This window comes from Nomascus leucogenys, chromosome 11 (genome assembly GCF_006542625.1).
Source record: "Nomascus leucogenys isolate Asia chromosome 11, Asia_NLE_v1, whole genome shotgun sequence".
In the NCBI taxonomy this organism is placed as follows: Eukaryota; Metazoa; Chordata; class Mammalia; order Primates; family Hylobatidae; genus Nomascus; species Nomascus leucogenys.
The window spans coordinates 47,162,067-47,213,955 of NC_044391.1; the positions used below are offsets into that span (position 1 = coordinate 47,162,067).

Consider the following 51,889-nt stretch of genomic DNA (forward strand, 5'->3'; position numbering starts at 1 on the left):
CCAGGCTAGTCTTGAACTCCTAACCTCAAGTGATCCACCTGCCTTGGCCTCCCAAAGTGCTAGGATTACAGTCATGAGCCACCACGCCCGGCCTGGAATTTTAAATTCTATCAACAGATTCACATAGGCTTTTTCTAGTACATTAAAAAAAAGACTCATATAACAGAACTAAGTTGCATGTTACCTTTGAGGAGTCAGGTTAAATGAATTAAAGCATCCACACACTCATTTGTAAACCTTTAAATGGGAAATTAGGGAGAGATTAAGATGAGAAAATAAAACTATTTATAATAATTCCAGAAAAGACTTGGTAGATTTCACTACGTAAAATTTATTTTTATATATATATATAAAAAAAAGTATAACACTGGAGCCTAAAACCATTCTCTTTTGTAGAATACATATTGGCATTGAAACAGTTTAAAGAAATGAAATGGCTATCTACAAAAAGTTAGTTTTGATTGTTGTCTTCCCCCATACTTTATGTGTCTTCACACATAAAGAAAATTTTCAAACATTTTATATTCAGCAATTTTTTTAAAAAGTACACTGTTTTCCACTGCTATGGTCTTTATAAAGGACTTGACTTAAAATTTCAAATAAAAAAGAATTAAGGTTCTAGGATAACTCTTGTGTCTTTTAAGAGCATCTTTATACAGAACAATTTGGACTGGCATGCAGGCAACTTCTTTTGTTGTTACATACCTGTATTAGGAAAATTACACCCATTTTACAGAAAAATCCCAAAACATATACTGCAGTAAGCTCAAAACAATGTGAAAAAGACCATTGTGAATGGCACACAAAAATCGCCTCTTTATAAATTAACTGGAATTCCTGATCATGAAGTAGGCACAGGGAAATCCAGTCCTTAGGGCTTTGCTCTCTGGAAGAACACCTGTAAATAAAGTATTAATGCAATCAATACTAATGTCAGAAGATACCACTTTCACCTGAAGAATGGTTCCAAGTTTCTGAGTGCTAGCAATGTTCTTTTGTAACATTAGAACATTTCGCATGCCTTATATATCCATATGTAATCCAAGCTAAGAGCTTTCTGTTCTGGAGAATTAGGTAAGTGTAGATATAACTTATGCTGACATCACCCAACTGGGGAGGTAGTGAAAATATGGTGTTATCTCTATGCTATGGAAATCAAGTGGTCAGAAGAAAACAAGCTCTTCACACTTTTTTACTGATTGGTACTATTTCAAAATTAACACTGGTAAATTAAATATTGAGGCCGGGCACGGTGGCTCACGCCTGTAATCCCAGCACTTTGGGAGGCCGAGGCGGGCGGATCACCTGAGGTCGGGAGTTTGAGATCAGCCTGACCAACATGGAGAAACCCAGTCTCTACTCAAAATAGAAAAAATTAGCTGGGTGTGGTGGCACATGCCTGTAATCCCAGCTACTCGGGAGGCTGAGGCAGGAGAATCACTTGAACCTGTAAGGCGGAAGTTGTGGTGAGCCGAGATCGTGCCATTGCACTCCAGCCTGGGCAACAACAGCGCAACTCTGTCTCAAAAAAAAAAAAAAAAAATTAAATATTGAGGAGGAAACAAGTCAAAGCTGAACATGGCAGGTCTGACTCCGTAAGGAATTTACTATTTATTTGATGATTCAAAAGTACTTCCAAGTCAAAATGTGAGACTACAAAGGAGTTGGCTAGAGGCTGTGCTAGGCATGGCCTAGTACTACACACTGCCGTCCACAGCAGGTCAGGTGAGCACCAGACATAATTCCGTGTTCTTAGTAAGGACAATGATATGGTTTGACCTGGTGTCCCCACGCAGATCTCATCTTGTAGCTCCCATAATTCCCATGTGTTGTGGGAAGGACCGGGTGGGAGATGATTGAATCATGGGGGCAGGTCTTTCCCATGTTGTTTTCCTGATAGTAAATGGGTCTCACAAGATCTGATGGTTTTAAAAATGGGACTCTCCATGCACAAGCTCTCTCTTTGCCTGCTGCCATCCACGTAAGATGTGACCTGCTCCTCGTTGCCTTCCGACATGATTGTGAGACCTCCCCTGCCATGTGGAACTGTAAGTCCAATAAACCTATTTTGTAAATTGCCCAGTCTCGTGTATGTCTTTATCAGCAGCGTGAAAATGGACTAATACAGACAAGAACAGTATTGATAGTGCCCTAGTACCTAGGAGATTCATTTAATAGATAATCTACTGACTATGTGCAGGGAAAAGAATGATCACTGTATAGGCAAAAAACAACTTACAAGGAGGCTGTGCTTAAGGCAAACCTAGAAAAATGGGTACAGTTCATACAGAAGTTGGGCTGCTAGTAAGGCAGGATTTTTGAAGAACTACAAGAACAGTATAGACCATTTCTGCAAGAAAAAACAGAAAGGTAGTCTCAGATCAGAATATGAAAAAGAAATTAAGTGCCAAACTGAGAAACATGAATTTGTTCAGGAAGGTTATGAGGAAGGCGAATAAATATCAAAGGACTGTTTGAAGTTTTCAAACACATCAGCCTGGCTAGAACAAGAGAAGAGAGATCAGAGTAAGATAACATCAGCCTACACCAGAGCAGCAGAGACAGAAGAGAGAGAGGATGAGGAAACAGTCTGCAAGATCTGAGGGTCAATCAGATGTGAAGGGAGGAGTGAGCACAAAAGAATGAAATTCATTTTTTCCAACTAGAATAATAATGCTAACACTGAGATAATTATGATCACTAAGATAATGTCATCACTGAAGAGAAGTTGGGCCCAGAAGGAAGACTTTTTATAAATGCTATGCAGATGAATAATCACATCTGGAGAACAAGCCTTCTATAGGGTACCTAGATCTACTGTTACAGACACCTCTAACAGATAGTGAGGATTGAGTCCTTAAATTCAGTTTGACTGATGGGTATTTAACAGGGGTTACTCCTGTAGGCACTTTGCTTTTTTATGGGAGGATGGTGAAGGGGAGGGTTCCCAATGATAAACAAAAACAAGCCCTCAATATTCTTCCACACAAACTCTCTGAGATGTTTAAGCTGACAAACTACAACTAAGAAAAAACTGACAAGGGAAGATGTTAGAACCACAGTCAAAGGATGGCACACTTAAATTATTTACTGCGCAAAGCCCTTTGACTTACAAATTCTACTGAATGTCTTTGCCAAAAGAACCAGGTGATACACTAAGTTACCTGCTACTGAATTTAATATAGTGCTTTGTCTTCAAATTATTTGAGTGAAGATAATAAAAAATAATTCATCTTGTCACACTGTAACTTTATTTCTAGATCATGAGCTCCTTATGGGGAGGGAAAATTACTCATAGTTGTATTTGCAGCCATTACTGTAGTACTTGGTACATAAAAAGCAGTCATTATGTATGAAACGAATGACTACCTAGGTAAGACCAAGACAGTTTCATCTCATGAACTTAATTATAACTATGAATACCAAATAAACATGTGACACTTTTTGTTGATTTACAGAGTTAAAAAAAAAAAAATCAGTAATTTCGTAAATGTAAAAAGGAGGCTTGATGGCCCAAATCTGAGGATTCTCCTTTTTGTCTGTTTTACAGTTCAAATGTTTCAAAATAGGATATAAGCAAGTATCTCATCCTTCTGTTTTTATATTTTTAGCCCCTTCTTTTCAACTTAATTTGGGCAACTGTGCTTGAACATTTCTTATTCTCCTAATCCCTCTAGTTTCTATTTAATTACATCATGAAACTGTAAAAGAAAACTGGCATTTTCTCACCAATATACTCAAAGGTGTACACATTCAGTGTGCTTACCTAACTTACGCTCTTTTTCAAGAACTTAGTTAAAAGGGACTTCACATAAACATCTATAATTGCAGATATGTATTCTCTCTTGGCTCTCAAACATTACCTAATTGTATGAAGATATGTGAGTTTCACAAATACCTACCTTTAAGTAATTTTTAAAAACTTTAGCATCAGGCTGCTGAAGCGCTTGACAAAACTCCTGGGGGGTGGGGAAAAGAGGGAGAAAAAGAACAAATATATTTGTATTAAATCCATTGTAATTCGTATCCTTTTTTTTTTTTTAATTTTTTTTTTAAAGAGATGGTCTTGCTCTGTCATCTAGGCTGGAGTACAGTGGTGTGATCATAGCTCACTGTAGCCTCCAACTCCTAGGCTCAAGGGACACTCCCACCTCAGCCTCCCAAGAAGCTGGAATTACAGGCATAAGTCACTGTGCCCAGCTTTTTTTTTTTTTAAAAAAGCTGTAGTTAAAAACACTTAAAACTTACCACCTTAACCACTTTTACATGTACAGTAAAGCATTAACTACATGCACACTGTTGTACAACAGGTTTCTAGAACTTTTGCATCTTGCAAAACAAGCTTGTTTTCTGCCTCTTAACTGAAGAACTACCCATTTTCCCCTACTCCAGCCCCTGGCAACCACCACTTTCTGCTTTGGTGAGTCTACTTTAGATATCTCAAACAAATGGAATCACATAGCATTGTCTTTTAATAACTGCCTTATTTCATTTAGCATAATGTCCTCTAGGTTCATCCACATTACAGCATATGACAAGATTATTTTATAAATCAGGCTTAATATTTTCTATTGTATGTATATACCATATTTTGTTTATCCATTTATCTGTCAAAGGAATTTAAGGTTGCTTCAAATTCATAGTATTTAACTTATCAAGATCAATTCAAACAGTATCTCACCACAGGAGGTTTATAGCATTTTCAAATGTTAGTACTTGTCAAACAGGCTGCTTTCACTTTTGAGAACATAGCTCTCCTAGACAAGGTAGATTCATGCCTGAGAGGAGTGAGTGGGACAAAAACTACATTGCTACGGCTGCTCACATCTAGTAAGAGGGATAACCAAACAGAGCTAGACCAAAAGAAAAGAGAATTCTAATAGAGAATATTGTGCAAAATGTGTTGTCTGACATAAGGCATATGAAAAAAGGAAAACTGAGGTTCCTTATCTTTCATAATGAATTACTAAATAGAAAAATAATTTTGTTTCATTTAGCAATCTGGAAGGTTAGCTGTAAACTGAATGGTCTAAGTTCTACTTTTGATGAGCACTAAGATCACAAGAATAGTAATTTATTATTTTCATTAAAATATGAGTTTACTTATATATCAAATGATAACCAAGAAAGTCATTAATATCTCTAAAGTTAAAGGTGGTATACTGTGAAATAAGAGATCACAAATTCATTAAAAATGAGTTAAATTCATTTTTTAAACTCACGTGAGATCTACTTTATTTTTGAAAAAACAGCATTATAAAAACTTCAAAACACACCATTGAGGCTGGGCACAGTGGCTCATGCCTGTAATCCCAGCACTTTGGGAGGTCAAAGTGGCTGTATCACTTGAGGTCTGGAGTTCAAGACCAGCCTGGCCAACATGGTGGAACCCCATCTCTGCCAAAAATGCAAAAATTAGCCAGGTGTGGTGGCATGCGCCTGTAGTCCCAGCTACTTGGGAGGCTGAGGTGGAAGAACTGCTTGAACCCAGGAGGCAGAGGTTGAGGTGAGCTGAGATCGCACCACTGCACACTAGCCTGGGTGACAGAGTGAGGACCCTGTCTCAAAATAAAAACAAAAAACAAAAAAACACCATTGAAAGACAGCTGTGTTCATGGACTGAAGACTTAATATTATTAAAATGTCCTCGCTACCCAAAGCAATCTGCTGAGAAGTGGTGTCTGCTGTTCTCTTACCTCTCTTTGGTGTCTGACTGCCACCACCTGTGAAGGAGCCCTTACCGTTCTGCAGTACCCAGACCAGGGTGATGTAGTGTTCAGGGACTTGGTGAAGGTCATAACAGTGAATTTTAACACACATGGGGAGCTGGGTGACAGTGCCGGGAAATTTGTATTTTTCAACATACCTCAAATCCAAAAAAAAAAAAAAAAAACCCTTGGATGGGGCACGGTGGCTCACGCCTGTAATCCCAGCACTTTGGGAAGCCGAGGTAGGTGGATCACGAGGTCAGGAGTTCGAGACCAGCCTGGCCAAGATGGTGAAACCCCGTCTCTACTAAAAATACAAAAATTAGGTGGGTGCAGTGGCGGGTGCCTGTAATCCCAGCTACTCGGGAGGCTGAGGCAGGAGAATTGCTTGAACCCGGGAGGTGGAGGTTGCAATGAGCCAAGATCGTGCCACTGCACTCTAGCCTGGGCGACAGAGCAAGACGCCATCTCAAACAAAAAACCCTTGGATGCAGATCATGATGTTTAAGAACACAATACCATTACCCTTCCTACAATTCTATTTATATTATGAAGAGCAGGTCCTGGTGGATATAGAGATCAAGATGAATAAGGAGATCATGGAACACATCAAAAAAATTGTGGGGAAGAATGAGGACACAAGAAAGGAGAGCAGGAGAAAAAGCAGCTCTCTCACCCAGCTCATTTTGGCCTTCAAAGTAGTTCTGATGGGAATCTACCTGTGAAGTGAAAGGGCAGGTGCCCTATCCAGGCTAGTGGCATTACCCAAGGAGAAGACAGGGAAGTACAAAGCAACACTGAAAGCCAGTGCCTAGCAGTAAGGTCCAAGGCCACTACAGGCTAGGGTAATTGATAGGGGGTTACCTTGGTCACAGAAAAGCCCCTGGTTCTCGACAGGCGCGGTGGCTCACGCCTGTAATCCCAGCACTTTGGGAGGCCGAGGTCGGCGGATCACTTGAGGTCAGGAGTTCAAGACCAGCCTGGCCAACGTGGTGACCCCGTCTCTACTAAAAATACAAAAATAGGCACGGTGGTGGGCGCCTGTAATCCTAACTACTTGGGAGGCTGAGGCTGGAGAATTGCTTGAACCCAGGAGGCGGAGGTTATAGTGAGCAGAGATTGTGTCATTGCACTCCAGCCTGGGCGACAGAGCAAGACTGTCTCAAAACTCTGGAAATGTCTGCAATAACAGGGTCCCCCCCCCCCCGCCACTTTACACATTATGTAAAATGACACAGGGGAAAGAGTATATAAAACTGAGCTGCTAAATGAATATCCCTGTTCCATCAGGTCAACAAAATGCTTCTTAATGGCCAGGCAAAGTGGCTCATGCCTGTAATCCCGGGACTTTAGGATGCCAAGGTGGGAAGATCATTGAGGTTAGGAGTTTGAGACCAGCCTGGTCTCTACTAAAAAAAAAAGCAATAACAAAAATTAGCTAGGCATGGTGGTGCCTGCCTGTAATCCCAGCTACTCAGGAAGCTGAGCCACCAGAATCACTTGAAACTGGGAGGCGGAGGCTGCATGCAATGAGCCAAGATCGTGCCTCTGCACTCCAGCCTGGGCACTAAAGTGAGACTCCATCTCAAAAAAATAAAAATAAATTTAAAAAATTTTAAAAAGCTTCTTAATCATTCCAAAAACAAAAAACAAAGTGACGTACAGATTCAAGGCAATCCGTGTAAAGGTTCCAAGAGCATATTTTATAGAAACAGAAAAAATAAAACTAGAATTTACATGGAATCACAGAAGGCCCTGAATAGCCAAAACAATCCAGAGAAAGAGCAAAGCTGGATGTACCACACTTCCAGATTTCAAAATATATTTTAATATTACAGTATGAAAACAGTATGGTACTAGCAAAAGACAGACATATATCCTAGCTACTTGGGAGGCAGAGGCAGAAGGATTCTTTGAGTCCAGGAGTTTGTGGTTGCTGTGAGCTATGATAGTGCCACTGCACTTGAGTCTGGACAACAGAGTGAGACCCTCTCTCTTTTCAGATAGACACATAAACCAATGGAACAAAATAGAATTTGAAAATCCACTCCTGCATACAGTCAACTGATCTTCAACAAGGGTACTAAGAATACACAATGGGGAAACAATAATCTCTTCAACAATGGTGCTTGTAAAGCTAGATACCTATGTGCAAAAGAAAACGAGACCCTTATCTTACACCATACACAAAAATCAACTCAATGTATTAAAGACTTTATATGTAATTCTCCAAACTGCAAAACTAGGAGAAAACATAGGAGAAAAGCTTCAAGATGCTGGTCTTTGAAATGATTTCATTGATATCATGAAAAGCTACATTAGTGGGGCTACATTGAATTAAGAAGCTCCTGCACCATAAAGTAAGCAATCAACAGAGCAGAAAGGCAACCTCTGGAATAGCTAAAGAATGGGAGAAAATATTTGCAAACCATTTATCTGATAAGGGGTTAATTTCTAACATATAAAAAAAACTCCTTTAATTCAATAGCAAAAAACTTAATAACTTGATTAGAAAATGGGGTAAAGACTTGAATAGACTTCTCCAAATATAAATGGCTAACAGGTGTATGAAAAAATGCTCAAACATCACTAATCATAAGGGAAATGCAAGTCAAAACCACAATGACATATCACTTCACACCTGTCAGAATGGCTATTACAAAAAAACAAAAGACAGCAAGTGTTGGTGAGATTGTGGAAAAATTGGAACCCTGCTACACAACTGATGGAAATGCAAAATGGTGTATAGCCACTATAGAAAATAGTAAGATGTTTCTTCAAAAAATTAAAAATAGAACTACCATATAATCCAGCAATCCCACTTCTGGGTATTTATCTGAAAGAATTGGAATCAGCATCTCAAAGACATATTAGCACTCCCATGTTAACTGTAGCACTTACAAGAGCCAACATGTGAAAACAGCCCAAATGAATCTATCAGTGGATTAATGCATAAAGAAAATGTGATATATACATACAATGGCATGTTATTCAGCCTTAAAAAATTGGGAAATCCTGCCATATGTAACAACATGGATAAACCTAAAGGACATTGTGTGAAACAGCCAGTCACAAAAAGAGAGATAACTGTATGATTCCACTTATATTAGGTATCTAGTCAAATTCACAGAATCAGAGAGTAGAATGGTAGTTTCCAGGAGATGGGGGCTGTGGGAAATGGGAATTGCTAATCAATGGGTATAAAGTCTTAGTTATGCAAGATGAATATGTTCTAGAGATCCACCTATATTTTATAGGTACATTACTGTCCCTATAATTAATAATACTGTGTTGTGCACGTAAAAATTGTTAAGATGGTATATATCTCATATAAGTGTTCTTACAATAAAATAAAAACACTATTGATGAAGAAACAAATTTTGGAATCTACGTAAGAGATTGTAATTCTAGTTTTAATCAAAAGTTTGATACTTCATTAACTCCATGTACTACTGGACAAGAAATCTGGAAAATTATATGCCAAGAAACAATATTATACAAATGACTTCTTAAAAGTATAAGGTAACTTTCCAGACACTTTCCTTAAAAGACAGTTTCAGATTTACAGATTAAGCATTGATAAGCTTGGTATACACACAACGAACTACCTGGCACAAAGCTTCAGAACTCTTGCTGTGGAACTTCAGCAGTCTGGCAAAGCCTACTAGGCTCCTTTAGAATGTTTTTTTAAAAAAATGCATAAAACAAAATACATGGGATTACGATAGAAGCCAATTATACTGAATAATGGTTACCAAACTAAAGTATGGTAGAACAGTAAGGACTTATTAACTTGTTAGGTAACAAGGTGTAGTGATATTACTTAGTAGCTCATAATTTCAACATGGTGATAAGCATAAACAGTATTTTGAGATACCGGCAACAACTTATGTAATATGAAAATATTTTTTATTTCTGCTAGCGACAATGTTACAGGCAATGCTGCTACTATTGTGATCTCTCGCCTACACAATGGTAAGAAATAGCTCTTACCTGAATTATTTCTGGAGCTACTTGCAAGGAGGGCAGGTACTCTTGTTGAAGATACTGAACACATTCTGGGCCCTGAAGATTAAAAGATACTTACAATTATTTTCTTGCTTGACATTAATGAGCTTAAAAAGAATTGGAATAATACATGTACACTTTAAAGGCAATATAGTATTGTGCTTAAGAACACAGACTCGAGAGCCAGACTGCCTTGGTTTGAAGCCTGGCTCTGAAAACTTTTCCTTTTTTTTTTTTTTTATTATACTTTAAGTTCTGGGTTACATGTGCAGAACGTGCAGTTTTGTTACATAGGTATACATGTGCCCTGGTGGTTTGCTGCACTTGGGCAAGTTACTTAACCTCTCTGAGCCTCGGTTTCTCCATCTGAAAAATAAGGTTCTTGGCCGGGTGCAGTGGCTCACGCCTGTAATCCCAGCACTTTGGGAGGACGAGATGGGTGATTACTTGAGGTCAGGAGTTTGAGACCAGTGTGGCCAACATAGTGAAACCCTGTTTCTACCAAAAATACAAAAAAATTAGCTGGGCATCATGGCGCATGCCTGTAATCCCAGCTACTCGGGAGGCTGAGGCAGGAGAATCACTTGAACCTGGCAGGCACAGGCTGCAGTGAGCCGAGATTATGCCACTGCACTCCAGCCTGGGCGACAGAGCGAGACTCTGTCTCAAAAAAAAAAAAATCAATGTATCTCTCCTCGATGTACTCTTCCTTGCACTAACACCTGGAATTCTTGTTTAATATTAGTGCTCCTGAATCAAAGGATTTATGTTTCCTCCTTCACCTTGGATCTAGATCCCAGTTTAATAACCCATCAGAGGAAACCTGTCTGTAATTGAGAGGCAGTAACCCTGAACTGTTTCCCAGATCCCTCCTACTTTCCTTCTCATCTTTTTCTTATGTCTACCCTGTCTGTGCTTGCTTCCTATGCAATGTTCATCACTTTGTAACCTCACTGGTATCACTTTAAAAGAGTGTAGTTTTGTTTGTTTTGAATCAGGGAAAGTAAACTTACACCTCAAGTCAGTCACAAGAACGAGAAAAAAGAACAATGAAGCAAAACATTTTTTTCTTTTTGTTTTTTGAAGCAAAACACTTTAAAATATAATATTGTTTGACTCAATTCTGTATGTTTAAATTAAGACTTCTATGGATAAAACAAATACTTCTGAAGTAGAAATACCATCCTTACTGTTTCCTTTCATCCGTCATCCATATCCACCTTGACTGTTTAGCATCCAAACAACGCCATCCAATCTCCTCTCTTGAGACTGTCTTCCCTTATCTTTCATAATGCTCCTACCTCTGGTTCTGCTTTTTCATTTCATTTTGTTTTTGCTTTTTGAGACAGTCTCGCTCTGCCGCACAGGTTGGAGTGCAGTGCCACGATCTCAGCTCACTGCAACCTCACTTCCTGGGTTCAAGCAATTCTTGCGCCTCAGCCTGCCAAGTAGTTGGGATTACAGGCGTGCACCACCACACCTGGCTATCTGGTTCTACTTCTACCTTTCTGTTGACTCTTGCTTGAGCCAAAGTTCTTTCTGTTCTGGTCTTAGAAAGTCTCAGTCATTCCTATGGCTTTACTTTGACTGACTTACACTGAGGACTCCAAAATCAGTATTTAATCCTAATTGCTTCAGACCCATTGTTCCAAACACTTTCCCTCCTAAATTACAAACCCACTGCCTACTGATTTCCTGACTTTACACTTGTAATACAAGGCTTTTATCTATCTAGTCTCATCTTGTTTTTTAGCTATCACTTCTGCCTCTATACTTTAGCTAAACAGAATTAAGTCTATAACTTCCCACCAAATCCACCATGCGATATCTAATCTAATCTGTCTTTGTACACCTACTTTACTTTGCCCAGAATGCCAGCTCCCTATTAGTCCCATCAATCTACATTTAAGGGCCATCAAAAATATCACCTCTTTCCTATAGCTTGCTTAGATTGCCCCCTCAGGCAAAATTGCCCATTCAGCTTTAGTTCCACAATATTTTATATATCTCCACTAAAGTACTTAACCCACTGGAGTTTTTTATGTGTTGGTCTCCCTGGATTCTGAGCTCCTGAGTATTGGGGGGTGCTTTGTTTACCTTTATACAGTTCCCCTGCTGTCCCTAAACACACACCTACCCCACCCTAGCAGGTAGCAAGTATAGAAGAAATGCTGCTGAATTGAAAACACTTCAAGTCTCTATTAGAATCAAAAAATCAAGTTCAAATGAGTGCACAGCTGAATGGAGACCACTGAGCAAAAGCTCTGTTCTTTTTAGGGGGTGAGGGCAACTACTGCTCTTTAGCTGGCTGTAGCTATGTGGCAATAACAGTCCTGTGCTGGCATTCTATGGCTTTGAGAGAGGCTGGAGGGAAGAATTTTTGGTTAAAAAAAAGTATCTGAGATTTTTAAATGTTGGCAACCAATTCCAGTTATTTACAAATACCCAGAATCAGCTGGGCATGGTATAATACCAGCATTTTGGGAAGCCAAGGCAGGAGGAATGTTTAAGCCCAGGAGTTCAAGACCAGCCTAGGCACAATGGTGAGACCTGGTCTCTATAAAAATCACAAAAATTAGCCAGGTGTGGTGGCGTGCGCCTGTAGTCCCAGCTATTCAGGAGGCTGAAATGGGAAGAGTACTTGAGCCTCGGAGGTGGGGTCTGCAATGAGCTGAGATCATGCCACTGCACTCCAGCCTGGGTAACACAGGGAGAACCTACCACAAAAAATAAAGTAAAATATATATTAAAAAAATAACCAAGGCCAGGCACAGTGGCTCATGCCTATAATCTCAGCACTTTGGGATGCCATGGTGGGCAGATCAACTTGAGGTTAGGAGTTCAATACCAGCCTGGCCAACATGGTGAAACCCCATCTCTACAAAAAATATAAAAATTAGCCGGGTGTGGTAGCATGCACCTGTGTGGTCCCAGCTACCCTGAAGACTGAGATGGGAGGATCGGTTGAGCCTCCAGGAGGTGGAGGTTGCAGTGACCCCAGATTGCACCATTGCATTCCAACCTAAGTGACAGAGTGAGACCCTGTAAATAAATAAAAAATAGGCTGGGCGCAGTGGCTCACGCCTATAATCCCAGCACTTTGGGAGGCCAAGGCAGGCAGATCACTTGAGGTCAGGAGTTTGAGACCACCCTGGCCAACATGGTGAAACCCTGTTTCTACTAACAATATAAAAATTAGCCGGGCATGGTGGCGGGTGCCTGTAATCCCAGCTACTCAGGAGGCTGAGGCAGGAGAATTGCTTGAATCTGGGAGGCAGAGGTCGCAATGAGCCGAGATCATGCCACTGCACTCCAGCCTGGGCAACAAAAGTGAAACTCAGTCTCAAAAAAATAAATAAAAATAAAAATAAAATAAAAAATCTGGTAGTGAAGAAGCCTACAAGATCGTGAAAACTGAATCTTGAAATTCTCGGTAAGATATTTCACATCCTTAGTCAAACCAAAACATGTTACCCAAAACATGAAGGACAATAAATGGATACTGCTATTTTCATTCATCTCCTTTCCCCACATCCAAAAAGTCAAAACAAAAGTTAAATTTTACACAAGATACATCTTTCAAGAACAAGATAATACCACATGTGAGATGAAAATGAAGGGGCATGGACTAAAAGGCTTACCCGTTTGAGATGAATTGTTTTCAGTGTCACTGCACACTCAGATAAAGCCTGTGAAAAACAAGTTTAAGAATTTCTATATATTCAATTCTTGTTTAGTAATCCAGCTCTTCTCTTTACTACCCTGGCCACTGCCAGGGAAATTCAAATAAATATTTCCAGAGAAATATTTAACTCCAGAGAAGGGATAGAGGAAGGAAAGGTAACAGGCAGGTGGACTAAGTGGGTTGAAGTGAAAAAAGAAAAAAACAGAAAAATACAAACTGTTGTTTTAACGTAGTAAATTACAATTATGAAATCTAGCTTTTACCAGGTTGTGGGAAAGTGAGAAAGCGGAAATTGACATTAAGAGTTGTGAAAATTAGATTTGGGGAAACTATCATACGAGGAGGATCAAGTTGCCATTTCATGCTCTTAATGATTAGGGAAAACCACTAGGTACAAGTTTTAGAATTAAAGTAGTAGCAGGAAACTAATACTCAAGCTTGAAAGAATGTTTGTGTCATATGCCCTTTCATGGTCCTAGAAAAAGTCAGGTGTTAAAGTTGAAGGAGTAGAATTTGTAAAATTCAGCAGTAGCACTGGGATTCAATAAGAATTCATAAAAACTCCAGAAGGTATCATAAATCTTTAAAAGAACTCTGATCTGAAATCACTAAATTAAAAAAAAAAAATCAATGAAACATAATATAATCAACCTGGCATTAAAGAAGAAATTGGGAATATATGAGAGCCACACAAGGTAAACAAAGATTCCTAGGTGCTTACCAATACTGTTTGTGCATCTGCCAGGTCAAAGGTTTGTTTTAAAGGTGCTAGGAAACATGCGGGGACAATGTGCTTATAAACAAAATCAGCAAATCCCACTGGTCCATCTTTACCTCCTGTCAAGAGAATTCAAATTTTCATCTTATATATAAAAGTAAGTCAATTAATTCATCACCAGGGAAAACCAACTCCCAGTTTCTCTCTCTGTTAGGGCTACGTTCCATTTCATGTCTAAGAGTTTTATGAAAGAGTTTGGGAAATGAAGGTTAAGAAATAAAATTATCTTACCCCAGAGTTCTACCAACTTTGAGAGGATGATAAAACATGTTTTCTGTGCAATTGGATCTGGATATTCAACTGCTCCTTGGATAACAGTAACCAACACTCTTTCTACATTCTCTGCACCTGAGGAGAAAAACTTCAGTTTAAGCAATTTCCAAAATTAACTAGGAAAGCAACCTGAAGTTCTCTTTTCATATACATTAACAAGTCAAAAATCATTTACAGGTGGAATGGGAAAAATGAAGGGGGGAAAAAAGCATTTACAGAGTTGCCAAAATCCCTTGATTTTTATTAACTGGGCACCTAAAGTTTAAACATTAAACATTGAAAAATCAGCTGGGCATGGTGGCTCCTGTCTGTAATTCCAGCACTTTGCAAGGCCGAGGAAGACTGCTTGAGCCCAGGAGTTTGACCAGCCTGGGCAACATGGTGAGATCCCATCTCCACAAAAAATAAGCCCAGCATTGTGGCAACTGCCAATGGTCCTGGCTACTCAGGAGGTAGAGGTGGGAGGATAGCCCAGGAGGTGGAGGTTGCAATGGGTCGTGATGACACCACTGCACTCCAGCCTGGGCAACAGAGTGAGACCCTATCTCACAAATCAAATCAAATCAAATTAAAAAATAAAACAATGAAAAATCAGTTTGCCCCTGGTATCTTGTTCCCTAAATTTCCTATACAGAACTCTCTACACAAATCTATACAGCTCCATTTATTTTATATTTCAAAATGGCAAATTTGCCATAAAGACTCAATTGTCAGGTCAATTCTGGTAAGTAACCATGTTATTTATATTGCTAAAGAACCAAATTAAAAAAATATTGCAGAAAGAAAAAAGGAACAGAATACAAATTAATTTTAGGTGCTTTACATAAAAGTGATAGATTCCCACCCTGAAAACAATAAACTGTCTTCCCATGGGATAGCAAACTTCAAAATTTCTGTATTTACTTCAGTTTGCTCTGGGTCATATAGATGTACAACAGTGACACAGACTTAAGCAGACAAATTAGATACGGCATGCATCCCCACCTTGATTTGCTATAACTTCGCTCATCCCACTGCCTGTGACTGTTTGCAGGAAAGCAAAGTAACTCCTCCGCAACATCTGCTTCTCTAAAGCAGCAGACTGGTCATTTTCTTCTGCTGGCCGGAGCAGCACTTCAAAAATTGCATGAAGCAGGGGCATGAACATCTGTTGTAAAAACGGGGATACCTGTATCTGAAGATAAACAATCATTACTTCTGAAATTAGTAACAATATTAATATACAACTTAGAAAAAACTGTTTTACATAAAGCCTTCTTTTCTATTTAGGATGCATGCGTACATAATTCAGTTAGCAAATATCAATTTTAAGATAAAATCTATATAACATAAACATTACTAGGCCAGATGCAGTGGCTCACACGTGTAATCCCAGCACTTTGGGAGGCTAAGGCGGGTGAATCATCTGAGGTCAGGAGTTCAAGGCCAGTCTGCCCAACATGGTGAAACCCCACCTCTACTAAAAATACAAAAATTAGCTGGGTGTAGTGGCGCACACCTGTAGTCCCAGTCCCAGCTACTCAGGAGGCTGACGCAGGGGAACTGCTTGAACCTGAGAGGTGGAGGTTGCAGTGAGTCGAGATATACCACTGCACTCCAGCCTGGGTAACAGAGCAAGACTCCATTTCAAGGGGGGGAAAAAACCTTAAAAAATATTACTGAAAGACTCAAGATCATTAAATTTAAACCCTTTCCTACAGCTTAATATTTAGGTTAAAATAATAGTCAGACCTATTTCACAATATTGCCATGGAATATTTTCAAAATTAAATTCTCAAAAAATGAATTGTTTTGCTAAACTACAAATCAGTTTATATGATTAAACTCTTAGGGTTTTTCTTTTTTTTGAACAAAGGTAAAAAACATCGTTTAATAGCATGTTCTCAATACTTGCTTACAGATGAACTCTTGAGTTTTACGAAGGAGTACTACTCCTTCAACTTTAACACCTGACTTTTTCTAGGACCATGAAAGGGCATATGACACAAACATTCTTTCGAGCTTGAGTATTAGTTTCCTGCTATTACTTTAACTTCTCCATGCCTCAGTTTCCTCAACTATAACATAGAATCCCTAACTTCTAGGGTAGGTATGAAGATCAAATGAGTAAATGTACAAAAAATGCTTAGAACAGATTATGAACATAGAAAGTACTATGTATGTGGCCAGGTGTGGTGGCTTATGCCTATAGTCCTAGCACTTATGGAGGCCAAGGCAGGAGGATCACTTGAGGTCAGGAGTTCGAGATTAGCCTGGCCAACATGGGGAAACACTGTCTCTACTAAAAGTACAAACTATTAGCCTGGTGTGGTGCATGCACCTATAGTTCCAGCTACTCAGGAGGCTGAGGCACAAGAATCGCTTGAACCTGGGAGGTGGAGGCTGCAGTGAGTTGTGACCACGCCACTGCACTCCAGCCTATGTGACAGAGTGAGACTGTCTCCATTTAAAAAGAAAAAAGGAAAAAAGAAGTACTATGTAAGTATTAACCACTTTTATTAGCCAGCTTAAATGTCCTACAGAAAACTGACTTTAATACATTGAATTACTTTTAACTCTTGCTTGGGTACCCAAATTATGGTGCTTATTTCTTTAGACATTTAGTACTCAGTGTATTGGTTTTATATGCTCTTCTAAAACAGCAGACTAGTTTTCTTTTGCTACACAAAGCAGTTAGGGTCTGTTTATATTTAAACAACTATTAAGCATGACCTATGTATCAGGCAGTGTGCCAGACATCACAGATGATAAAAATACATATGATTCATGAGGCCCTCAAGTAATTCATTAAAAGCAAAAAAAAAAAAGAAACCCAAGGGCAAAATCCGAAACATGTCTGAAGATAAATACATCTGATCTTCAAGAGATTTTCAGAGCTCTGAAGGTTTGCGGTACCTTGAATTTGGCCGTAATCTGGTTGATAAGAGGAATGAACTCCTGGAGATCTTTTGCTTCACAATCTTTGAGCATATGTTCTGAAGCAGATGGAATGAATGGAAGAACTTCTTCCTCCAGGCAAATAATCATTCGATGAAGGAAAGTACGGACTCCACTTCTGAGAATATCCTTTTGTAAGGGACAACTGAGGGCTGGCAAGAACGTCTGTAAACAGTCCAGATAAACTTCGGAACAGCCACATTGTTTCACAGTCTGTTTGTTGCTGAAAGCTTTACTGGTTCGACTATATAAGCAAAAATCAGGCAATCAGATGTAACTTTATTCTTTTTTTTTTTTTTTTTTTTTTTTTTTTTGAGACAGAGTCTCGCTGTGTCGCCCAGGCTGGAGTGCAGTGGCGCAATCTTGGCTCACTGCAAGCTCCGCCTCCTGGGTTCACACCATTCTCCTGCCTCAGCCTCTCCGAGTAGCTGGGACTACAGGCGCCCACCACCACGCCTGGCTAATTTTTTTGTATTTTTAGTAGAGACGGGGTTTCACCGTGGTCTCGATCTCCTGACCTCGTGATTCGCCCGTCTCGGCCTCCCAAAGTGCTGGGATTACAAGCGTGAGCCACCGCGCCCGGCAACTTTATTCTTTAAAAGTGTTATGGAGTATTCAAAAGCAATGCACAACGAATTACAAAATTAACAAAACTAAATAACCAGACCTTTATTTTCCACATCACAATTACTTCCATCTTTAGCTAATATGGCTATTTGTAAACTACTGCTTCCAATTATCTTTCCAGAACAAAAGAGCTCAAATTAACTTAAATGAATGACATGTAGTTAATATAATCCTTCTAATGTTGAGTCTACCTAAATGTTTTATTAAAATCCTATTGACTGGGCTGGGTATTGTGGCTCATGCTTCTAATTCCAGCACTTTGGGAGGCTGAGGCAGGCAAATCACTTGAGGCCAGGAGTTCAAGACCAGTCTGGACAACATGGTGAAAACCCGTCTACTAAAAACAGAAAAATTAGCTGGGTATGGTGGCACATGCCTGCAATCCCAGCTACTTGGTGGCTGAGGCACAAGAATTGCTTGAGCCTGGGAGGCGGAGGTTGCAGTGAGCTGAGGTCACAACACTGCACTCCAGCCTGAGTGACAAAGCGAGACTGTGTCTCCCAAAAAAAGAAAAAAAAAAGAGAAAAATCCTATCGACAAAGTGGACAGAAAAGAGAAGATATGAATCCACTTATTATGAGTAGGCCTGTACTAGGTAACCTGCAAACTACCCATTTAAATTTAGAAAACCATCTTCAGAATTCTTTATACAACCTAATATCTAGCTCGTGTTCTTAAATACATTATAGAACAATTTAACTTCTAATTAGCAATCTTTACAACTTTCATGCTGTTGTTTGTTTGTCAACAAAAAGTATGCGTAGAGGGGGAAAAACAGCTGCTTGGGTGGTCTTCAGGACACAATACAACTGAAGAGAAACCTCATGCTCTTCTCTTTAAGGTAACCAAGACTAACCAAAGATGTCCCGTCCCAATATATATTTGGTATATTAACACTTCAGCTGATCCTCTTAAACACACAACCCATTTATACCAAAGAAGTCAGAGGAGTTAAAGATTTACAGTTGTCAAGGCAAAAATGTAAATGGTATGTAACCTATCCCCTTCTTCAACTAAATCTAACTGACTGGATTTGGAGGACAAAGATTTAGACAATTCTCTGGATTATCCAACTGTGGAAACACAAATGTGTGTGCCCACCGAACAAATGGTTCTGTCTGTGTAGATACATGCACTTTATAATTTTAACTGTGATCATGCTTACCTTGCAAATCCAACAGCATGGTTGAGACAGTCTGCTAGAGAGGCTTGCCTTTCTTCATCTTGTGCCAGCATCAACTTTTCTAACAGAATTTTAAACTTCTCCATTAGTGGAGTCAACAGATTCCTCATTAAGGCTTGTTTCCTTTCTGCCGGGTATTCACTATTAACAATCAGCACTCCAGCTGTCTCATAAATAAAAAGTTGATCATCGCTGCTCAGTAAGGACTGGTGGCCATTCTCCTAGAATGAAATTCAGTCTTACTAAAAGCTTTTATTTTTTGAGTTCCCCTCATTTAATTAGAAAAAGTGCATTAGGAACAGGAAATGTAATCTATCACACCAACCCATATATCAAATACTTGTAAAGACAAATTTTCTCCCAGGACCAAAGAATGAAAAGAAAACTAAATTAGAGGTCAACAGATCATGGTTCTAATTCCAGCCCCAACAAGACTCTATAAATGATCATGTAAGATAATTATTAAAGTTAGCTTTCTAACTGGTTTTCTTTTGTAAAGATCTTATTTATAAGATTGTTATGAGGCTAGGCTGCATGTGGTGGTTCATGCCTGTAATCCAAGCACTTTGGGAGGCCGAGGCGGGCAGATCACTTGAGGTCAGGAGTTCGTGACCAGCCTGGCCAACATGGTGAAACCCTGTCTCTACTAAAAATACAAAAATTAGCTGGGTGTGGTGGCGCACCTGTAGTCCCAGCTACTCGGGAGGCTGAGGCAGGAGAACTGCTCGAACCTGAGAGGTGGAGTTGTAGTGAGCCAAGACCATGCTACTGCACTCCAGCCTGGGCGACAGAGCCAAGACACTATCTCAAAAAAAAAAAAAAAAAAAAAAAAAAGGACTAGAGTGCTACACTTCTTTTAAATAATTAAGTAACAATACACAGTAAAGCATTATTTTGCATGTGTCTGTGAGGGTGTTTCCAGGAAAGATTAGTTAGTCCAAGTAGACTAGGTGGGGAAGACCTGCCCTCAGTGTTGACGGGCACCATCCAATTGACCAGGGGCTCTGAGAGAACAAGTACATAAGGCGAATTGGTCTCTCTCTGAAAGCCGGACAGACTTTTCTTCTGCTGCCTTGAACATCAGAAATTTGACTCTGCAAAAGTACATTACACACAGCATTAACTGTGTGTGTAAACACTGTGCATGTACACAAGAAAGGTCCTTTCTGTACATCTGCATCTGTGAAAATTTCTTGTGATCTCAGTTCTTTGGGTGACTGCGTATGTTGTAGTGACCCATTGCCGTCTTTTATCAACTTCCTCAAGACTTAGGTTGTCTGTCATGGTTATTTCAGATGAGCGCAGTTATAAAGCAGAGTGGCACAAAATTACTAACCATAGTGATATGCACTTACACATTTTGCTTTCTGATTTATGAATACAGTTTGTCTGCTCCTGTTTTACACATGTAACTGTCATTTTTATAACTGTTTATGCTTGCAAAAGCATGTTATTATTGCCTATTTTGTGTAAAGTGGCCTATGAAGTGCTGTCATGTTTTTACATGTTTCTCAAATACATTCCATTTTAAAAATGTAAAGCAATATCTTTCAAATAATTTTTAAAAATTACTTTTTCCAGGATTATATTTTTAAGATTTTGATCTTTTGGGATTGCGGTTTTTAGGATTTCAGGATTTTAACACTTGGGATTATGGCCCAATCCCAACACCAAAATATTCAGATCGACTAGCACTTAATTTTTTTTTTTTACCCTAAGCCTGAAATGACACGGAAAACCTTCGATCTAACAGTAGCAGCTGCTAAGAATGGCTAAAACAATTATAGGATTAAACAGAATAATTTAGAAGTTGAATTTTTTTCTTAATTTTTATTTTCTTTTCATTTTTAAAATTTTTAATATACTTTTCATTTTAACATAACAGCAAGCTCATCTTTAATGAACTTTTTCTTCTTCATAAAATGCTTCAACATTTTAACAATATACCCCATGCTGCCAAATTGTCTGTCAACTCTTGATTCCTATTACTATGTTTTGTTTACTATGTCAACAGAATTTTGGTAAATAGAACTAATCTTTGCATATACACTTCCCTCCATCACCAGTTTTTTTTTTTAAATGCCCACAAAGGCAAGGCTAATGGCATGTGTGGCTTCAATGAATTTTGGGTAAAATATCTTAAAGAGACAGATACTTACAGGTGGAGAAAGCTCTAGTAAATCTTGTATTCTATTCAAAATATCCTCAATGAAAGGATTCATTTGCTTACTGAAAAATAGCAAAAAGGAAAATCACAATAACAGTGCTCAAAACAGTGCTAAAATACCAAATTCCCCCTTTAAGACAGAACTAAAAAAAAGTTCAGTTGTAGGCTAGTCACTTCTGATTAAGATTAGCTATGGTTAATTTTTAAAAATTACCTTTATCTGCTCTGTAGTGATAAGATTATCAAAATGACTTACTATCTTATAAGCCTAATAAGGAGTAGTTTTCATTCCCAAAAAATGGTACTAGTAAAGAATAATACAGGCCAGGTGCAGTGGCTCATTTCTGTAATCCCAACACTTTGGGAGGCCGAGATGAGAAGACTGAGCTGAAGAATTTGAGACCAGCCTGGGCAATGTGGTGAGACCGATTCTACAAAAAATACAAAAATTAGCCGGCCATCGTCACACGCCTGTAGTCCCAGGTGCTCAGGGGGCTGAGGTGGGAAGATCACCTGAGCCTGAGGAGGTTGAGGTTGCAGTGAACTGGAATCAAGCCACTACACTCCAGCCTAGGTGACAGCATGAGACCCTGTCTCAAAAAAATAACAACAACAAAAAAACAATAAAAACTTTCAGTATTGAACTAAGTACTTGGCTGATGAGCAGCAAAGGAAGTGGCAACATAAAATGGGGGCTGGGCGTGGTGGCTCATGCCTGTAATACCAGCACTTTGGGAGGCTGAAGAGGGTGGATCATCTCCGGTCAGGAGTTCAAGACCAGCCTGACCAACATGGTGAAGCCCCATCTCCACAAAAAACACAAAAAATTAGCCGGGTGTGGTGATGGGCACCTGTAATCCTGGCTACTTGGTAGGCTGAGGCAGGAGAATCGCTTCAACCCAGGAGGCAGAGGTTGCAGTGAGTCAAGATCATGCCATTGTACTCCAGCCTGGGCAACAAGAAGGAAACTCCGTCTCAAAAAAAAAAAAAAAAAAAGGTGGGGGGGACATCTACCTGACAAAGCATGACTTGACTTGAACAGGAAGAACCAAATCTACCATAGCCTCTTGGAAAATAATTTATGTCTACTTTTTTTTTCATTTCTATCTTCATTTTATTTTTTTGAGACAGAGTTTCACTCTTGTCGCCCAGGCTGGAGTGCAATGGCACGATCTCTGCTCACTGCAAATTCTGCCACCTGGGTTCAAGTGATTCTCCTGACTCAGCCTCCTCCAGAAGCTGCCTTAGCCTCCTGTTAGCTGGGATTACAGGTGCCCACCACCACACCCGGCTAATTTTCTGTATTTTTAGTAGAGACCGGGTTTCATCATGTTGGCCAGGCTAGTCTCAAACTCCTGATCTTAGGTGATCCACCCACCTCAGCCTCCCAAAGTGCTGGGATTACAGGCATGGGCTACCTCGCCAGGCCTCCATCTTCATTTTAAATTCAGGGGGTACAAATGGAGGTTTGTTACACGGGTATATCATGGGATGCTGAGGTTTGTGCTTCTATTGATCCAATCCCATCACCCAGATATTGAACACAGTACCCAATAGGAAGTTTTTCAGCACTTGCCCCACTCCCTCATTGTGGAGTCCCAAGTGTCTTTTGTTCCCAGCTTTATGTCTGTGTGTACCCAAGATTTAGCTCTCACTTATAAGTGAGAACATGTGGCATTTGTTTTTTTGTTTCTGCATTAATTTGCTTAAAGGCCTCCAGCTGCATCCATGTTGCTGTAAAGGACATGATTTTGTTCTTTGTTATGGCTGTTTAGTATTTCATGGTGTATGTGTACTACATTTTTTCTTTCTTTTTTTTTTTTGAGACTGAGTCTCACCCCATCACCCAGGCTGGAGTGCAATGGTGCGATCTTGGCTCACTGCAACCTCTACCTCCCAGGTTCAAGCGATTCTCCTGCCTCAGCCTCCTGAGTAGCTGGGATTACAGGCACCCGCCACCATGCCTATCTAATTTTTTGTATCTTTAGTAGAGATGGGGTTTCACCATGTTGGCCAGGCTGGTCTCCAACTCCTGACCTCGTGATCGGCCTCCCAGAGTGTTGAGATTATAGGCATGTGCCACCACACCTGGCCTACATTTTCTTTATCTAATCCACCACTGATGGGCACCTAGGTTGATTCCATGTCTTTACTATTGTTTTACATCTATCCAGTAACTTAAAAAATAACTAAACATAATAGCTGCAATTTCATACTCACTTGAGAGATTTGACAAATCTAGAAAACAGGTAAGCTGTCCTGCTCCGAACTTTTGCACTGGAATGCCGCAGACCTCTGTGATCTAAGAAAGCCATCTAAAGAAGGAGACGCTTTTACTATTTCTGTACTTTTTCAAGGGTTTTGTTGATATTGTTCTGCTACATTTTTGTTCACACTATATTTTACTTCTTAGCTCCTAAAAGGCAGGGACTAGGAATATACAAGTAATTCTAAACTACATACAAATAGTCCCTTGAGAACTTGTTTTAGTTGACTAATTGGGCACAAACTATCCATTTCAAAGAACTGGAGGAGGGGTTACTTTCAGTGTGTGCCAGGCATTTCTGAGAGGTTTTGATTCTGAGAAAAGTTATAGACAGAAAAATACAATACTATACTATCAAGTCATTAGCTGAAACCCATGGAAAGTAACAAAAATCCAGAGTACTTACTAGTACACATGGAATGTGCTGAGGTTCAACTGTGAAAAACTTTTCATATCTAACAACAGTTTCGAAGAACTCCAACGTCACAGATGTATGCTGATAGGAACTGACTCCTGATGTTACCAGCTAGAGCAGGAAAAAGTTAGGAAATCTCTTATTTATTGCAACATCAAAATGCCCCAGTATTAACATATACTAAGCTCTAACAATTAAGGAACTCCCATTAGCTTATACTGAAAACAGAAATTTATGGTCAAAATTATCTTCAGTATACTTACAGTTCGCATCATATCCTGCAAAGCACTAGCTTTTGAAACATCACCTGAGAAGTGAGCACCATGAGATACTGGAAGAGCTTCTGCCAACATATACAGCAATCTTATTGCTACTTCAACTTCCATAAACCGTGTAGTCTGCCAGTTCCTACCAAGGTATAATATGTCAATGAGATTTAAAGATAAATTTTTCATACAGAGAATTATGCACAGGGTAAGACACCAACAAAAGCCTTTTTAATTGTTAAAAAGTCATAGCAATTGTTAACTTTCCCAGGCAATATATCACAAAGGTAGAAAGGATCAAGATAAATCAAGAAGACAAGTGCATTGTTTCCAGAGAAACACATAAGATCTCAATAAGTAACATGGACTAATAAGTCATATGAATCATTTATTTTGACCCATATCAAAGAGCAAAAGAAAGGCTTGTTACAAAAGTAATGGCAAACTTACTGCAGTGTAGAACTAAAAACTCTGCGAACAGAGGCCAGTAGTAACTCTGGTGAAACTTGAGCAAGCCTGTCCAACAGTAACTTCAGTTGTTTTCTATATTCTACAAACATGGCTTCATCTTCACCCTATGATACAGGTTAAAATCCTCATTCAAAAAACTTATGGGTTGATCAGCGCGGCAAACCACCATGGCACATGTATACCTATGTAATAAACTTGCACGTTCTGCACATGTACCCCAAAACTTAAAGTATAATAATAAAAATAAATAAAAAAAGTAAAAGACCTTAAAATTCATGTAAATATCCAGTTCTCCTGTATTTTTCCGCATTTACAATTTCGTACTTTTATTTTTTGTCACTATTTATATAGAAAAACTTATTATGCTTAATAACTTCTCCCCGCCAGCTCACAAATAAGTATTTCTGGACAAAGCTGTAGGCCTCAAAAGCCTAGAGCCAGAAATAGTCTAAGAAGGTTAAAGACAATAGTCTACCACTAGAATGGGCTTTGAATTCTTTGCACCTTATTTATTCTTGTAAGTCAATATCCACTGTAAAAAGCGGTAATAATGTGGTATAACTGGAGATATTAAATGTTAGGAGCCTGGCACATCCCAGGTGTGCAGTGTGTTGGTCAGCACCACTATTATCCTTTTACAACCCTAAGTTTCTGAATGCCTGAGGTGGGGGAATACAACACTTTAGAACAAAGCTTAGCAGCGAACACCATGACTGAATACCTAGAAAGCACCAATGGCCCTTGTTTAATGGGGGCTGACCCACTCACAATTGAAAAACACCTTTAACTGGAACAAGTCTAGAGCGCCTCATTTCCTCTGCCAGTATAGCCTTGTGACTAGAGTTCATCATTCTTACAAAATATAAAGTGAAATATGATCACCAATAATATTATCAATATTTTACTATGTTCAGTGCTACAGAGTATTTGTAAAAGGGCTGTTAATGGGACAGGTGCAGTGGCTCACACCTGTAATCCCAACACTTTGGGAGGCTGAGGCAGGCAGATCACTTGAGGCCAGGAGTTCAAGACCAACTTGGCCAACACGGCGAAACCCCGTCTCTACTAAGAATACAAGAATTAGCCGGGAGTGGCGGCACATGCCTGTAATCCCAGCTACTAAGGTGGCTGAGGCACAAGAATCACTTGAACCCAGGAGGCAGAGGTTGCAGTGAGCTGAGATGGCACCACTGCACTCCAGCCTGGGTGACACAGTGAGACTCTGTACCAAAGCAAAAAAAAAGGAGGGGGGGGTGGCTCTTAATGGATAAAATATCAAAAATGAAGGATTAAGAGGCTTCTATTAATTTCACCCAAGATTGGTGTCAATATAAACAGACTAATTTTTCAAGAACTCCATGTTTTAAAGGGCCCCAAAACAATAAGAACTTGAAATATTAATTTGATTTAATAATAAAATTAAAACTCCTTTCTCCTCAACAAAAAAAATTCTTACCTCATTTTCAAAGTTATATTCTTCATCGTAAGTCAATTTTTTCATAACGGCCAACATGATTGCCTAAGAATAAAATTGAGAATAAAAGAGTTTTTGTCAGTCTCCTTCTACTTTGATATAATTTGAAATTAAGCTACATTTCAAGGCAAATTACACACTAAGAATCTATCATTGGTTTAAAAGAAGCATAAAGTCAGTTACCTCTACATTAGCTTTTTGCTGATCCGAGAGCACTGTAAGCTGTTAAAAAGTAAGCAATAACTTATTAGGTTTTCTAAAGTTATACCTGAGTATCAGAACATTTTTCTAATCAATTAAGACCTGGTTTTTTTTTTTTTTTTTGAGACAAGGTCTTGCTCTGTTGCCCAGGCTGGAATGCAGTGGTGCAGTCATGGCTCACTGCAACCTCCAACTCCCTGGCTCAAGAGATCCTCCCACCTCACCCTCCCAAGTTAGCTGGGACCACAGGCGTGTGCCACCACACTTGGCTGGCTTTCTTTTTATTATTTATAGAAATAGAGTCTTCCTATGTTGCTCAGGCTGGTCTCAAACTCCTGGCCTCAAACAATCCTCCCGCCTCAGCCTTACCAAGTGCTGGGATTACAGGTGACTGCCATTATGCCCGGCCTCTAATCAATTAAGAGCTTTGAAAACACGCACACAACTTTTTTGGAGGGCAGTTTAGCAGCAGCTGCCTATATTTAAAATGTACCTAACCTAACTTAAGATCAAGTAATGCCACTTCTAGTAAGTAACTTGACATGTAGACAAAACCACCTACAACATATTCTGCAAAGGTTTTTAAACAAAGCAAAACAAGCCTACAAAACCATTAAGAGATGTACATTGGAATTACCGATAGTGATCATACCTTTCCACACTGCATAAAATTTCTTAAAGTATACATAAAGATACATGTTATGTTTACTACAACAAAACAGAAACTAAAGTCATTTGGGAACATATTTGAAGCTTGACTTGATTCAATTAATTCAAAGTAAATATACAGAAATGGCTTTCATCTAATGTCATATTGTTAAGTTACTAATTATTTTAATTGCTAAATGCTGTAATATGGAGACTAACACCACCTACAAGTTCTTTTTGGAAGTGGGAGAAACTTTAATTGTAAAAAATTGTTGTGGGGTGTGGTGGCTCACACCTGTAATCCCAGCACTTTGGGAGGTGAGGTGGGCAGATCACCTCAGGTAGGGAGTTCAAGACCAGCCTGACCAACATGGAGAAACCCTGTCTCCACTAAAAAGTACAAAACCAGCTGGGCGTTGTGGTGCATGCCTGTAATCCCAGGTACTTGGGAGGTTGAGGCAGAAAAATCGCTTGAACCTGGGAGGTGGAGGTTGTGGTGAGCTAAGATCACGCCATCGCACTCCAGCCTGGGCAACAACAGCAAAACTCCGTCTCAAAAAAAAAAAAAATTGTTTATGAGAAATGAATGATGTACACGTAAATTAAAATAACAAACCATGTTTATGAAAATTTCAACTGTATTCACAAATAAAGACAGGTTCAAAATAAAAAAATAACCTAAACCTATAACTACCTCTGAAGCTGGTTAGTCTACTGAATTTAGAACCTGAAACTATTTTCTGGCCAATTCTTTTTTTTTTTAAGATGGAATTACATTAGTATTTAATAGTAAATATCTTTAGGTAGTAGAATTATGGGTATTTTCTCATTTTTAATTCTTCCATATTTTCCACTTCTCCATGGCTCCTTTGTATTATGTATTGAGCAAAAAGAATAAAACAAAAACTTACCTGTTTCAAAATATGAAGATAATCATAACAAAATCCAATAATATTAGAAGAAATATCATCATCCTCATGAATTAGTAGCTGCAACATCAGTGCCACTTTTGTTTCAATAGCTTGTAGTGCCTCTTGAGCATTCTTAATATCCCCATTCTTAATTAATTTACTCCAACTAACTATCAATGACTGTCCCATTCCATTTACCAACTTAGAAAATCTGGCCAGGAAGTCAACATCTTCTTCCTATAAGCAATCAAGACACATCTCTGTTTAAAACTGCCTGCCCAAGCTAAGAGGAAAAACTGAACTTTAATATGAATCAAGTGCTAATTACAGGATTCAATTTTAAAATGACGTCATATATTTAACAATTCCAGGCTGGGCACGGTGGCTTATCCCTATAATCCCAGCACTCTGGAAGGCTGAAGTGGGTGGATTACCTGAGGTCAAGAGTTCGAGACAAGCCTGGCCAACATGGTGAAACCCTGTCTCTACCAAAAAGGTAAAAAATTTGCCGGGTGTAGTGGCATGCGCCTGTAATCTCAGCTACTCGGAAGGCTGAGACAGGAGAATCACTTGAACCCGGGAGGCAGAGATTGCAGTGAGCCGAGATCGCACCACTGCACTCCAGCTTGGGCTACAGAGTGAGACTCCATCTCAAACAACAAAACAAAACAAAAAATCTCAATTCTACTATGAACAAGTTGTGTCAGCATCTCCTGAGAGTTTGTGAGAAATGCGCAACTGCAGGCTTTCAGGTTTAAGAACTGGTATAACCCATTCTCCAAGGAGAATGCTACTGAGAACATTTTGGCTAGATACAGTGGTTTATATTATAATCTCAATGAGAGTTTATAACCTTTAGAAGAAAAAAAAGGCTATTATCATATTTAACTTAGTACCTATCCCAGTCTGTTCTAACAACTTTACATACAAAGTTTTATATAAATTTACCAACCTGGTCAATGCTGAAAAACCCAGCAGACTGTAATACTTGACACAAAGATTCCACTAGTTTCATTTTATCAACAGGGTCCATTCCTTTATTTACAACTTCAAATAAACAGTCACATGCTTCTTCCCGTAGAACTTCTATTGACATATGACCTAGCAGCATATTTATAAACCTGGTAATGGGACAATAAAATTGTAACATTTTCAAAGTCATGAGTTTTAGATACTGTATTTTACAAGTTTATACTATAAAAATAATAGGCATACTTACCTATCATTGGCTATAAGGGATAAGTCTATCCAAGAGACATAAGCCCCAACTACTTCAAGGCACTGACACGTCACTTCAGAATTAGTATACTGATAATTTTGTAATATTTGGTACCATGATTCCACCAGATTTGGAATGCACTGTTCCCTCATGGTATCTTTTATGAGAGTATTCCTACGAGCCTCCTAAAATACAAAACACCAAATGCAAAGTAGATTACCTTACAAAATAATGTTTGATATCTGAATATACTTGTAGAGAGTAAACTTTCAGACTTGTTAACACATTCCCTACCAGTATTTCCTATTTACCAGCTCTAAGATCATATCCTGTGATTCTTTGTATTTCCTCTTTCTGTTCTACTCCTCAGTGTCAGAGTTAATTTCTTAGTAAATACAAACTATAAATAAACATTGCTTAGAAATCTTAAGCATATTTTAAGTTATTTCTCAATAGAGTAACATAGTACTTACACTATGTGATGAAGAATACAGAAGCAGCAACACTGACAACTCCTAAGCAATGCTTCTTCCTTGCTCAGGAACTATATAGCAGTATTAAATAGAGACTACCTTTCTCAACAGATTCATAAAAGAAAATCAACTTGTGTATGTCGCTACAGTATTTGCCCAGTTAAAAAAAATTTAGGCTGGGCGCAGTGGCTCATGCCTGTAATCCCCGCACTTTGGGAGGGTAAGGTGGGCGGATCACCTGAAGTCAGGAGTTCGAGTCCCGCCTGGCGAAACCCCACCTCTACAAAAAATACAAAAATTAGCCAGGTGTGGTGGCATGTGCCTATAATCCCAGCTACTAGGGAGGGTGAGGTGGGAGAATCGCCTGAACCCAGGAGGCGGAGGTTGCAGTGAGCCAAGACTGCGCCACTGCACTCCAGCCTGGGGCACAGAGCAAGACTCTGTCTCAAAAAAGTCAAAAAATAAAAAAATTTAACGTAATAATTTAATTTCAATATATCTCTGAAAAAAAAAAAACCAAGTTTGAGTTCCTTCATAAAATAAAATCCAAAACATCAGGTAAATTTATAATTATATAACTTAAGAAAGTTTACCTCAAGAAAGCAAACTTTCCTGCTCCTTTTATTATGTGCCCATTATCTCCTACAAAACTTCCATTAAATATAAAAAATTCATGGTTACTTGCCTCTGATGTATGCACCACATCACGATCCACCAACTCTGAATCAATAGCCATGAGGATTCGCAGGTAGAGATCTACTCCCCTTGGATTTAGGTCCACTACTGAGAGAATGTCAAAAAAAAACTTGGGCCACTTAGTGAGATACTCTGTAACAAAAAGCAAGGCGAAGACTTGGGCGGCTTTATTTCGTATAAAGGTCTTCTCTGGTTGGGGATTCAGCATCTGACAAACAGAGAAACAGTCCATAAAATTAAATGTAAATTGAAAAGACCCAGAAACACCAGTTGTCTTATTAAAAGGCAAAGTTTCATCAAACGTCAACATGGCCCAGATAAACTATGCAACAAATGTTCTTCAAAATTATTTTGATAATTACGATTATCAAAATTATCAAAAGTATTTAAGTGATTGACCAGAAGAAGAACAATTAAATGAACCATTAAAGGCTGTAATGATTACTCCTCATTCTTACACTTTGACAGAAAAGTTTCATGTGCAGAGTTTTAATAGTTCCTATAATTTCTTCTATCTACTTGCTCTTTAAGGAAAATAAAAACTCTAGCTACACAACTGCTTTATGTGTTAAGATTAGCTAAAATTAACTGAAAAGAACTCAACTGGCCCTTTATACAGGGCTCTTGTGGAGAGGCTGTCCACAAGGGCTCACCTTTAAGAGCCAAACAGAAAGCAGCGTTTGTCAAGTAGTTAAAAACAACTACATTTTAAAACCAAAGTTTCCATAATATGTCATGGAAACTATGACCATTTCAGTCATTGATATAATATTAAATTATTGCTAAACTCCCACTTCCATGATCTTTAAAACCAGCACCTTTTAAAAAAGCTATGAAATCAAATGGAGAAACACTGATGAAAATCTTTGAGGTAAAGTTCCAAACTCTTGCAAAAAATAAGTTTAAATATCTAGTAATTTGAGGTACTGAATGAAATTACGATTTTACCTGAGCTTGCAGCCATGATATGAGCGTCTCCCTAATTAGCTGTTGTTGAACAGTGGTTAGTTCTGAGTATCTGTTCAAAATAGAGAAGAAAAAGAATAATGGCTATATTTGGTGTCTATGGTTGTGAAAAATAACAGCCTCATATATTTGAAAGGGAAAATTTGTACAGCTCTCAATTATCTAGTTTCCTAACATAAACTGATAATGCCACTCATCATTGCTTTATTTTATTTTATTTTATTTTTTTTTTTTGAGGCGGAGTCTCGCTCTGTCTCCCAGGCTGGAGTGCAGTGGCGCAATCTCGACTCACTGCAGGCTCCACCCCCCGGGGTTCACGCCATTCTCCTGCCTCAGCCTCTCTGAGTAGCTGGGACTACAGGCGCCCGCCACCACGCCCGGCTAATTTTTTTTTTGTATTTTTTAGTAGAGATGGGGTTTCACCGTGGTCTCGATCTCCTGAGCTCGTGATCCGCCCGCCTCGGCCTCCCAAAGTGCTGGGATTACAGGCGTGAGCCACCGCGCCCGGCCACTTCATCATTGCTTTAAAGATAAGGACAAGAGTGGCAGGTAGGGCATCAATATCAATCTTTAATTTGTGATTCTATTCATGTTGAAACAAATGATGGCTACACAATTTTTCGAAAGAAAATATGTTTTGTGGTCTGTGATCTACAGAATAAACCCATAGGTGAACTAGGAATCCTCTCAGTAGTGATTTGTTATTTTGCTTAATTAGTAAGTCAGAGATTCTGAACACAAGTGCCCATGCAGCTACTTAACTCTAAGAGAGAGCTGTCATGTAGAAAAACAGGCCTGATGTTACCAGATATTCTGACTTTTCCAGAAAAGCTGGAAATCTAGATTTTTCTGTGAAATGTCTTTTTCTTTTTTTTTTTTTTTTTGAGACAAGGTCTTGCTGTATTGCCCAGGCTGAAGTGCAGTGGCACTATCATGGCTCACTGGAGCCTCAGCCTCCTGGCCTCTGCTTCCCCAGTAGCTGGGAATACAGACGCACACAACCATGCCTGGCTAATTTTTTTTAAAAATTTTTGTAGAGATGAGGTCTCACTATGTTGTCCAGGCTGGTCTCAAACTCCTGAGCTCAAACGATCCTCTTGCCTTGGCCTCCCAAAGTGCTGAGATCATATGCATGAGCCACTGCGCTCAGCCTTGGATTTTTATATGTAACCAACAAACTCAGTACTTTTTTTATTTTTGAGATGGAGTCTCGCTGTCACCCAGTCTGGAGCGCAGTGGTGTGATCCCGGCTCACTGCAACCTCCACCTCCCGGGTTCAAGCAATTCTCGTGCCTCAGTCTCCTGAGTAGCTGGGATTACAGTTGCATGCGACCACATCTGACTAATTTCTGTATTTTTCGTAGAGACGGGGTTTCACCATGTTGGCCAGGCTGGTTAGTCTCAAACTCCTGACCTCAAGTGATCTACTGGCCTCAGCCTCCCAAAGTGCTCGGATTACAGGCGAGAGCCACCGCGCCTGGCCAACTCAGCATTTTTAAAACACTTTGGGATACATCAAAGCATATCTATAACCTGGATATAACATATACACTGTTAATTTACAACCTGTATTATGGTTTCCTTAAGGAAGAAAAACATTAAATTAAAAAAATGACCTCTCCCCACAAATCTGAGTCAAAACAGTGAGAAAAGCCTTACTTGTATTTAACTTGATGTTCCAGTACTTGAAAGCAGAAAAACTTTACATGATCATCACTGAAAAAGAAAAAAAGAAAATGAGATAAGCAGAATATGAACTGAGGAAAACAAATCAAAGGCAAAATAGTAGTGAGTAACACAGCAGAAAAGTTTCTCAAACTAGACCTTCGGCTTGTTTCATACTTACTGGTCTCACTTTATGACGTTAAAATCCATTTACTTAAAAAGCTATGAGAACTCTAAATATTATACAATATTTAAAATTCCCATTAAATCTGACAAGCAAAATAACCAAAATATTAAGATGCACCTTGAATACAGTGCTTTGTAAGCAGCAAACCATCCCCCTAAATTCCAGATATTAAGATTCCTGGAACAGTCCCTTCATTTTACAATAACAGGTTAGGTGTAAAATGACAAACGGCAAAACAGCCAGAGTCTGAGTGAAAGTAGAGATGGTCATCCAAGTCCTGCTTAAAATTCAACCCCAGTAGTTCTATTGTAGCCAAATCCAAAACAAGCAGGGCCACATGGACTGCCAGTCCAGCTTCAAAGTTTCATACAGGAAACTAAGTTACAAATATGGTGCCCTTGCTTATATAAGATGCGGGCAAAAGTTAACACACCAATTACCCACTTCCAACTGTCTTTCTAGGGGAGTGGCAGAGTTGCAGTAAGCCAGCTATAAACACTGACAAAGATCCTCTAGAGACCAACAATCTGCCAATGAAGTGAGTATAAGAGAATTCCTATTTCTGTAAAAAGTTAGTTGAATGCTTTAGAAAGATTTCATAGAAAGCCACACTGCAGAAGGAAAAAATCTTGTACATATTTGACATGGCCTATATAACCAGAAGACTTGAGAGTCGGGGACAAATATCTTAAAAATCTATGGATCGTCACTCATTGTACAGACACCCATGCTAGAAATTGTAGAGGATGGGTTATAGGTGTGACCAACCTATGAATAAAGTGAATGCTAGTTAGTATACAAAGATAAAGACTGGGGTCCAATATCAAAAGATTGGTCACTGAATGATTATATACCTTAAGTTAAAATTAAAAATTAAGATATAGGCGGGGCGTGGTGGCTCACGCCTGTAATCCCAGCACTTTGGAAGGCCGAGACGGGTGGATCATAAGGTCAGGAGATCGAGACCATCTCGATGTCTCGAGTGAACACAGTGAAACCCTGTCTCCACTAAAAAAAAATACAAAAAAATTAGCTGGGCATGGTGGTGGGTGCCTGTAGTCCCAGCTACTCAGGAGGCTGAGGCAGGAGAATGGCGAGAACCCAGGAGGTGGAGCTTGCAGTGAGCCTAGATTACGCCACTGCACTCCAGCCTGGGCGACAGAGTGAGACTCCGTCTCAAGAAAAAAATAAAAAATAAAAAAAATAATAATAAAATAAATAATTTAAAAAATTAAGATATATATCATTTACAATCACCGTCTTTACCAACGTTTTAGGAAAGCAGTTATCACTCTCAATCATAAGATAAGGAAGTTTTTACTGCACTTTATTCCAGCTGGGATCTGGTGACAGGTACACAATGTATACCAAAGGATGATTTTACTGAAAAGTTAATTCTGAAATGGCCAAACTGGGTTTACTACTTTTCTCATTTCTACATGGAATGACTATATGTTAATGGCGTTGCAAAAAAAAAAAAAAAAAGTCATAAAATGTTTTTATGAAAATACTTTCCAAATACAGGTAAATTTCACAGTCCTGTCATGTCCACAGAAATTTAAATTGCCATGCAAATTTTGTTTTTAATTACCTGTATGTCCTCTGGGCTAGAGCTTCTGCACACACCTGCCAGGCATCTGGGGAAATCTTTAACTGCTCAAAATAGGCCAGGGCCTATAAGATTGCAAAACAAAAAAATGCATTTAGAATAAACAATCTCAATGCCCTGCTAATACTAAACAAAATATTCTGAGAGTTGCAAACCTATAACAAATCAGTAAACTTAATAGAAAAACAGCTAAAACATTAAATGCAGGCATGCGAATATATGCAACTTGGGGTCATTCCTAAAAATAGGTTAAATAAATATAAATTCCATCAGTTAGATAATCAAACCTGTTTTCTTACAGCAGCAACAACACAAAAATGCCCCGCAGCCTTCATGGGATTATTATGAAGAATGAGAGCAAGTGCTTTGTCAAGTGCCACACTACTGAGAAATTGCAGAAGATGAGTTAAGGGTGTGATCATTTTATAATATGCAATTATAAAATGGCATGTGAAGGGCACTTTTCCTATTTAATAGCACATCTGCTATTAAAGCGGTGATTATAAAAGATAAAACATACTGTGTACCTTATCTGATCTACTGTTACACAGGAGAGTATTTCAAGTCTTTAATTATATAATGTAAGTTCCCTGAAGAGATTAAAATTGGAGTACAAATGATATGAATTTTGAAAAATATGAAGTAACTGAAAAGGTCAAAGCTTGAGGAAGTTTCTTATCTCTAAGTTTATGAATTGAGGGCCTTGTAATCACAAGTAACAGTGCCAACAAGGAGCAAGAGTACTCTAGAATGGATGCAGCACGAAGTCCATATGCTCTCTACCAAACTGTTGGGAAAATGGGAGTTACTTCAGGCACTCTTCCCATCAGCATGTTGTACCAGATGCAGGTTTCACACATGGCAATGGGACAAATAGTAGTGAACATCTTGTGAAAAGTATGTCTAATAGACAAGAAAATTGCACGTCAACTGGAAACACTGCTAGATGATTTGACAGCAATTATGTATGATACAAAACCTGACATGAGGTAAAAGAAACATTAGCCTTAGAGAAACCTAATTTCAATTGGTAAATATTTTTTAAATGGTGGTGTCTCCCGCTAGTGATGAAATCAGTTTATGGGTCCTGAACAATAATTTTTAAAAATGAAATAGAGAATATTAGATATTCTGTACTGTACCCTAGCAAGAATATTACTTTCTGTAACTTTAGTTATTTATCTGCATATGTACATATAAATATATACACACACACTGGGTCATCGAGATGTAAAGTTATTTTTTTCTTTGGGTTACAGATCAAAGCCACTGTATTTATATTTAGGTGATAGTTTCCTATGCTATGTAACCGTATGAATGAGGGAACGGGTTTTCATACATGGTCTCATATTTATATTTAGGTGATAGTTTCCTATGCTATGTAACCGTATGAATGAGGGAACGGGTTTTCATACATGGTCTCAATGGCTGCTCCCACTGACAGAAGATCAGGTAAATGAAGGTGATTAGGTGAAGATCACCAAATATAATATTAAATATGTGGTATAACAAAAAAATACATTTGGGCTTTGCAGCCAGTTGCTGGCTCAGAGCTCTTAAAACTCTTGGAAAATTTTCTGAGTGACAGGACTGCCTTTTGTTATTTATAATGAGCCCTTTGGGCCAGGCACAGCAGTTCACACCTATAATCCCAATACTCTGGGGGGCCAAGGTGGGAAGATCACTTGAGGCCAGCAGTTCAAGACTAGCCTGGGCAACATAGTGGGACCCTGTCTCTACAAAAAAATTTAAAAATTAGCCAGAAGTGGTGACGTGCACCTACAGTCCCAACTACTTGGGAGGCTAAGGTGGAAGGATCACTAGAGACTTCGAGGTCAACAGAGTTTATGTTAATGAGGTAACTTGGTGTGGGAACCCTAGACAGCCTCAGGATAGGGCTGGTTACCAGAAAGACCAATTGATTAGAGTGTTGAAACTTTTAGCCCTAACCACCAACCTCTGGGAAGGGGAGAGGGGACTGAAGATTCAGCTCTATAAAAACTCTTGAACTTCCAGGTTGGCAAACACATCGAGATGCTGAGAGGGTGGTGTTCCTAGAGAGGGCACAAAAGCTCTGTGCCCCTTCCCCTATACTTTGCCCTATGCATCGCTTCCATGTGGCTGCTCATGAGGTGTATCCTTAATCAGTACAAGAAAGTCAACTGTTTTTCTAAGTTCTGTAGGCTACTCCATCATCAGAAATATGAGAGGTTCTGGACTCAGTTAGTGTCTTAAGTGGGGGCGGTTTGTAAGACTGAGCCCATAACTTGTGGGATGTGATGCTAATCCTGGTAGTGTCAGAATTGAGTTGATTTGCAGGACACCCAGTTGGTGTCCACAGAAATCAAGAGAGTTGGTTGTTGGTATTGGAAAACAGCCCAGAGTAAATAATGTCTCTCTTTAGAAGTTAAGACTATAAGAGCACAGGCAGCTATAAAAGATACTACTAGCTTAGTTGTTTCTAACAGCAGTCCATGAAACATAGGGTTTTCTTTAGGAATATCTCAGAGGCCAGAGGACAAGGTAGAAGTTAATCATGTATGTTGTATTACCACCTAATATTTCACTTACAAAAGAGGGGAGAGGTGGTTTCAGCTGCTAGAAATGTCATGACATACCATTTTCTTCAAATAATAACAGGTTTTAAACCAAAGACGAGTGTTTTATTTTTTAGAAAGGAGGACGCCGGGCGCGGTGGGTCACGCCTGTAATCCCAGCGCTTTGGGAGGCTGAGGCGGGGAGATCACAAGGTCAGGATTTCGAGACCAGCCTGACCAACATGGTGAAACTCCATCTCTACTAAAAATACACAAATTAGCTGAGCATGGTGGTGTGTGCTTCTAATCCTAGCTACTCTAATCCCAGCTGAGGCAGGAGAATCTCTTGAACCCGGGAGTTGGAGGTTGCTGTGAGCCAAGATGGTGCCATTCCACTCCAGGCTGGGCAACAGAGTGAGACTCTGTCTCAAAAAAAAAAAAAAGGGGGGGGGGCGGGGGGCAGGGGTGAGGGGAAGGAGAGGAGAGATAACCTGGAAGTTTTTAGTTTTTAAACAAAGCCTTTGTATTCTGAATCTATGCATTACTAAGAATTAAAAAAAAAAATTCTACAACACTGACAAACAAGTCCTAGCTTTCACCACCTAGTTCTACCCCATATCTTTTTTCTAATGGTTGATTGACTCTATGTGACAAGAGTCAGTTCGACTTTTATTGCCCACGTAAAAAACAGAGAATTACAGATAGACAACTGAGCAATTGGGGTTGGCAGACAGTCATTCTTCTCACCACCAAGCTGAATTAACTTTCCACTACTCCCGAACTGCAACAAAAGGGCTTCAGAATTCACTTTCCTTAAGATTTCTTCCCTTTCATCCTAATAAATTGTTACTCAGATTGGCTAAATGGATACTGAATTATGCCTGGACCTGGATGCTTAAAACACGTCTGTGACAGAACCCATTTTTATTGACAAAAAGCAGAACTTCTGTATTAAAACCACTAATAATGTATTGGTTTTAATTTTCTGAAAAAGAAATCATGGCACATTTTAAAAAATTGGATGCCGGAACTTAAGAGGTAAAGAAAATGCCTCTTTCATCCAAAAATTGCATGCTGGAACTTAAGAAATGAAAGACTTCAAGAGGCACATAAAAATAACAGTAAAGGCCATTTAATAACTAAACATACAAAGGCTTTTAATTATAAGCATGCAATACCAAGCTAGACTAAAGGTAAAGATCTGTGATGCTTCAACTATGTTTGAAGGTAGGTAGCATAAAACCCTATGGCAAGAAAGATTTGTTTACACAAAGACATGGATTTTAAATATCTTTTGATGTCCTAACTGGTTTGATGGGTACCTTGTAATTAGCCAGATAGTTAAATCTCAATTCCTGTTATTTTCCTGTATCTGAAGGGCTAGTTACTTATTTAGTAGCAGAGACACGCACACGGTACTGTATTAGAAACTAGTTGGGATTGTTTTTTACTGCTTTAAAAGATTTTTTTCTTAAAATAAGAATAAAAACTGCTATAATTTTTAGTGAGATTGTTAACCTCATTTAGCTCATTTATAAAAAGTATTCTTTGCTATGAAAAGTCAAAAGAAAATGCCTCTTTCCTTTCCACTTACCCTATACTTCAGAATGCCCACATGTCTTTAAAAAAATTAATTATAGGCTCATTCTTTATATTTTTCTATCATTCAGCTATAGTCATGATTATAGTTTTAGGCTATATTATATTTAATTGTTTACATTTATCCAACTATCCCAGCACTTTATAAGGGATTCTTGTCACGTAACCATTTTACTTAAAGCATAACCTATCATAACTGCTTATTTATGTCTGCCTAGACCAAATAACAAGAATGTTAAATATCACTAATGTGGCCAGGCAGGGTGGCTCATGCCTATAATCCCAGCATTTTAGGAGACTGAGGTGGGCAGATTGCTTGAGCTCAGGAGTTCGAGACCAGCCTGGGAAAGATGGTGAAACCCTATCTCTACAAAAAAATAATAAAAAAAAAATCATTAAGGTAAGTGTTAAAACAGCTTGTATAGATCAAGCCAAGCAAAGAGAAAATAAAATACACGTCTGCTGCTATGGAAAGTCTCTTAAACGAATCCTTTGCATTACAACTTTTAAATAATTAGAAATAATGACTGATGTTGCATAAAGATCTGCCTTGAATCATATGAGATTTTAATACTTTTGTTTGGCCAAGTAAACAGAAAATAAATCACAACACTCACTGTTTCTATATTCAAAATATATTCAAACACCTCAAATTTCTTTGTTTCTGTTCATTTCTACCCAAAGTAGACTTTTGCCAGGTGCATTTTTATTCACGCCCTCTAATGCCAATCTGTGGTGACATAGTTAAAAAATGATTCAGCAGAGTAACTTACCCTTTGTCTGAAGTCTGAATCAGCATTTGGATTTAGCCCTAATAGAGCCTGTTCATCCATCCTTGCTGCTATACTTGGAGTTTTCTGGTTATAATAGGTGTGCCCTCTGATCCCACAGAAGAATTTATAAACATCTGCCACAAAAAATAAAGTTGAAAGAAAACATTACTTGATAAACAAATAGATGCTTATCCTGAATAACGTAAATGGATAAAATCATGCAAAGAAGCTTAAATGTTTAAAAACTTATTTTGGAACTTATCTAAATTACAACTAAAAGTTAGAGCCTAATTCTCAGAAAAATGGGCTCTGCTAACTACTCCACGAATGTGAAATTCCTAAAAACCTTTTTTTTTTTTTTTGAGATGGAGTCTCGCTCTGTCGCCCAGTCTGGAGTGCAGTGGCGCGATATCAGCTCACTGCAAGCTCCGCCTCCCAGGTTCACGCCATTCTCCTGCCTCAGCCTCCCAAGTAGCTGGGACTACAGGCACCCGCCACCGTGCCAGGCTAATTTTTTGTATTTTTAGTAGAGACAGGGTTTCACTGTGTTAGCCAGGATGGTCTTGATTTCCTGACCTCGTGATCCACCCACCTTGGCCTCCCAAGGTGCTGGGATTACAGGCATGAGCCACTCTGCCTGGCCCCTAAAAATCTTAAAGTATGCCATTAAGGTCCTCAAGCTTTCTTAGTCTTCAAGATCTTCTTAATAAGGTATAGAAAGTAATCATTTTCTACTTTAAATAGTAGAAGCACCTAATTTATGTAGTGTTTTACTTATCTCTAGTACTTAAAAATGCAATTGTGCAACTCCAGTTAAGTATAAAAATGACAAATCCAGACTATTACAGTAATTATAATAATTTGTCTACTTCCAGATACAAATATCACAAATCTTCTTTAAAACATTAGAACGGCTGACCTCAGAGTTCGATATCCTTTGGAGTGTTTACTAAGTACTACAACAGAAGTCTAATGAAAGGAACAGGATAATGAAGAACCAGTCATTTAGCTTTTGAGCAATGGACTTAGTTTTGCATTTTACAGATTTCTGCTCTTGCCAGCCAATTCTAAAAATTTAAAAAAAAAAAAAAGTTTTTCAATAGTAGATACAAAAACCCACAAACCAGCCAGGCGCAGTGGCTCACACCTGTAATCCCAGAACTTTGGGAGGCCGAGGTGCACAGATCACTTAAGGTCAGGAGTTCAAGCCAGCCTGACCAACACGGTGAAACCTCGTTTCTACTAAAAAGACAAAAATCAGCCAGGCTTGGTGGCACATGCCTGTAATCCCAGCTACTCGGGTGGCTGAGGCACAAGAATCGCTTGAACCCAGGAGGCAGAGGTTGTAGTGAGCCAAGATTGCGCCACTGCCCTCCAGCCTGGAAAACAGAGTGAGATTCCATCTCAAAAAAAAAAGAAAAAAAAGAAAAAAAAAATCCACAAATGACTTAACACTGACTACTCTTATTTAAGAATTTTTTTAATCTCTGACAGGTAATCCACTTCTTCACAATATAGGTTCTAACATTCTCAAATAATAAGCTACAAAAGGCATCCTAGTTTTTGATAGAATATATATTCATTTAAGCAAGCATGGAACAAACTCTAAATGATGTGAAAATGATATTATTCTCTCAAGACCTATAATGTAGAGAGACTGAGTCTTACTACTTCCATTAAAGGCTGTGGGGGGCCGGGTGTGGTGGCTCATGCCTGTAATCCCAGCACTTTGGGAGGCCGAGGCAGGTGGATCACTTGAGGTCAGGAGTTCAAGACCAGCCTGGCCAACATGGTAAAATCCCCTACTAAAAATACAAAAAAATTAGCGGAGCATGGTGGCACACACCTGTAATCCCAGCTACTTGGAAGGCTGAGGCAGGAGAATCGCTTGAAGCCAGGAGGTGGAGGTTGCAGTGAGCTGGGATCACATCACTGTACTCCAACCTGGGCCACAGAACGAGACTCTGTCTCAAAGAAAACAAGAAAAGACTGTGGGGCTTTTTGTTTTAATTATCGTAACCAAAGACGCCAAAAGACTAATTGGGTTGGGGGTAGGGGAGAAAAGCCTTTTGGGAATAGCAAAGCCAGGCTCAGGTCCAGATTACAGGATACCTACAATACGCTTTTCTGTTTTCCTCTGAGCCTGCCTGAATCAAGTTAACTCAGGATATGGACTGAGAGCTTTGAAGACAGCTCAGCCCTTTCTCTTATGGTTCATAACGTACTTGCAGACTTCAAGGCAGTATAACTCCCTACTGCCCTCAGATTACGATCCAAACACTTTTGAATCACTCCTCACTATTCTGCACCCCAGGTCAGCGAGGCCAGTGCTAGTGAACCACATGGCAGTTCTCCAGTGGTATTCTACCTTTCATCTTTGCACACTGCTCTTTCTTCTTGTTAATAGGTTAACCCCTGCTGTCCTTTGAAATTCAACTTAGAAGCCATCTCTTTCAAGAACACTTCTTTGACCCCTAATGTCCAACTCTCCCAAATTGGATTACATGCCCCATCCTAAGCACTGCTATGCTGTCACTGCCAGCTTACTAGTTTTCTCTCATTAATCTTTTTTTTTTTTTTTTTTTTTTTGAGACAGTCTCACTCTGTTGCCCAGGCTGGAGTGCAGTGACATGATCTCGGCTCACTACAGCCTCTGGCTCCTGGGTTCAAGTGATTCTTCTGCCTCAGCCTCCCGAATAGCTGGGATTACAAGTGTGAGCCACCCGGCCATCTCTCATAATCTTAAAGGGCAAGGACTGTCTTCACTATCCATCACTATGTCCCTAGGACATAGTAGAGCATAGGTTTTGGATTTCAAAGACCTAGGTTTGTATCCCCATCTTGTCATTTTTTAATTGGGGCCACTTGGACAACTTACAAAACCTGAGAGAACCCTTTCTATGACATGGGAAAAAGACCATCTGCCTCATAAAGTTGTAAAGGCTTCAAAGAGATAAGGTATGCAGAGCATGGCTGGCACATAGTGAGCCCTCAATACATTGTTTATAATCAGAGGCAGGAACATGGGGGATGGAAACTACTTAGGGCATTCTTATACTAGATCAGCATTTTTAAAAGACAGAAAAACACAAAGGCACTGGTTCCCTTCGCCCCCTAATGTTAAGAAAATCTGATGTCCATTCCCCTGAAAAATGCCCACAGAGAGAAAAAAAGATTTCGGAGTTTCTAAGAATCCCAGATTGAGAAGTACGATAAAAGCTTCCTTGAATTTGCTATGGCTTTTTAAAAAAAATGCTGGCCAGGCACGGTACCTCACGCCTGTAATTCCAGCACTTAGGAAGGTCGGGGGGGCGGGGGATGGCAGATCACCTGAGGTCGGGAGTTCGAGACCAGCCTGACCAACATGGAGAAACCCCCGTCTCTACTAAAAATACAAAAATTAGCCGGGTGTGGTGGTGCATGCCTGCAATCCCAGCTATTCGGGAGGCTGAGGCAGGAGAATCGCTTGAACCCGGGAGGCGGAGGTTGCAGTGAACTGAGATGGCGCCACCGCACTCCAGCCTAGTCAACGAGAGCAAAACTCCATCTCAAAAAAATTGCTGGCCGGTCATGTTGGCTCACGCCTGTAATCCCAGCATTTTGGGAGGCCAAGGTGGGCGAATCACGAGGTCAGGAGTTGAGACCAGCCTGACCAACACGGTGAAACGCCGTCTCTACTAAAAATACAAAAATTAGCTGGGCCTGGTGGCCCGCGCCTGTAAATCCCAGCTACTCAGGAGGCTGAGGCAGGAGACTCGCATGAACTCGGGAGGGGAAGGTTGCAGTGAGCGGAGATCGTGTCATTGCACTCCCGCCTGGGCAACAGAGTGACACCGTGTCAAAAAAAAAAAAAAAAATGCTTAAGCTTGGTCAAGTCACTCTGAAGCTATCGGGAGAAAAATCAAGTGGCCCTAAGGAAAACATAGCCAATAAACCCAAGGAAACAAACTAGTTACAGTTGTCACTACAGAAAGAATCCCCCACAGAGAAGGCATTTGGACGATCAATATGCAGTGGAAGGCCAGGTGCGGTGTCTCACGCCTGTAATCCCAGCACTTTGCGAGGCCGAGGCGGGCGGATCACGAGGTCAGGGGATCGAGACCATCCTGGCTAACAGGGTGACACTCCATCTCTACGAAAAACACAAAAAGTAGCCAGGTGTGGCGGGGCGCGCCTGTAATAGAGCCACTCGGGAGGCTGAGGCTGTAGAATCACTTGAACCTGCGAGGCAGAGGTTGCAGTGAGCCGAGATGGCACCACTGCACTGCGGCCTGGGCGACCGAGCGAGACTCCGTCTCAAAAAAAAAAAAAAAAGTTTTAATACGGTAAACAATTATGCATCTTGCAAAGGTTCTGGGGGGAAGGCAAGCAACATACTTAAAATATTAAGCCTTAACTTTTCCTGGATAGCCACTAAGAATCAAACAATTTGGAAAAATTCCTCTACACCTACTGAAGACTGTTTCAAACACTACGACTGAATCTTTCCAGCCTTTTAACACCACGCTGACAAGTCGGTTTAATAAAACGTAACTCTCCCCCAACCCCCGCCCGCCACAACTAATTAGCACTTTAAAAAAGTACTCGTTTTTCTGGTTACAGGGAAACCTCATGCTTCTCTAGTCCTGCAGGATAGTGAGGAAGGTTTGAGAAGAAATGGAGCGTCCGTGCTGGCCAATTACTGCACAGAAATAACACTTTTCCTTTTTGTCCAGGGGTGGGGGAAGAATCAGGTTTGAGGTCTCCACAGTTGATAAGGCTACAACGATGACTAACGGGCTTCGGAACCGCAGGCGATGCCGACCCTCCTCTGCTAGCCTTGCTCCCATCCCTCCCCCGATCCCTCCCCTAAAGGAAGCCTCGTGGCAATTCGGGTGATGAAACACCAGGCAACGGGCGGCCACGCACTCGGGACGCGCTCCTCGGCGGCAGCCCCGGCTCGTACCACCCCCACCCGGTCCGCCCAGCCAGGGGGTGCACCGCCATTGAGGGTCCCAAGCCTGCACCCTCCCTGGCGTCGGGACTCCCCCGGGCCGGTCCGCCCCGGCCAACTTCCTCGAAGCCTCACGCGGACCAAACCTGGTCCCGGTCCCGCTGCCCCCGAGCCCCGAGTCACCTTCCCTATCACTCCATCCCGCCTCCCAGCCTGCACTCCAGATGGTCAGCCAGCGGAGCGGAGCGGCGCGGCACGCAGAGAGCTGGGAGAGCGGCCCTCGTCCTTGTCGCCGCAGTCCTCTGCCACGGCCGCAGCGCCAACGCCAGAGACGGAGCTGGCCGGGACCGCGCGCCTCTAGTCGCTCCGCGTCCCCTGGCACCTTCTCTTGCGTGGCGCCGGGCAGGCAGGCAGGCAGGCAAGCAAGCAAGCAAGCAAGCGGGCGGGGTCAGCGCCCCAGGAAGGGAAAGAGCGCGAGGGCCGGCTAACGCCGCCGCCGCCGCCGCTGAGTCAGCGCGAAGCGCGCTCCCCGCGTCGGTGCCGCGCGGGCGGGCGCCGGCGCCAGCAGTCTCTTGGAGAGTGCAGGCGGCAGCCCGCGGGCTGAGGCCGGAGGCCTACAACTCCCAGCATGCAGCGAGCAGGCGGCGCTTCCGGGCGGCGAGGCGTACACGCGCTCCCTGGCGCTCGCCGGAAGGCGTGGTCGCCGGGGCTTGAGGTGCATGCCGGGATGAGGCGTCCGCCCCAGGCGTCCCTACCCAGCTCTTAAATCCCCGGCTGTGTCTGCGCGGTGTCACAGCTCAAGCGTCAGGTTCGCCCCGTGCATTCCACAAAGGGCTTCTAGTAGTTAAGAGTACGGATTCACGAATCAGGATGACGTGGTTCTAACCACGTGTGAGTCAGTTTAATTGCTTGTCTACGGCCCCAAGTGTCCCCAGTCCAGCAGTTAAAGATCTGATGAGTGCTGACAGTTTTTCAAAATTAATTAATTAATTAATTTATTTATTTATTCTTTGAGACGGAGTCTCGCTCTGTCGCCCAGTCTGGGGTGCAATGGCGAGATCTCGGCTCACTGCACCCTCTGCCTCCGGGATTCAAGCAGTTCTCCTGCATCAGCCTCCTGAGTAGCTGGGATGACAGGCGCGCGCCACCATGCCCAGCTAATTTTTGTATTTTTCGTAGAGACAGGGTTGCACCATGTTGGACAGGCTGGTCTCGAACTCCTGACCTCAAGTGATCACCTGCCTCGGCCTCCCAAAGTACTGGGATTACAGGCGTGAGCCACTGTGTCCAGTCCAAAATTTATTTTAAACAGACTAAAATTTTGTCCATGAAAAGAAGGAGAGCATTCTTGGGAAGTCCTACTCACGGGATCTTTCGATGCTACTAAATGTCACTTCATTTATTTGGTCACAGATTTATTAATTTATTAATGCAACATAGAGGCAGTGTAGGCTTAGGCTGCCTCGACTTGACTGCTACTCCGCCTCCTCACTAGCTGACCTCAGGCACTTTAGTCTATCCATGCTTCAGTTTACTCGTATGTAAAATGGGGATTGTAATAGTAGCGACCTCAAAGGGTTTCTGTGAGGTTTGAGTTAATACATGTGTTTGACACACAATGTGCTCAATATTTACATTTCATTGTTGATTATTCAATATGTACTAAATACAGACTAGGTTGCTGCCACAGACTACAAACAAAACTTGGAGAGGGAGGAATGGTAAGAGCATAGAATAAAACTAATGTAACAATTTAACAGCTACATTTATTTAGCTGGCCAAGACACTACACCAGGCATTTCCTATATAAAATACCTTGAATCACTCTTGCATCATGTTTCTAATTTATGTGTTTAAAATGTCAGGCTATTGGCTACAAGATGTCGCTAAAGGAGAACTGGGTTTTAATTTTTTCTTGTTTTTAGAGAAAGGGTCTCTCTCTGTTACCCAGTCTGGAGTAGAGTGGTCATAGCTCACTGCAGCCTTGACCTCCTGGGCTCAAGCAATCCTCCTGCCTCAGCCGCCCAAGGAGCTGGGACTACAGGTGCATACCACCATACCTGGCTATTTTTGTTTGTTTTTGTAGAGATGGGGACTTGCTCTGTTGCCCAGGCTGATCTGTAACTCCCAGGCTCAAATGAACCTCCCACCTCAGCCTCCCAAAGTGTTGGAATTACGAGTGTGAGTCCCTGTGTTAGGCCTTAATTTTCTTCACGCTGCTCTCAGTTGGCTTCCTAATGAGATAGGTTCTTTGTTGTTCTGGCATACAAATTTTCTTTTTATTGTAATCCTTGCATGCATTATGTTTCTACTATTCAAATTATTAATTATTCAAATTAATTAATTATAAACAAGAAGTATCTCTTGTTTTACTTCTGAGAAAACCAAAGTCATGGTATTCTCAAGACTAGAGATAATTCAACAAAGCCTGTGAATCTCCCTCATTTGGAATCTCTCTGGGCCCAATCTGTTTTCTACTGCTAGGGTGCTGCTGCTAAAGCTATATCATATGAAACCACCCTCCCTAAAAGCTCAGGGACCATCTCCAAATAGGAGGGCAAGTGAAACTGTAAGAGCTGGGTTGATGGGTGGAATCTGGAAGCTAAAGTAACTCCATCTTTGGTACTAATCTGCCATGTTGGCTTCTGATTAACCACGGTTCCCAGAAGGCCTCTAAGATTTCAAGTTGTGTGAGAGCACATACTGTAAATTCTGCCCTTACGTCAAAACAGCCTTGATGTTATTATACTTCAGTTGTCTACACATCCTGATGTGGTTTGGCTGTGTCTCCACCCAAATCTTATCTTGAATTGTAATTCCCATAATCCCCTCATGTCGTGGGAGGGATCAGATGGAGATAATTGAATCATGGGGGTGGTTTCCCCCATCCTGTTCTCGTGATAGTGAGTTTTCATGAGATCTGATGGTTTTATAAGGGGCTTCCCCCTTTGCTGGGCACTCATTCTTCTCTCCCCGCTGCCATGTGAAGAATGATGTGTTTGCTTCCCCTTCTGCCATGATTTTAAGTTTCCTGAGGCCTCCTCAGCCCTGAGGTACTGTGAGTCAATTAAATCTCTTTCCTTTATAAATTACCCAGTCCCAGGCATTCCTTTATAGCAGTGTGAGAACAGACATAATACACATCCCTTCTGAATTACATATACCCTTTCCATATGGGGGTTAATGGTGAGGGGATCCACCATCTTGTTTCACTGCTGCTGGAGACACAGACATGGCTTTTTTCACAAGTTGCTATTGAATGTTTCTTTCTAAGAAAAAAAATCTCAGGCTAGGATTTCTGCCCTACCTATTTCAGTGTATCTTCCGAGTCTAGCACAGTGCCAGCCTGCTAGTTTTAACTCAATAACTGAATCATTGCATGAATTCTTATATTAGCTGTGATGATCAACTATGGAGTATGAAGGCCCAATACTAATCTTGGGCTGAGTGCCTCTGCAGTCTGTATGTTCAGCATATCCCAGGCCTCATCCTAAAGAATATAGCAATTCAATCTATCGTATTATAGATGTCTTTACTTGCTGTTTTGTTTGTAAATTCATGTTGTGGCTACTTCTTATGTTGAATGTCATACAAAGCCTATCTTCAGTTTATCTAGTAACATTAGTTCTTTCGTTTATGGTAGTTGAAATACCTAGAATTGTAGAAATCTCTTTCAACTTCATAAACTCATATTATTTCAGAACAAATAAAGAGGCTAGGCGCGGTGGCTCATGCCTGTAATCCCAGCACTTTGGGAGGCTGAGGCAGATGGATCACAAGGTCAAGAGATCGAGACCAGCCTGGCCAACATAGTAAAATCACGTCTCTACTAAAAATACAAAAAAAAAAAATTAGCCGGGCACGGTGGCATGGTGGCGCATGCCTGTAATCCCAGTTACTTGGGAAGCTGAGGCAGGAGAATTGCCTGAACCTGGGAGGTTGCAGTGAGCCGAGATCGCGCCACTGCACTCCAGCTTGGGCAACACAGTGAGACTTCATCTCAACAACCACAACAACAACAACAAAAAGAACAAATAAAGAAGCACTTGGTGGAATCCAACTGAAGAGGACCTGAGAGAGGTATTACATTTGACCATTCCATATTCTGCCTCCTCCGTCCATGAAGGGATAGGCAGTTTCTCATCTCAGATGAAAATGCTAGTCATCAACATGTTGACAAATAACACTATCATTTTGTAACTGCCCAAAAGGCTCCTTTTGTAACTGCCCAGTAGGTTCCCTGCTGCCTAGACAGAGCCAATTTATCAAGACAGGGGAATCTCAATAGAGAAAGAGTAATTCACATAGAGCTCCCTGTATGGGAGACTGAGTTTTATTATTATTCAAATCAGTCTTCCTGAGCATTCAGGGATCAGAGTGTTTAAGGATGGTTTGATGGGTGAGGGAAGGTCAGCGAATCGAGAGTGCTGATTGGTTGGATCAGAGATGAAATCATGGAGAGTTGAAGCTGTCCTCCTGTGCACTGAGTCAGTTCCTGGGTGGCGGCCACAAGATGAGATGACCCAGTTTATTGATATGGGTGGTGCCAGCTGATCTATCAAGTACAGGGTCTGCAAAATATCTCAAGCACTGATCTTAGGTTTTACAATAGTGATGTTATCCCCTGGAACAATTTGAGGAGGATCAGAATCTTGTAGCCTCCAGCTCCATGACTCCTAAACAATAATTTCTAAGCTCATGGCTAATTTTTTAGTCCTACAAAGGTAGTCTAGTCCCTAGGTAAGAAGGGTGTTTTGGGAAAAAGCTGTTATTGTCTTTGTTTTAAACTATAAACTCTAAACTAAGATCCTCCCCAAGTTAGTTCAGCCTATGCCCAGGAATGAACAAGGACAGCTTGGAGTTTAGAAGCAAAATGGAGTTGGTTGGATCAGATCCCTTTCATTGTCTTGGTTATAATTTTGTAATGGTAGTTTCAATTTTAACATAAAGCACGTATGCTTGCATATGACAATGCTTTTATGTATTAATTGCCAACATTTTTGAGCATGTGTGCCAAACACAGTTTTTTGTTTTTTGTTTTTTTGTTTTTGTTTTTGTTTTTGAGACAGAGTTTCGCTCTTGTTGCCCAGGCTGGAGTGCAATGGCGCGATCTCAGCTCACTGCAACCTCTGCCTCCCAGGTTCAAGCGATTCTCCTGCCTCAACCTCCCGAGCAGCTGGGACTACAGTGATGTGCCACCACGCCTGGCTAATTTTGTATTTTTAGTAAAGACAGAGTTTCTCCATGTTGGTCAGGCTGGTCTCGAACTCCTGACCTCAAGTGATCTGCCAGCCTTGGCCTCCTAAAGTGTTGGGATTACAGGCGTGAGCCACCGCACCTGGCTGTCAAACACAGTTTTAAAGTGTTTATACATCAATCCTCACAACAACTCTATGGAGGTAGATACTATTATTATTCCTATTTTATAGACAAGGAAACTAGAGTGCATAGAGGTTAAGTAGCTGAACTGGGATTCATTTGTAGTCATTGAAATACAAATAAAAAAATAAAAGAGCTGGGATTGAAACACACATAGTCTGATTCTAGAGTGTGTGCCACTAACCTATCTCTCAAATGAAGGTCCATTAGGATTGATGACAATGTGGAACTATAGTACTAAGTCTGTTCTTCCTATAAATATGCTCAGAAGGCCCTTTCTTATAATGACAAAACTTTATTTGTACCTGTCCCATGTCTCCCTTTTCTTTCAATTGCTGAAGTCCTTGAAAGAATTATGATGGATAACATTTGTATATGTGGTCCATTATGGTTTTCACCATGCCTCCATGTATCTTCTAATTTGTTCCTCTAACATTGTAGGGATGGAGCAGGTATCATCATCACCATTTCAATTTACAGATGAGGAAACTAAGGTAGATCTATTTTAAGGAATGTATCCCAAATTACATAAATGGTAAATGGTAGACTAGAACCTTGGATTCTTGATTCAAGATTTCTTGCCTCCAGTACACCACATTTGTTTCCTGTACGTACTCCTCCTTTCCTTCACTTTTTGTAATCGTTTTTTCATTCCCAAGTCACTCAACTAAAACTCCTACAAATTTTCCAGTTGTGGGACCATTTTTATTTATTTATTCTTTTCTTTCAACTTCTCTGTTGACCATTTCCTTCTTCTTCAGAATTCTCTTCTCTTTTGACTTCTGACCCTATATTATTCTTAAACTCCTTTTACTTTTTTGACCATTCCTCTTTGTCTTCCTCACCACATCCTTTTGCCCCCTTAACATGTTTTCTTCCCCAGGCCTTTGTTCTTAGCCATCTGGTTTTCCTTTGCCTACACCTGCTCCCTTAGTAAATTATCTATTTCTGCAGTTTCAACACGCAATTCTATGAAGATGACTTCCAATTCTGTACTTCTGGTCCTAATATTCTGTACTGCCGCTTGCATTCACAGATACCTGCATGTCTCACCAGCACCTCAACTCTAACATGTCTGCAATAGACTAAATGTGTGTGTCTCCCCAAAATTTATATGTTGAAACCCTAACTCACTGTATGGTATCTGGAGGTGAGGCCTTTGGGAGGTAATCAGGTCATGAGAGTGGAGCCCTCATGAATAGGATTAGTGCCCTTGTAAGAGGAGCTAGAGAGCTCTCTTTCGACCATGTGAGGATACAAGAAGACAGACAGCCATCCTCAAACCAGAAATTAGGCCCTCACAAGACACTGGATCTGCCAGCACCTTGATCATGGGCTTCCAGACGTTTCTTTTCTTTTTTTTTTTTTTTTTTTTTTTTGAGACAGAGTCTCGCTCTGTGGCCCAGGCTGGAGTGCAGTGGCGCAATCTCGGCTCACTGCAAGCTCCGCCTCCCGGGTTCAAGCAATTCTCCTGCCTCAGCCTCTCCGAGTAGCTGGGACTACAGGCGCCCGCCACCATGCCCGGCTAATTTTTTTGTATTTTTAGTAGAGACGGGGTTTCACCGTGGTCTCGATCTCCTGACCTCGTGATCCACCCGCCTCGGCCTCCCAAAGTGCTGGGATTACAAGCATGAGCCACCGCGCCCGGCCTCAGACGTTTCTTTTCTATAAGTTTTTGGATTTTTAAAAATTCTCAGCTGGATGTGGTGGCTCATGCCTGTAATCCCAGCAATTTGGGAGGCTGAGGCGAGTGGATCACGAGGTCAGGAGTTCAAGACTAGCCTGGCCAACATGGTGAAACCCCGTCACTATTAAAAATACAAAAATTAGCTGCG

At 40.5% G+C, this 51,889-nt stretch overlaps 1 protein-coding gene and 1 pseudogene across 2 annotated transcripts; one reads left to right on the plus strand and one right to left on the minus strand.

The window, feature by feature from the left end:
- Positions 1–307: 307 nt before the first annotated feature.
- XPOT (exportin for tRNA) lies at positions 308–45,298 on the minus strand. 2 transcript variants are annotated; one of them, XM_030822303.1, is made up of 25 exons: positions 44,859–45,298; positions 39,743–39,876; positions 34,816–34,898; positions 33,032–33,088; positions 31,355–31,424; positions 30,396–30,614; positions 29,238–29,422; positions 28,971–29,139; positions 28,019–28,255; positions 26,442–26,480; positions 26,241–26,303; positions 24,764–24,888; positions 24,311–24,455; positions 24,039–24,158; positions 23,587–23,681; positions 21,359–21,428; positions 19,182–19,420; positions 17,348–17,633; positions 15,437–15,626; positions 14,411–14,527; positions 14,123–14,238; positions 13,358–13,405; positions 9,702–9,773; positions 3,903–3,959; positions 308–898 (listed from the first exon to the last, which is right to left on the minus strand). In XM_030822303.1, exons 2-25 carry the CDS (start codon positions 39,800–39,802, stop codon positions 872–874), a joined length of 2,889 nt encoding a protein of 962 aa, XP_030678163.1. In that variant the 5' UTR covers positions 39,803–39,876; positions 44,859–45,298; the 3' UTR covers positions 308–871. The 2 variants fall into 2 exon arrangements, with proteins under 2 accessions (XP_030678163.1, XP_030678164.1); XM_030822304.1 differs by lacking the exons at positions 308–898; positions 3,903–3,959; positions 14,123–14,238 and having other exon boundaries at positions 9,723–9,773.
- LOC105740417 lies at positions 4,775–6,523 on the plus strand (annotated as a pseudogene).
- Positions 45,299–51,889: the final 6,591 nt, after the last annotated feature.

Coding starts and splice junctions, on each gene's coding strand:
- XPOT (XM_030822303.1), bottom strand. CDS start 39,802: ATGGATGAACAGGCTCTATTAGGGCTAAATCCAAATGCTGATTCAGAC. Junction 14,528..15,436: donor CGAAGTTATAGCAAATCAAG/GTGGGGATGCAT, acceptor TTTTCTCCTCAG/GTGCAGAGAATGTAGAAAGA. Junction 3,960..9,701: donor TAGCTCCAGAAATAATTCAG/GTAAGAGCTATT, acceptor CCCACCCCCCAG/GAGTTTTGTCAAGCGCTTCA.